This window comes from Oncorhynchus mykiss, chromosome 10 (genome assembly GCF_057628025.1).
Source record: "Oncorhynchus mykiss isolate SJ-2025 chromosome 10, ASM5762802v1, whole genome shotgun sequence".
Lineage (NCBI taxonomy): Eukaryota > Metazoa > Chordata > Actinopteri > Salmoniformes > Salmonidae > Oncorhynchus > Oncorhynchus mykiss.
In genome coordinates, this window is record NC_143031.1 from 45,465,322 (window position 1) to 45,537,410 (window position 72,089).

Here is a 72,089-nt window from a genome sequence, read left to right on the forward strand (position 1 = left end):
ACAAAGTGGGCCCTTTTAACTAAATGCCCTTTCATTTTAGTAACGTCACATTTGTATTGCCTCATTAACCTATAGTAAACATAAAACACTCACTTCCATGTGCACAAACATCCTGTACAACCAACACATTTTCTGCATAACATCCTATTCTCTTCCAAACAGCAGAAATATGTGTATACAAAAAAATGAAGAACACCTGCCCTTTCCATGACATAGACTGACCAGGTTAACGCTATGAGCCCTTATTGATGTCACTTGTTAAATCCACTTAAATCAGTGTAGATGAAGGGGAGGAGACAGGTTAAAAGACGATTTTTAAACCTTAAGACAATTGAGACATGGATTCTGTATGTGTGCCATTCAGAGGGTAAATGGGAAAGACAAAATATGTAAGTGCCTTTGATAGGGGTACGGTAGTAGGTGCCAGGCGCACCTGTTTGTGTCAAGAACTGCAACTCTGCTGGGTTTTTCCCACTCAACAGATTTCCATGTGTATCAAGAATGGTCCACCACCCAAAAGACATCCAGCCAACTCAACCCTTTGCTATGAGACTCGAAACTGAGCTGAGGGTAGCAAAATATTTCTGCAGCATTGAAGGTCCCAAAGAATACAGTGGCCTCCATCATTCTTAAATGGAACAAGTTTGGAACCACCAAGACTCTTCCTAGAGCTGGCCGCCCGGACAAACTGAGCAATGGGGGGAGAAGGGCCTTTGTCAGGGAGGTGAGCTCCAGAGTTCCTCTGTGGAGATGGGAGAACGTTCCAGAAGAACAACTATCTCTGCAGCTCTCCACCAATCAGGCCTTTATTGTAGAGTGGCCAGACGGAAGCCACTCCTCAGTAAAAGGCACATGACAGTCAACTTGGAGTCTGCCAAAAGGCACCTAAAGGTGCACCTCTCAGACCATGTGAAACAACATTCTCTGGTCTGATGAAACCGAGATTGAACTCTTTGGCCTGAATGTCAAGCTTCACATCTGGAGGAAACCTGGCACCATCCCTACGGTGAAGCATGTGGTGGCAGCATTATGATGTAGGGACTGGGAAACTAGTCAGGAATGAGGGAAAGGTGAACAGAGAAAAGTACAGAGAGATCCTTGATGAAAACCTGCTCCAGAGCACACAGGACCTCAGACTGGGGGTGAAGGTTCACATTGTAACGGGACAACGATCCTAAGCACACAGCCAAGACCTTGAGTGGCCCAGCCAAAGCCTGGTCTTGAACCCAATCGAACATCTCTGGAGAGACCTGAAAATAGCTGTGCAGCGACACTCCCCATCCAAACTGATGGGGAAAAAGTCAAGGGGTCTGAATACTTTTCATAATTTCCACTGAAAATGTAATGAAAACACATTTACAGGAAGGACTGTGCAGATACAGATAAGTTTGGTAACAGATTTTATAAGTAAATTATATTTTTTTCATTTACTGTGCACGTTGTACAAAGTATGCCATATTCCAATGTGAATAAAAATAAATAAAAAAATACATATTTTTAATTATTCTAAGTAATAGAAAGTAAGTAATGGGGTGATGCATTGAATATTTTTGATATTGTATTAATATTGAGAAGATGGATATATGCTACCTACCTCATTGTAGCTTAGCTAATTGAAGTTGGAGGCAAACAATTGGTTACAGTTTTAATATCATACATCAAGCACCTTGTTTTTATATTGGCACTGCTGCGAAAAGTTGATGGGCACTGCCAGTCGTCTGATATTAGATGCGCTGTGGCACTGGAGAAGCCTCCTGCATCCTGATCACCAGAGATGTCTGAGAGCTCCACCGTCTACACAGCTCCGCTCAACCGTCCTCCCTGCCATGCAGTCGGTGTCCCCTGTCACCAAAGCCATATTCATTGCTTTGTTTCTCTTCGCCATCCTGCTCATTCTATACGTCATCCTCTGGTATATATGCCGAGACACCGACAATGACTACATTTAAACAAGCGAAGGTCACTTATCGAGGTAACAGAACTGTCCAAGGTAAGGAAACGGTATTGATCGAACTGCTGCCATTTTAACGGGGCTTGTTATGGCGGCAATGGCTTTTGTTGGACAGTGGCATTTGGTGACATTCCTTGTAATATGTTTTGTTTTTAGCCAACACATTTATGAATTGATGCTACCGGACGTTTTCCATTGTGTGCTTAGGCTACTTGTTGAATGACAGCGGATGCCATTCAATGATGTTTTAGCTCCCATATCAATTTGGTTAAGTCCATCGTTAACAGTGCGATATTTTTAATTGAATAATCTCTGTTTTATTCAGTAAATTTGAACATGTAATTTTTTTACAAGGTCAAAAGTGGACAACAATAGGCTTAAAGGCTTATCCATGAAGATGAGATTTTCTGTGTATAAATATTGCCTTGTGTTGTATTTCATCCCACTCTGTAAAATGTAGAGAAGATAGCCTATGTAAAATTGAGTACATGTAAGGTAGAGCTAGTGATGTTCTGTCCCCCTACAGATGCAGCTCCATGGACAGGTGAGGATCACCCCACCCCACCCCACCCCACCCCAGGCCTAAATACCTATGGCATAGATAGAAGGAGCCTGTCCAACCATTGCCGGTGAGACTGTTGGGCTCAGTGGGATTCATCAGACTTAGCGGTCAAACTTGGACATGCTCTAACGGTGTGGTAAGATGTGCTTGGAGGCCACAGATAAGAGGAAGAGGAAGACGGCATGGAGCAGTCACTGCCAAGTGTAAACAACCAGGGAAGAGGGTGACTTCATAATCATCCTTCTCTCTGGTGGACTGTCCGCCGAGAGGATGGCTCAGCTTGGCCTTAAGATAGAACCCAAATACATTGTTAATTATACCCTGTGTCATGGTGACTACACCTATCACATTGCTGTATGCTTTCCGTCTGTGACGGTGATATTGTGATCATGAAATTGTAACATGTTGACCTTAATGCTATCCTAGTTGTCTAATAAATGTTTTATTTGGCAAGTTATGCAGCCATTTCTGTTGAGCCAATTCATTTTTCTGTAAAGATCCTATGGACCCTATAGACACCTCCTTCACATAGCTTGGGCTTATACATACTAATCATGATGATACTAACTTCATGTTATATTGCCTTATAGACAGCCTTATAGACCATTCAAAGGAGACATTTTTTTTTTTTTTTGCTTTGAATCTGAATGTGTGGTCAAGGTGACTTTGTTACATTTTCATCAGTACTTACTAACATGGACAGTTGAAGTGGGAAGTTTACATACACTTAGGTTGGAGTCATTAACTCGTTTTTCAACCACTCCACATTTCTTTATTTCTTGATAACAAACGATCGTTTTGGCAAGTCGGTTAGGACATCAACTTTGGGCATGACGCAAATTATTTTTCCAACAATTGTTTACAGACAGATTATTTCACTTATAATTCACTGTATCACAATTCCAGTGGATCAGAAGTTTACATACACTAAGTTGACTGTGCCTTGAAACAGCTTGGAAAATTCCAGAAAATTATGTCATGGCTTCAGCAGCTTCTGATAGGCTAATTGACATCATTTGAGTCAATTAAAGGTGTAACTGTATATGTATTTCAAGGCCTGCCTTCAAACTCACTGCCTCTTCGCTTGACATCATGGGAAAATCAAAAGAAATCAGCCAAGACCTCAGAAAAAAAACTGTAGACCTCCACAAGTCTGGTTCATCCTTGGGAGCAATTTCCAAACGCCTGAAGGTATCACGTTCATCTGTACAAACAATAGTATGCAAGTACAAACACTATGGGACCACGCAGCCATCATACCGCTCAGGAAGGAGACACGTTCTGTCTCCTAGAGATGAACATACTTTGGTGCGAAAAGTGCAAATCAATCCCAGAACAACAGCAAAGGACCTTGTGAAGATGCTGGAGGAAAAAGGTACAAAAGTATCTATATCCACAGTAAAACAAGTCCTATATCGACATAACCTGAAAGGCCGCTCAGCAAGGAAGAAGCCACTGCTCCAAAACTGCCATAAAAATCCAGATGACGGTTTGCTACTGCACATGGGGACAAAGATCGTTCTTTTTGGAGAAATGTCCTCTGGTCTGATGAAACAAAAATAGAACTGTTTGGCCATAATGACCATTGTTATGTTTGGAGGGAAAACCGGGAGGCTTACAAGCCGAAGAACACCATCCCAACCGTGACGCATGGGGGTGGCAGCATCATGTTATTGGGGTGCTTTGCTGCAGGATGGACTGGTGTACTTCACAAAATAGATGGCGTCTATGGAGTCTAGGGAGGAAAATTAGGTGGATATATTGAAGCAACATCTCAAGACATCAGTCAGGAAGTTAAAGGTTGGTCGCAAATGGGTCTTCCAAATGGACAATGACCCCAAGAATACTTCCAAAGTTCACCCAACTCTTTGTGGGAAGTTTGTGGAAGGCTACCCGAAATGTTTGACTCAAGTTAAACAATTTAAAGGCAATGCTACCAAATACTAATTGAGTGTATGTAAGCTTCTGACCCACTGGGAATGTGATGAAAGAAATAAAAGCTGAAATAAATAATTCTCTCTACTATTATTCTAAAATAAAGTGGTGATCCTAACTGACCTAAAACAGGGGATTTTTACTCGGATTAAATGTCAGGAATTGTGAAAAACTGAGTTTAAATGTATTTGGCTAAATTGTATGTAAACTTCCGACTTCAACTGTACATACAAAGCTAAAGACCATAATCTACAGGGGGTAGTGTGAACGGCCCAGTACACCACTGGGGCCAAGCTTCCTGCCATCCAGGACCTCTATACCATGCGGTGTCAGAGGAAGGCCCTGAAAATTCTCAGACTCCAGTCACCCTGTTCTCTCTGCTACCACACGGCAAGCTGCACTGGATAGCCAAGTCTAGGTCCAAGAGGCTTCTAAACAGCTTCTATCCCCAAGCCATAAGACTCCTGAACATCTAGTCAAATTGCTACCCAGACTATTCACATTGCGCCCCCCCCCCCCTCTCCACACCACTGCCACTCTCTGTTGTCATCTATGCATAGTCACTTTAATTAACTCTACCTACATGTACATACTACCTCAACTAACCGGTGGCCCTGCACATTGACTCTGTACCGGCACCCCCCTGTATATATTGTTATTTCTTCTCTTATTCTTATCCATATTTTTTTAACTGCACTGTCGGTTAGGGGCTCGTAAGTAAACATTTCACTGCACGGTCTACTACACCTGTTGTATTCGACGCATGTGTCTAATAACATTTGATTTGATTTATATAGTATATAATATATTCTCAGAGCAGATGTCTGTACGTTTTAAGTATTCTACTGATGACTCTGCGCAGATTAGTTATTTAACCTCTGGTGACCCCCTATTGGTCCGTACTGTTCTTTAATCCTGTAGAGAGAACCCCACAGAGACACAGTGGGGTATGAAGAGGCTGCACACACCCTTTGATGAGTCTCCTGGCCAGGTAGAATAAACCACTCAGTGTTGCAGCTCTCCACGGCTCTCTGTTTCTAATGGGTTTTCTTCGGAGGATAAATGGACCTCTGGAAATTGACTCTGAAAATATACTTATCTCTGAGATCAGTGGCTAGCCCACACCTGCACAGAGCCATTAATAGACTTACCATGACACAGTTTCACTCCTACCAGGCTCCAGTTGATACACTTCACATAGTAAAGCTAACATTCAGCCTAGATTAAATCAACACCCATAACAATAAATATGTACTCTTTTATAACCCCTGATTAATTTGCAATAGTTTTATGATCACTCCTTTGCAAAACAAATTCATGCCTCCATAAGTTTGTTTGAAAGAACACAAGAAGGATTTATAAGCCTTGAGACAATTGAGACATGAATGTTGTATGTGTGCAATTCAGAGGGTGAATGGGTATGACAGAAAATGTAAGTGCCTTTAAACGGGGTATGGTAGTAGGTGCCAGGCGCACCGGTTTGTGTCAAGAACTGCAACGCTGCTGGGATTTTCAAGCTCAACAGTTTCCCTGTGTGTTTCAAGAGTGGTCCACCACTCTAAGGACATCCAGACAATTTGACACAACTCTGGGAAGCATTGGAGTCAACGTGGGCCAGCATCCCTGTGTAACGCTTTCGACACCTTGTAGAGTCCATGCCCTGACGAATTGAGGCTGTTTTGAGGGCAAAAGGGGGAGGGTGGATCGCAATGTTAGGAAGGTGTTCCTAATGTTTGGTATACTCCGTGTATATTTTAGTTGCAACACTGCCGCTCTGCCACCTCTCAATTGAGCACATGCCATGCAATACCACTAGATGGCGATATAACGTGTTATCACTTTGATATGCACACAAAAATGTTTTCACCTACCCTGTCCACATAGTAAAAGTTAATTACCTCGTGTAACTGAACATTTATAGTCAGCAAAGAAATAGTGCACACTACAATATACACTTCCAAGTATTTATTATAGTGCCATTCAACCCATTGAGACCTGATGAAAGGTCAAAACCTTCTTCTTATAATAAACACACTAGGGAGCATTTCTTCTAGTGTGCAGAGGAGTCTTTTTTGCTAATGAACATTTGTGTACGGCACCTGCTCAAAACCGTTGGGTATGCAAGTCTTCCGCCATTTTTCAATATAACTGCTTGAAATGTTCTGTTTTACTGCGATGTCGCTTTTCGGGTTGGTCTGTTTCAACTCAATTTAATCTTCTGAGCTGCCTTGAGTAGTAACTCATTACCCTCTGGCTGTGCTATAGAGTGTAAATATGATTCAATAAATTGCGGTGTTGGGAGAATGACCACCTGGTTTGTGTTTGTCCTGGTACTTCTCCTCTGTACTGTTTCACCGACGGACATGCCCAAGGCCACGGAAGCAGCTGAGCACTTCCCACAGCATTGGGGCTCTCTGTCCAGGACACATGATAAAGACCACATACTGGTCTACTCTCATCAGGTTACATGAAAGGAGTAATAGTAACAGTCTCCATGCTGTGTGTCTAATTTGACCGTTATATAATGGACTCATCCCAGTGAGGGCCCAGTGAGGAGTCAGAGGAGTTATACAGCCAGACAATCCTGCCGTTCTACTATCACTCAGGAACACTTCTCTACTAATTATTCACAAACCGCCAGAGACAGAGGACAGCTACACACACACACTCACACTCACACTCACACACAGTTCGGTTCAATAGCTCAGGGAACAGAGGCACTGATGTGACAAGACTGCTGAGGAAAGCAGAGCTAGCGCCTCAGGGACGTGTCAGAGTGACAGACTGGATCGCACACTCATAGACACATACACGTGGACGCACATACACACGCACGCACACACACACACACACACACAATTGTCAGATTTTGATCTCGCATCTTTTGCGCATGACGAGTGCCGGCAAATACCTAGATGGAAGCTGGCTGTTGTGTAGTTATTATATAACATCAGAGGAATCAAATGATTGAGTCCAACAATCAGTTTGGGAGCCAAAGCCCTGACTCACACAGCTGAGTTCACTAGGCATTCAGCATTGATGAACCATTTGTAACTAATTGCAATTCACTGATAATTAATAAGGCAATACACTTGAATAGGCCCAGGCTCCATGGGGTGTAAGCACAGAGCACCCGGCCAGCATGATGCGTGGAGAGCAGATGCTTGGCGGGGGGGGGGGGGGTTTGTTTGTTCCTCTAGTTAATATTTAATTTAGGGGCTGTGTTGAAGTACAGGGTCAGGGGGGAAGGTCCTGCTCTGGACTGAGCAGGTGCTGAGCTACAGAACACCTCTCAGGCTCTGACATAGGGCTGGGACAGCTAGTGAGCTCTCTGGTCCACTCAGGCTGCTGGTGGGTTTAGGTAGTGTCCACATGCCACTTGAGGTGTCCTACCTGTTCTGTTCCACCTATTCCTGGGTCATGTGGTGGAGTTGCTGTGGATCCCTCACCTCAGGAGGAAGGTGCCAACCAGAGGTAGTCTTTACTTTTATCAACAATTTGTTTGGAATTTGACTAACCTCTTTACATATATGTTTAATTACTCGGTTATTATGCTATATTAATTAACAGTGCTGACAATGGCCCTTGGTCAGGGCAGGCCCAAGCCTTTTGTGGGCCCAAGGTGAGATTTTTTTTTTTAAGTTGACAAATGAATTTCCTGTAATTCTATGCATTTTGTCATGCTAATATGATATCTGAGTGAGAGTGACTAACAAAATCAATGGGGGCCCCTGGAGGACAGGGCCCCTGGGTAATTTGGCCATGATTACTACAAGGTTTAGATAGCTGGTTAAACTAATTTACCAATCCATTTTTATTTTGCTGACATAGGCTAATTGAGTGAATGTAAGTGACTGACATAACAAGAGAGAAACTGATGATGCACAACCAATTTCCAAAATGGCGCCTTATGTATTCTACTTACTCTCAGCACATTTTTTTAATGTGTTTTTGTCTTTATCTGTTTTTAGGTCAGGAGTCACTAATCGACCGCTTATTACTTATGCCCAGGGCCGGCCCTGCCCTTGTTAATGGTTTCACTGCCCAAGCCTGTGATTGCATCCCCCGCCTACCTCTGTCCCCCATGCTCAGTAACTGGAATCTGTCCCTGCAGACACACTGTAGAGCAGGGCCGGCTGGTTACTGCGCCCTGGGGTCAGGCTGCTCGCCCTGGCTGCTCACGCTTTTAGAGGACTCACTGGGGAGTTATATGTACTGTATATAGTTTGCATGTGGGAGTTTTTTGTTTGTATAGCTATATCACTTACTGCATATCAGCATTTGGACTCACATCTGTAGTGTTAAGGCAGGAGTGGCCGGCGCAGTGACATTGATTACATTGTAATGTGTAATTACAATACCTCATGGTGGATCCATGAGATGAACCAGTGAACCTCACATTTAGATTTGAATCATTTAGCAGATGCTCTTGTCAAGAGTGACTTACAGGTAGCTAGGTGGGACAACCACATATCAGTAGAGTCAGAGCTAAAGAAGGGGGGGGGGGGGGATTATTTAAGAGCGTTTGAAGAGGAAGGGTTTCAGATGTTTTCGGAAGTTGGGCAGGGTATGTATGTGTGAACCACGCAACACTTGCAAATAAAGGACCATCAACTCCATTTTATGTCTGGACATGACCTTATTATTATTATTGAACATATGGGCAATTACATCTGTTTTTCCAACCAGTTGCACTTCTAACTGGTTTTGTTGTAGTCCTGGGATACTATTTCCTACTTTGTTTATTTAGCAGTGTGAATGTTGACCTAGAGCTGAGCTGGTGTAAGTCTGGGGAGGGGGAAGAAGGGGGAGGGGAGAGAAGGGCCAGGTGTGATGGTGTCAGGACTCGTCTGGACCAGTCAGGAGGTGCTGACTGTGGAGCCTGTATGGTGTCACCTTCCACACCTTCAGAGGTGAGCAGCAGGACCTGTAGCTGCAGCTGTAGAAACATCCTGCCCAAGAGGAGACACCCTCAAGACAAAGGCCCTACTGAGGAGACAGCATCTACAAACAACCACACATCGTCACAAACACTTCCTTCAGCAGGCAAGTGAGGCCATGCCTTTTCCCAACAGTAGCTCAGTGTTAGGTTTTGTCCACTAGGAGGCGAGAGGGAGACATGTTTATAGTGCAGGTGTGGTCAGACTAAATTCTCCAATGACCTCAATGCTGTCGGATGCTCTTCCATAATGATTGTAAGGGATTGTAAAAGTAAACAAAACAATTGTGGCAGTGAACATGATTCTTTAGCTCCATAAAGTTGATTTAATTTTTTTTTCTCATTTTAAATAATAAGTGTCTGTGCAAACTTTTACTGTGTATTAATAAGTGCATGTATGCATGATGAAATAAATACGTGGTACTCTTTTGTCACCAAACTCCACATGTCATCATGACATGAGCCACAGATTAGACTCCTCCCGTTACAACCTAGGATACGCCCTTGGCATAACACAGCTGCACACCTGTCATTCTATAGAAGCTCCCCCTATGTAAAGTATACGTACCCAATACTCCACACACCACGTGACCATGCACCACTAACCAACAAGCTGCAGTCCATGGATTTTTGGAACGTCATTTCTAAAATAAGAAAATGATCAACTTTGACCCTAGCACAGACACTCCAGTAACGATCAGAGAAGCTAAGCATCCATTTTGACCTAACGCCCTCCAGACTCCTGTGAGAAGCTGTTGACAGCTTGAGGACAAGAGGCCAACACCGTGGCAGAAGTGTTTTAGAAGAGCACCCACGCACAATAACATGGGGCCCTTTTCTCACTGGTGCAGCTAAAATACAAAACAGCTTGAAGTTAGATGGTGTTGAGAATCTCCCTAGTCCAGGCAGAGAGCCCCAGCTGCTGCAGTGTGCGCTCTGCTGGGCAGGGACAGAGGAGTGGGCAAGCAGCACCAGGGAGGACAGGCACCAGGCGGTCAGACTCTCCACCTGACACCTGAGAGTCAGTGGTTCGGGAGGAACAGCTGAGCACTGGCGTGCCTGGGCACCTCCTCTGGGTCCTGCGTTGCTGAACACACAGTCACACAGTTACATTGCAACCCTGCTGGGGCCCGCAGACACAACATGAGTCTCATTACTGAGAGCATGACAAAAAGGGAGAGAGGCTCAAGACCTCCCTCGCTGGGTATGCCAACATCGTTTTTTGGTTTCTTGAAAAAAAAAATGTATATCAAGGCTAATTTGATCACAGTCCTCAGTATCCATGGGATTGAAACCAGATGAGATGGGCTCAACTGAAACAACATCCCAGTCAGTGCATTCCCTTCGCCTCTCTGTCTTAAAAACACAGCCTGCAGGGGGAAACAGTCCAGAGTCACAGAGGAAGAACAAGACCGCTGGTGGTTTGTTTTGAGGAGCTAATAAACAAGTCATTTACAACAGCCCCTGAAACGACAACTTGATTACGTAACAGTGAGCTTCTGTAGAATATCCAGGGGGGGGGGGGGGGGGTGTATGGAAAGGGAGTTACAGGTGTGCAATGGAATGCATTGTGGGAAAGGGTGGACTGACTCTAGGAGAATGACTTTGACTTGAATGTATCGTTATACCCATATGTTTACCCTTAGCCTGTCAAATGAATATTCCACAAGTGAAATGAATGGCACAGCCTTTGGACGTGGTTGATATTTACGTACCCATTACGAGGAGAGCTGACAAAATAGCTAATAATGATACTTCATCACTCTAATGGCACCATAAGCGTGTAATACATGGGAGGTCCTGAACTATTTTGCCTCTGGTGTTTGGCCCCACTTTCATCTAGTGGACAGGATGTAGCACTATTAGAGTCTGGTAAAGCCCTGAGAGACCATCAATATCCTGCCAGCCAATACCTCCGAACCTCATTACGCTCCAGCCCAGGAGTCTCATTCCCACGACCCATTTAGCCGTAGATCCACAAGCAGCCACACTGGTAATGTAAACTATAATTGGGTTGCTGCGGCTGTTTCATTCTGGCCTGCGAGGCCCTTGTGTCCTGGGATGTGAGAGAATGGTACAGTAAGAAATTTAGCAAGTGGCTCCCTGCCATGCCATTTCCTCCAAAGCACGGCACCTATCATTTACCCCCCTCCTCCCCTGCTCAGTGGTACATTCCTGTCATAGCTTTGATTGGCTATTTCTGGGCCCGAGGTCTTATGGTAGGGGTGTTAGACAGATTCTACTCGACAAACTAAATGTGTGCAACTATTCAAAGACCCTCTGTTATGTATGTTGTTCAAATGTTTTGTGTTCTTCAATATGAAAAAACGTGAACAGATCCAAAGACTGGAGAAAGACCACCAATTCAATTTGTAAAAGCTCAGTTGACATAACCCAGAGCCAGAGCTATGCAAAAGCTGAAGACTGCTGTATTAATTCAAAACAAATGAGAAACACATGTTCATTTTCGCATATATAACAGTACTGTTTATTTTACACTTCAAATGTAAGGAGCTGGCAAAACCAGCTATGTTTCAGCTATGGAGACACGTAGCTAGGGACTCACCTCTGATCCCATGTTAAGTTATCAGTGTTCAGAAACTGCAATTATCAAACAGCAACACATAAAATATATCTTCCTGTGGGAGATCGGATAGCAACATAAATGATAACATCAATACATCCCTAATTTGATTTGTCACCATGAAATTCTAAACAAACAAAAAAATACACCCAATAAACGGAATGTATACCAATCCCTTATATAAACACCTCAGCTCAGAGGTGAGGGCTCAGATAATCTTTCTTGATCCTCTACGAATGGAGATCCATGGGATGTGCTGTAGAAAGGTTCATAGGTCGAGTGGCCCATCTCTGTCCAAAACCATCTCTGTGCTTTAACAGCTTCACCATCTGTCTGACTGTGGTGGGGGTCTCTGGGAGCCCACTGAGGACAGACAGACACTCTCTCCACACAGCTGTTCCTCCCACTTCATCTCTCCTGTTGATCAGCCAGAGCCAGGAGCCCTGTCTTAGAACAGGTCCTCACACTCTGTCTATAAATAACAGCGTGGAGTGGTGTCTGTGAGATATACTGTATGTAGGTGTCTATGTTGGCAGAGGAAGGCGGTGTGTGTGCATGTGTGTGTATGTTTATGTGTGTGTGTTGTTGTACCAGAGTATGGGTGTGAATAATTATTTGTGTGTGTGTTTGTGTGTGTGTGTGTTGTTGTACTAGAGTATGGGTCTGAATATTTATTTGTGTGTGTGTGTGTGTGTGTGTGTGTGTGTGTGTGTGTGTGTTGTTGTACCAGAGTATGGGCGTGAATATTTATGTGTGTGTGCGTGCGTGCATGCGTGCGTGTGTGTGCGTGTGTGTGCTGTTGTACGAAAGTATGTGTGTGAATATTTATTTGTATGTGTGTGTGTTGCTGTACCAGAGTATGGGTGTGAATATTTATTTGTGTGTGCGTGTGTGTGTGCGTGGGTGCGCGCGTGTGTGTGCGTTGTTGTACCAGAGTATGGGTGTGAATATTTATTTGTGTGTGTGTGTGTGTGTGTGTGTGTGTGTGTGTGTGTGTGTGTTGTACCAGAGTATGGGTGTGAATATTTATTTGTGCGTGCGTGCGTGCGTGCGTGCGTGTGTGTGTGTGTGTGCGTGTGTGACAGAAAGAGCAAGAGAGAGATAGAGAGAGTAGGAGAAGGAGAGAGATGAGGGCTCAGTACATAGCATCCTCATACATGTCCGTCCGGAGGCAGAAGAGGATGCCTCCCCCTAGCATGAAGATGGTAGCTCCCCAGCCCAGTCCGTAGCCCCAGTTGAACTCATGGTAGGTCTGCAGGACGGTCCCATCAATGAACTTGATTGGGTAGAGGACCAGTGCACAGGCCTGAAGGACCACTGAAAGAAAGGGAAAAAAATCTAGATAATAAATCCACAGAAAGATATAAACGTGAACATTTTATAGTTAGACAACGTATGTCTTCTATCTCGGTACACTAATTTAGGGCCCTATAAAATCCACGTTGCCAACAGAATCACAGAATACAGACACTAAAACGGAATTCAACAATATACATTTTTTTTAGGGAAGTAGGAAATCAACTATTGAAATTATTACAACATTCCTTAATATGGCCATGATTATCATAAGACATGAAAAAAATGCATCAATGAGTGCATCAAAGAGGCAATGACAGAAGAATGCCCCTGCCTGTGAGTGCGTGTTTGTCTCCCACTTTGTGTAGCTGTTAGCGATGACGCTAATGTAATGACAACTGTCTTCTGGAAGATGGAAAGGCATTCACAAAAATCTTCTCAATGAAATGTTAACTACAAAGTAGCCTATGCCTACCTGGCATTATGATATCATAATTATTTGCATAAATCCAGTGGCTATTTGTTTTGCAAACTCTGCAATCACATGAGCGCTACAGAAACACCACTAAAGTAACAACAGTCTCTTGCTGCTGCACATTGGCATTAAAGGATAACTACACCCCAAAATCAACATTTCATTTTTTCCAGACCTCAAAAGTGGTCTTCTGATGTGGTTTAAGCATTGTTGTGGACATAGAACACCCAATTGTGGTGTTTTTATACCAAAACAAATTGTAATATCATCATCATCACCATCAAACTAACATGGTCAAAGCACACCAAGACAGTCGTGAAGAGGGCACGACAAAACCTATTCTCCCTCAGGAGACTGAAAAAATGTGGCATGGGTCCTCAGATCCTCAAAAGGTTCTACAGCTGCACCATCGAGAGCATCCTGCCTGACTGGTTGCATCACTGCCTGGTATGGCAGCTGCTTTGCCTCCGACCACAAGCCACTACAGAGGGTAGTGCGTACGACCCAGTACATCACTGGGGCCAAGCTTCCTGCCATCCAGGACCTCTATACCAGGCGGTGTCAGAGGAAGGCCAAAAACATTGTTAAAGACTCCAGCCACCCTTGTCATAGACTGTTCTCTCTGCTACCGCACAGCATGCGGTACCGGAGCGCCAAGTCTAGGTCCAAGAGGCTTCTAACAGCTTCTACCCCCAAGCCATAAGACTGCTGAACATCTAATCAAATGGCTACCCAGACTAGTTGCATTGTCCCCCCCCCTCTTTTACGCTGCTGCTACTGTGTTATTATCTATGCATAGTCACTTAAATAATTCTACCCACATGTAATATCACCTCAATTACACCAGCTAACCAGTGCCCCCGCACATTAACTCTGTACCGGTACCCCCTGTATGTAGCCTCGCTTTTGTTATTTTACTGCTACTCTTTAATTATTTGTTACTTTATTTCTATTTTTTTTAGGTATTTTTCTTAAAACTGCATTGTTGGTTAAGGACTTGTAAGTAAGCATTTCACTATAAGGTCTACTACACCTGTTGTATTCGACGCATATGACAAATTAAATTAAATTTGATAAAAACAAATTTTGTAGGGCCCTACTATTTGAGATCTATTCTGGTAAAAGGGAACCAGCTAGCCTTGCTGTATGAATGAATGACTACCTGTGTGCAGGTAAAGAGCTAGTGATGCCAAGAATGCTGATGGGAAACTGGAGCCACGTGCGAGTCAGAGTTGGGACAACAGCCAGGCTCGGAGAGGGGTGATAGATACCCCCAACCAGCCGCTACCCAGGGGGTCCTATCACACCCCCTCCCCTCAATGTCCTCTACACTCTACAAACCCTGTTCCTCCTCCTGGGTTCCCCTCACACTCTCTGTGCCCCTCCTTCAGAGACCCAACAGCTGCTAATTACTGCAGCCAGCAGCCAACAACAAACCCACCCGCCCATGCTCCACTACACAGTAAACAAACATACTACTGCATCCTGTATCCAATCTCTGGTTCTCTAATGAAGTTCTAATGCATCCTCCTTAGGTTGCCACTGAGAAACACTCTACCATATGGTTGTGTCAGAGCTTCACTAGCCTTTACTGACCACGGCCTAAATATAGGATTATTGTATTGAACAATTCTGAACTGAACTGAAGTCTGTAAGTAAAAGCCTATTATAATTCAAACTCGTTGTGAGCTTATACTGTCAAGTGGCCAAAGCCCATAACCCTGAACTTCCAAAGAAAAGGAAAAAGTGTGCTTTTATAACCTGTGACGTTGTGTTCCACTGGACTGTGGTCGGAACTGTGGTGGCAGAGCTTAGAATAGAAAACACATTGGGTCACACTAAAATATCCCTATGGCGACCGAACTTTCATTGTGTGTATCCCGTGTTACCATCTCTCTGTGTACTTTGTATGTGGAGTAAGAAAGGTTTGACGCACTCGTTGCCACACAGTTGTTAAGACTGTCGTAAGGATCCGCGAGTGTCCTGTTCATAGTCACCAATGTCAGTCGATTGAACTTTGTTAGAAGACCAACACAGACATAACTATTAACTTTAGGATTCACATTAGGTAACCTCATCCGTCACATCACATTCCGAGTCAACACATTCCTAATGAATATATTTAAGAGCAGGAAAGCAGTCACTGTGTTGGGCAATGAATCAGAGTGAGTGTTGGTCCGTCTGTGTGTGTACTCACGTATGTGCGGTGAGGCTTCCTCCTACTTTTATGGTCAAACAGTAAGGCGTCAAGTTGAAAGAGGGGGAGAGGAAATACCACACGGTGGGCTCTCTAGACATAAAGTTAACTACTGTTCCTTTTCTCTATTAAAACCTGTGTGTATGTGCACGTGTGAGTGTGCATATATGTCGACTGACGCAGAGAGGGGACATTGTGAAATTTACTGAGACTCCACCTGGAGGAAAAGAGGTGAAGAGGCGTGAGACATAAGCTCAGGAACGTGACTGTTCACAGAGGCCAGGCTAAGGCGGCTGGGCTGGGGCCGTACTTCTGGCCAGCAGACAGGCACAACAATGACTCTCAGCCTTTCTCTCTGACTGGGGGCATTTACACAGCCCCCCTGCCCCCTCCATCCTGTGACTGAAGGCTCTCCTGCATAAGGAGACCTTTATCCTTAACAGGCCTGAAAGCAATTACAGAGAGGGAAAGAAAACACTGCATCTCCCACATTTCTCAGCAAATGACAAATGGCGAAAGCCTCAGACATCTACCACAATCTATCCCTCCACATACTGGTGCTACAGTATAGGAGACTTCTAGGCTGTTTTGGCTTTTTATAAGAGCAACTGGCTAAGTAACTAGCTGATGAAACCAATGGTTGCTTGTATACATCCTGACACCTGTCTCTCAATGGACTTCAAGCAGAACATTTCCAAGCAGAAAGATACAGTGCATTTGGAAAGTATTCAGACCCATTCACTTTTCCCTACATTTTGTTACGTTAGAGCCTTGTTCTACAATATCAAATAATTATTTCACACCATACCTAGGTGTCTGGTTAGACTGTAAACTCTCCTTCCAGACTCACATTAACCATCTCCAATCCAAAATTAAATCTAGAATCGGCTTCCTATTTCGCAAAACAAAGTATCCTTCACTCATGCTGTCAAACATATCCTCGTAAAACCGACCATCCTACCGATCCTCGACTCCGGCGATGTCATTTATAAAATAGCACTCTACTCAACAAATTGGATACAGTCTGTCACAGTGCCATCCGTTTTGTCACCAAAGCCCCATATACTACCCACCACTGCGACCTGTACGCTCTCGTTGGCTGGCCCTCACTTCATACTCGTCGCCAAACCCACTGGCTCCAGGTCATCTACAAGTCTCTGCTAGGTAAAGCCCCGCCTTATCTCAGCTCACTGGTCACCATAGCAGCACCCACTCATAGCACGCGCTCCAGCAGGTATATCTCACTGGTCACCCCCAAAGCCAATTCCTCCTTTGGCCGCCTTTCCTCCCAGTTCTCTGCTGCCAATGACTGGAACGAACTGCAAAAATCACTGAAGCTGGAGACTCATATCTCCCTCACTAGCTTTAAGCATCAGCTGTCTGAGAAGCTCACAGATCACTGCACCTGTACATAGCCCATCTGTAAACAGCCCATCCAACTACCTCATCCCCATACTGTATTTATTTATTTATCTTGCTCCATTGCACCCCAGTATCTCTACTTGCACACTCATCTTCTGCACATCTACCATTCCAGTGTTTAATTGCTATATTGTAATTACTTCGCCACCATGCCTATTTATTGCCTTAACGGAGTTATCTTACCTCATTTGCACTCACTGTATATAGACTTTTTGTTTTATTTTTTCCTACTGTATTATTGAATGTATGTTTTGTTTATTCCATGTGTAACTGTGTTGTTGTATGTGTCGAACTGCTATGCTTTATCTTGGCCAGGTTGCAGTTGCAAATGAGAACTTGTTCTCAACTAGCCTACCTGGTTAAATAAAGGTGAAAAAAGATTATATATATATATATATATATATTACACACAATACCCCATAATGACAAAGTGACAACATTGAAATGTGACTTGTTTCAGGAAACTAGGAGTATGTCGCGGGTCACTACTTCACAGGAGAGCCATTTGAACGTAAACTTGTTTTTTTTTATCAAAATGTGTTTTTTGGCAGAAATGCCTTCTGGAACATGTGAACTTTCATGTGCCTTAATAACAAACTTGTATGCCATCTTTAAATACGAGCCTAGTTGATTTAGCCACAGAAAAAGTCAGCAACCTTCCCGTTAGCAATGATTGACTGAGATAATGAGTGGGCTGGACATGCCAAGAGATGAGTTTGGATTGGTCTGCCTTGTGGCACGCTTCTGTCTATTTGAGCTGGTAAGAATGTGGAGGTAATCCTGTCTAACGCTGCTTTAAAAATATATATATATTGCGTAGTAGAACTGCATAAGTGTTCCTCTCCACTTTCTGGAGGACCGAGTTTTGAAATCAGTGGAATTAGATTATGATAGCTAAGGAGATGGAGAAAACACCTGTCTCCGGATTACATCTTCAAACTAAGGGCAACCATGGCATCCGTGACAGAGAGGGAGAAGTGTCCAACCATGTATATGGGTAAGATAGTCTAGCTAGCTACATTTTCAGATATTACACGTTTCTAGTTTTGTCAGAAAGTCATTTTAATTTCAAGCTAATGTTAGCCGGCTGGCTCGCTAGCTAGCTAATGTTAAGTTAACGTTATGTGTAAGATCTGTGTAGCAATATTATTCGTATCTCAGAGCCATTTGCTTTGCTAGTTATAGCCTAATGTTAGCTAGCTAATATTAAACCTGGTTGGTTAGCTACCTGCAGATTAATTGAGGGTAGTAACGTCATGAGTTGAGATTATGGTTCATTGATTAGCTAGCTAGCTACCTACATGTCTTAACAAAAGACTCCACTGTGCAAGTATCCATTTCAATAGAATGTTCATGACGCCACTGCGACAGCTGTTGATAGACATAGCTGGGAAATTCACTCTGGCTACCTACTCTGATTTCAGAGCACTCTCGTCTGAGTCTGCCAGAGCACAGAATAACTGACGAATTTACGAACGCTCAACACCTGTTGAATATGGCCGGTGTCAGTAAACGTTGGCAAAAAAAAGTTAATTGTTGCCAGCAGCACATGGTCAGAGTGAGCTGTTCTCTCATTTGTGTCTGGCAGTAGCTAGCAAGCTTGCCAACGTTAGCTAGTTAACTTGGTTGCTTGACTGCTGTTGTTAGGACAGAACGCTCGGATCAACCCTTAAAGAGATGGTTGGGGCAAAAGCTTAAGAGGGTGTGAACGATGCTGAATGGGTGTAGGCAAAGAAGAGCTCTCCAGTAGGTGTACCAAAACATTCAAAGGCCATTTTCCTCAACTGTAGTGTATGATATACAATTTTCTTGCTCTGAGTCTCTACTTGTATTCAATGTAAAACACACCATTTCAAATGTTGCTATATAAGACCAAAGCGAGCAGATCGGTCACAAATACCTTATTTACATAAGTATTCAGGCCCTTTGCTATGAGACTCGAAATTGAGCTCAGGTGCATCCTGTTTCCATTGATCACCCTTGAGATGTTTCTACAACTTGATTGGAGTCCACCTGTGTTAAATTCAATTGATTGGACATGATTTGGAAGGCACTCACTTGTCTATATAAGGTCCCACAGTTGACAGTGCATGTCAGAGCAAAAACCAAGCCATGAGGTGGAAGGAAATGTCCGTAGAGCTCAGAGACAGGATTGTTTTGAGGCACAACCCTGGGGAAGGGAAGCAAAAAATGTCTGCAGCATTGAAGGTCCCCAAGAACACAATGGCCTCCATCATTCTTAAATGGAACAAGTTTGTAACCACCAAGACTCTTCCTAGAGCTGGATGCCCAGCCAAACTGAGCACTGGTCACTCTGACCGAGCTCCAGAGTTCCTCTGTGGAGATGGGAGAACGTTCCAGAAGGACAACTATTTCTGCAGCCCTCCACCAATCAGGCCTTTTGGTAGAGTGGCCAGACGGAAGCCACTCCTCAGTAAAAGGCACATGACAGCCTGCTTGGCACATAAGGACTCTCAGACCATGAGAGTCTCTGGTCTGATGAAACCAAGATTGAACTCTTTGGCCTGAATGCCAAGCGTCACGGCTGGAGGAATTCCCCAAATACAGGTGTGCCAAGCTTGTATCATCATACCCAAGAAGACTCGAGGCTGTAATCCCTGCCAAAGGTTCTTCAACAAAGTACTGAGCAAAGGGTCTGAATACTTACGTAAGTGTGATACTTCCGTTTTGTATTTTTAATAAATGTGCAAAACTGTCTAAAAACCTGTTTTTGCTTTGTCATTATGGGGTATTGTGATGTCATTATGGGGTATTGTGATGTCATTATGGGGTATTGTGGTGTCATTATGGGGTATTGTGGTGTCATTATGGGGTATTGTGATGTCATTATGGGGTATTGTGATGTCATTATGGGGTATTGTGGTGTCATTATGGGGTATTGTGGTGTCATTATGGGGTATTGTGTGCAGATTGATGAGGGGAAAAAACAACTTAATCCATGTTAGAATAAGGCGGTAACGTAACAAAATGTGGATAAAGTGAAGGGGTCTGAATACTTTCCAAATGCACCATATGTGTTCAGGCCTGGGAAAGTGCAGGGAGTGGGAGCAAAGGTGTTTGTTTTCATTCTATATAAACGTAATAACAGGGTGCCTGTCTGTTAAATAAGAAAGTTTCAAATTGGGGAATGTTGGGGAATGTGGGACTGAGTACAAACCAGGTAAAGGCTGTTGTCACTGCTCCACCATTGTTTTCAAACCACAAGACTGACTGACTGACTGCACACTGCTCTATTCCTGACCTCACACATACAAACACACACACTCGTTTTCATTACAAGAACAAACAGCAAAAAGCGATGTTGGTTTTAATATTGCTTCCTTATGGCTTACTGTGCTTGTCCTCTCTGTGGATGCTTTATATGGTGATGCATTGGTAGTAATATCCAGCCGTTGATTTGCTACAGTTCACAGAAGAGAAATAAAAAAGTATTGTGAAATGAGTATGTTTTGAACAATTAGTTAGTTTTAAGAGTTAAATGCTCCACAGCACTGTTATTCCGGCATGGCCTCTTAATTGTGTTTTGACTGAGCCTGAGAAGGAGAGGCCTAGTGAAGGAGAGAGCAGAGAAAAAGGGGGAAAGAGAGAGAGAGCAGAAAATGAAAGAGAGACCATTGAGAGGGGGAGAGAGAGAAATAGAGGGCAGAGAGAGGGAAGAGAGTGAGCAGAGAGTGGGGGCAGAGAGAGGCGGGGCAGACTGAGCAGAGAGAGCTGTGGGAGAATTCATCTCTTTCTTCATGGATATTATCCATGAGGGAATACATTCCTCTCTTCATTGGTAACTGTGCAAATTCTGCGGCTGCTTTTTCTTGGCACGCATCAGCCTGCTTTCTGGGTCTCAAAGCACCACAAAAATAGTTCTCACCCACAACTCCCCTCTCACCCCCCCCCCCCGCCCTCTCCTTCTCCACCCTCACAGTCTCAGTCAGTGTCTATTTAGCTTTGTGCAAACAACTTGACTATGACCTCAAATGGTGAATTCTGTCTGTATGGAGACCAATGCGGTATGGGGAAAGAATTTACACTGTATCTCCATGTTGTGCCTACGTGAGAAAGCTGTTCATTGACTACAGCTCAGCGTTCAACACCATAGTCCCCTCCAAGCTCATCACTAGGCTAAGGACCCCGAGACTGAACACCTCCCTCTACAACTGGATGATGGACTTCCTGACGAGCCGCCACCAGGTGGTGAGGGTAGGTGACAACACATCCGCCAAGCTGACCCTCAACACAGGGGCCCCTCAGGGGTGCGTGCTTACTCCCCTCCTGTACTCTTTGTTCATTCAGGACTGCGTGGCTGCGCATGATTCCAACACCATCATTAAGTTTGCTGACGACGATGAGACAGTGGTAGGCCTGATCACGGACAACGATGAGAGAGCCTATAGGGAGGAGGTCAGAGACCTGTGGTGCCAGGACAACAACCTCTCCCTCAACGTCCGTAAGGCAAAAGAGCTGATCGTAGACTACAGGAAACGGAGGTCCGAGCATGCCCCCATTCACATCAATGGGGCTGTAGTGAAGCAGGTCGAGAGCTTCAAGTTCCTCGGTGTCCACATCACTATGGATCTGTCATGGTCCACATACTGTCACACCCTGATCTGTTTCACCTGTCTTGTGCTTGTCTCCACCCCCCACCAGGTGTCTCCCATTTCCCCCCCATTATCCCCTGTGTATTTAAACCTGCGTTTTCTGTTTGTCTGTTGCCAGTTCAACTTGATTTGTCAGGTCTTACCAGCGTGTTTCCCGTTTCTACTGTCCTCAATGTTTTGTCTTCTAGTCTTCCCGGTTTCTGACCTTTCTGCCTGTCCTGACCCTGAGCCTGACTGCCTGACTGCCCTCCTGTACCTGCCTGACTCTGACCTGGTTCACAAACCTCTGCCTGCCCTCGACCTGCCTTTCGCCTGCCCATTTGTTATATTAAATATTCTGAGAATCAAACTATCCACCTCCTGTGCCTGCATCTGGGACATATCCTGAGTTGTGATACACACACACCAATACAGTCGTGAAGAGTGCATGACAACACCTCTTCAGGAGGCTGAAAAGTTTTGGCATAGGCCCACAGATCCTCAAAAAGTTCTACAGTGGGACCATTGAAAGCATCTTGACTGGCTGTATCACCTCTTGGCATGGCAACTGCTTGGCATCCAACCGCAAAGCGCTAAAGAGGGTAGCTCATCACTGGGGCCGAGCTCCCTGCCATCCAGAACCTCTATACCAGGCGGTGCCCTAAAAATGGTCAAAGACTCAAGCCACCCAAGTCATAGACTGTTCTCTCTGCTACCCTACGGCAAGTGGTACCGATGAACCAAGTCTAGAACCAACAGGACCCTAAACAGCTTCTACCGCAAGCCATAAGACTGCTTAAATAATTAATCAAATTGCTACCGGGACTATCTGCATTGACCCTTTTTGCACTAATTTCTTTTGACTTATCACATACGCTGCTGCTACTGTTTATTATCTATCCTACATATCTACCTCAGTTACCTCATACACCTGCACAGAGATTCAGTACTGGTACCTTGTGTATATAGCCAAGTAATCGTTACTCGTTGTTTATTCATTATTATTTTAATTATTACGTTATTACTTTTCTATTATATCTCTATTTTCTTTCTGCATTGCTGGGAACGGCCCGTAAGTAAGCATTGCACTGTTAGTCTACACCTGTTGTCTACCAAGCATATGATGGTTAAAATGTGATTTGATTTGTATGTGATTGTGTTGTGGCGCAGTATGACCCTGTATGGTGTCGGGTTTGTGATAGTTCAAGTTTGGTGGACTCACCTGCAGCGAACATGAACACGGCTACTGTGCGGTAGTGCTGTCTGTGTGTCCCCCGGCACAGGGAGACGAGGGCCACCAGGAAGGCCACCAGAGTCACCGCAGCACCAGCCAGCAGCAACACAAGGGTGGCTATCTGCCAGTCTGCAGGAGGAGACACATGTTACAAATGACCATCACCAACATTGATTCATAGGGTACTCCTGTTCTAATCACTCAGTGAATTACAATCTATGTATACAAAAGTATGTGGACACCCCTTCAAATTAGTGGATTCTGCTATTTCTGCCACACCCATTGCTGGCAGGTTTATAAAGTCGAGCACACAGCCATTGCCATAGATACACTTTGGCAGTAGAATGGCCTTACTGAAGAGCTCAGTGACTTTCAACGTGGCACCGTCATAGGATGCCACCTTTCCAACAACTCAGTTCATGACATTTCTGCCCTGCTAGAGCTGCCACGGTCAACTGTAAGTGCTGTTATTGTGAAGTGGAAACGTCTTGGAGCAACAATGGTTTCGCCGCGAAGTGGTAGGCCACACAAGCTAACAGAGCGGGATTGCTGAGTGCTGAAGCACGTAGCGCATAAAAATAATCTGTCCTCGGCTGCAACACTCACTACCGAGTTCCAAACTGCCTTTGGAAGCAACGTCAGCACAATAACTGTTTGTCGGGAGCTTCATGAAATGGGTTTCCATGGCAGAGCAGCAGAGCAGCAGCACACAAGCTTAAGATTACCCTGCACAATTGCATACGTAGGTTGGAGTGGTGTAAAGCTCGCCACCATCGGACTCTGGAGCAGTGGAATCGCCTTCTCTGGAGTGATGAATCACTCTTAACCATCTGGCAGTCCGACGGACGAATCTGGGTTTGGCCAATGCCAGGAGAACGTTACCTGCCCCAATACATAGTGCCAACTGTAAAGTTTGGTGGATGGTCTGCGGCTGTTTGGTCTGGGGCTGTTTTTCATGGTTCGGGCTAGGCCCCTTAGTTCCAGTGAAGGGAACTCTTAACGCTACAGCATACAATAATATTTGAGACGATTCTGTGCTTCCAACTTTGTGGCAACAGTATGGGGAAGGCTCTTTCCTGTTTCAGCATGACAATGCCCCCATGCACAAGGCGAGGTCCATTCAGAAATGGTTTGTCAAAATCAGTGTGGAAGAACTTGACTGGCCTGCACAGAGCCCCGACCTCAACGCCATCGAACACCTTTGAGATGAATTGGAATGCTGACTGCGAGCCAGGCCTAATCCCCCAACATCAGTGCCCGACCTCTCTAATGCTTCTTTGGCTAAATGGAAGAAAGTCCCCGCAGCAATGTTCCAACATCTAGTGGAAAGCCCTCCCAGAAGAGTGGAGGCGGTTGTAGCAGCAAAGGGGGGACAAACTCCACATAAATGCCCATGATTTTGGAATGAGATGTTCCAAACATGTAGTGTATGACTGTATGGTGGAATTGAATAGATCCCGCATAAACTCAGACCAGTGATGAGAGACAAGCAGGAAACAAATAGCCTACTGCTCTTGTTACAACTCAAAACACGTGTGTGTGTGTGTGTGTATTTGTGGTCAAGAAAGAGTTTAAAATTCCCCAACATTCACAGTTCTCTCTAGTGTTTTAATTTAGACAGCGAAGGGAGCTTGATCCACAGAGCTACTTCAAACATGCTCACTTGACCACGTGCAAAACCCTTGCTTCAATCTCATCCATCCATCCAATCTGCCTCTCCTCTGTCCAGGTTCTGGCTGTGCAGACATAGCCATGATGCAGCCTTCCAAAATCCAGCTGACTGTTCAGTTCTCCCGCAGGTCTGTTGCGTCTCGGTTGGCTGGCTCGCCTCAGAGAACAGAGAGAAGCTCCACTGGAGGCAGTTAATGAGCTCCGCTCTGTCATGTCTTTCTCTGCCCCCAGGTCCCAGGTCACTGTCTCCTTTGTCTCCTGTAGTGTTAACCCCACCATGCCCCTGCACCCAGACGCCCTGGTCCTAATGAGCTCCGCCAGGCAGGCAGGCGTTCTCTCTCTCTGCCCAGGGACAGGGTTATCTCTTAGGGACCGCCTCACATTCAGCCCCCCCCCCCCCTTCTCCACATTACACCACAACAACAGAGGGAAAGAGCTCTATCACAGCAGCTCATTATGTGACAGGTGTTTGTCTGACAGCACGCTCCGCAGGGTTGTTACAAAACAGAAACATCCGGTTTTCAGGAGAAAAGTTAGAGAGGCTGTGATGCCACTTGTTTACAGTCTCCGGTGAAACATATAGCGGATGACTATAGATAGTGCCTGTTTGTCTTCGAGATGAAGTTCTTGCCACAAAGTTGCAAGACACCACATACCAATTTTGTTGGCGTCAGCTTTGTCGGAGATTCCATTGCCGCTAGATAACGCTATCTAATATCTAGCTCTCTGAAGTTGTTTCCATCCGGAATATTAACCAGGCGACACTCCATCTTAACTCTTATTTACTGTATTGGTTGAACAGTGCAGAAGAGAACCTCCCCTACTGTTTTTTTCTTCTTTTAGTCTGACAGAGACAGACCATCAAGCTTGGAAAGGGTGTGGCTGGCTGGGCACCACATGGGAGGGCACTGAACTAAGATCGAGGGTCCTATCAGAGGAGACCGCCAGGGTTAACCTGCCTCTCCTGATCACAGCACCCATATGGTGTCCGCTCTGCTCTGTGCTGGAGCCTGTGCTGGCTGCAGTGGCAGTAGCATCCTCACTGAGGCTTTCCCTAACAGCACATTCTACTCTGCTGGGAGGCTCAGCCAAAACAGCTACTGAGAAACAGTAGAGGAGAGGGATGAAACTAAGGAAGCAGCAAGTAATGTTCCAAGAAACCAACATTAGAGCTCCACAGTGGAGATGTCATAATACCCATAGAACCTAGAGGTCAAATAGGGAAATGGTTTAAATCGTTTTTCCACCATTCATTTTTCCCTTAGGGGATTTTAGTAGCACTTAAAATAATGACTGTGTTTCATGTAGGGTTACCGTGGTAACATAAAAAAAACAACAAGGTCGAATCATGACATCAGTGATCTTCAGGTCGGAGCTCTAGAAAGAGGCCAGAGTGCCTGACTTGGAATTCTGAGTTGGATGACCGTTCAAAACTTATTTTCCCAGTCGGAGACTGTTTTTTTCAGAGTTCCCAGTTGTCTTGAACTCACCGAAGTCTGATATTTCCCAGTTCCAAGTTTCCAGTTGTTTTAAACATGACTCAGTAGTCATGCTGGATTGACAGCATGGCCAATGTATTCAACATTTTCTGACCCATGGTATTGCATGTGAATGTTTATCCTTTTAAGCTTGGAAAAGAGACCCTTAAACCCAAACTTGGACCACACACCCTCTTCACTGAATAGCAGGGGAAGCAAAATAGTGATTGCTTTGCAATGCTTAGAGTTAGCAACTGAAATTGCGATTTCCAACTTGTTGGGTAATGTTTATGTCCAATGGCCGATGAGCACTGATACATTTTATTTATATTTTCTCTTCATATGACAAGGATTGAAAAGGATTTGCCAGCAGATTGTCAACATGATTCATGATGGTGACTGCTTGTCTAGCTTGCTACTGTTGACAAGATTTTGCATGTATGATATTGACACAATAAGTCCAATAAAAGCTAAGGTAACTTGATTTGACATTATTTTATATGTGGCCAATGACCTTGATCCTTCTTGGATGGGCACTTCTAATGTAAATCTATGGCAGTATCCAAGGGGGCTTGAACTTTTTAGCTTTCCTTGTAGATTTTGCAGAGACTAGTGTCCCCATGAGTGACAGCACACTGAGCCAATTACGGCGCAACTAGAGAAGATTACCAACCACCTGCCTTGAATGAGGGGTTGCCACTGACCCTAAATATATGGCTTAGGCCTATGAACTTTTTAGCTTTCCTTGTAGATTTTGCAGAGACTAGTGTCCCCATGAGTGACAGCACACTGAGCCAATTACGGCGCAACTAGAGAAGATTACCAACCACCTGCCTTGAATGAGGGGTTGCCACTGACCCTAAATATATGGCTTAGGCCTATGAACTTTTTAGCTTTCCTTGTAGATTTTGCAGAGACTAGTGTCCCCATGAGTGACAGCACACTGAGACAATTACGGCGCAACTAGAGAAGATTACGAACCACCTGCCCTGAATGAGGGGTTGCCACTGACCCTAAATATATGGCTTAGGCCTATGTCGGAATGCGTGAGAACCCCCCCCCCCCCCCCCCCCCTCCCAGATGGCAAGTCATGGGGACTAATTGCTCAGCAATACAACACTGCTGAGAAAGAGAACTTCACAACACTGCTGAGAAAGAGACTTCACATTACAACCGCAACAAACTGTGGCGACACTCAAAGAGAATAGCCTCAGATAGGCCTAAACATCTACTTGTATCACGATAATCACTCACAGAAGTGGTACGCACTGATTGGCAGGGCGGGAGCAAAAATATTTAGTCTGGATACCAGTCTTCTTAGCTAACATATTCCACTCATGACAGGAGTGGCAATGAGTGGAATGTAATAGTGGCAAGTGGCAAAGAGCGGAATAGTTTACCCGAGATGCAACCAGGCTACAAAATATTGTCCCTGGAAAGCAAGTGTTGCAGTAGACATGTATCAACGGAGCCGGAGCGATGTTGAACAAGCTAATTACAGTACATTAACAATTGGTCCATTGTTGAGCTCTTCATCCATGACCTACATACAGTAGAAATTCACCGTAAATTCCAGGTATTTCTCTCACTATAATCCGATTGCTTTACACATTCAGTCTGTATCCATCTGGACCAGTCTTATAGAGTGTATGTGTATGCTATAGAACTTCAACAAGGTTGTGAAAGGGAAAAAACTGCACCAATTTCTAGGCCATGTTTTATAGAGTTTGTAATAGATAATGAGCCTTAAGAGCAGGGGTGAAAGCATGAAAAAATGCCAATATCACCATTTGTGGGTTCCTATAGTGATAGTCCCCCGTCATTCGCTGCCAAAATACTTCTACATTATTTTGGGAGTCAAGGATTATAACTCATTTTGGGGATCCCTTTTCATCTGGATAGAAAACCACTTGAAATGCATCATTTACATCAAAAGTAAGAAGAATTTTAGTAGGAAAAAAATAGCTTCTTACCAGATTTGAGGGTGGAAAGGCATCTCCAGCCAGAATCTTTTTCGGTGCATGATTCCCATAGCGACAAAGAAAACCGCTCTGCGGTTACCCAGGCGGGACTCAATAACGCTACAATGTCCAGACACAATGCCAGAAAGACACAAAGTAAAGCAATCAACTTGAATGGTCTGAAAACGTACACTTCATTTACAGACATGTTTTCATATTAAGTTTACTTCGATCCACGCGTGTTGAAATAGAGCAGAGGAGAAAAGCTGTGACAGCGTCCTCCAGCACCCTCAATCCGAAAGTTCAGAATCGACTGTAGCGAGTTGGGATGAAAACCCTGATTGAAGTCCTCTCTCCTCCTCGCGTCTGTCTGTGCGCACAATGCGCTTTACTTAGATCCCGTGCTCCCCCGTCTGGTCAACTGATATGACATTGGCTGTTAACTGGAGCACAATGAACCTAATAGATTTGGTGAACTATTCTACGATATACAATCCACCACTGCACACTGTACATACATTAGGTTATATTGAATCACATCAAGGGTGGACTTTGGCCCTGGAGTGGATTTTGTCGTTATTCAACTGCATTTGTCCTTTCATTGAAACATGTTCTGGCTCTTATGGTAACTTTGCAGTGTAAATACTGTATATTGGATTTATTTATTTAACCTTTATTTAACTAGGCAAGTCAGTTAAGAACAAATTCTTATTTACAATGATGGCCTATAAACCTAGTCCTGGCCATTACTGAATATGTCAGAGCAGGAGCATAAAAGGCATTTTGATGATGATGAGAGGTGGGCTTTGTCTCTATGGCTGATGAATTATTGAGAGAGCGGGAGAGGGAAAGGGAGAGCGAGACGAGAGAGGGAAAGAAAAAGCAAGCGAGACACACATAGGAGAACCATGGAACAACCACAGACGTACAAATATCATCACCAGACATCTGGTACTCTTCTGGACAGTGCCTATCTGTAAGTCAAGACCCGGTCTGCATAGGTGGCTGGTGACTTCAATATGCAGGTCTAAACTTGTGTTCACACAGTGGCTCCAGAGTGGTGGATTAGAACTCTCAGACATTTTAACTACTATATCTGCCCCACTTGAGTCCCTGTTTAATCATACACTATATAAACAAAAGTATGTGGACACTCCTTCAAATGAGTGGAATCGGCTATTTCAGCCACACTCGTTGCTGACAAGTGTATAAAATCGAGCATACGGCCATGCAATCTCCATAGACAAACATTGTCAGTAGAATGGCCCATACTGAAGAGCTCAGTGACTTTCAATGTGGCATCATCAAAGGATGTCACCTTTCCAAAAATTCAGTTAGTCAAAATTCTGCCCTGCTAGAGCTGCCCCGGTCAACTGTAAGTGTGGTTATTGTGAAGTGGAAACGTCTAGGAGCAGCAAAGGCTCAGCCGCGAAGTGGCTGCACACAAGCCTAAGATCCCCATGCACAATGTCAAGCGTTGGCTGGAGTGATGTAAAGCTTACCACAATTGGACTCTGTTGGAGTGGAAACGCGTTCTATGGAGTGATGAATCACGCTTCACCATCTGGCAGTCCAATGGACAAATATGGGTTTGGTGGATGCCAGGAGAACACTACCTGGCAGAATGCATAGTGTCAACTGTAAGGTTTGGTGGAGGAGGAATAATAATAGTTCTAGTGAAGGGAAATCTTAACGCTACAGCATACAATGACATTCTAGACAATTCTGTGCTTCCAACTTTGTGGCAACAGTTTGGGGAAGGCCCTTTCCTGTTTCAACATGACAATGTCCCAGTGCACAAAGCAAGGTCCATACAGAAATGGTTTGACAAGATTGGTGTGGAAGAACATGACTAGCCTGCACAGAGCCCTGATCTCAACCCCATCCAATACCTTTGGGATGAATTGGAACGCTGACTGCGAGCCAGACCTAATCGCCCAAAATCAGTGCCCGACCTCACTAATTCTCCTGTGGCTGAATGGAAGCTTTGCACACTCCTGGCATTTTCTCAACCAGCTTCACCTGGAATGCTTTTCCAACAGTCTTGAAGGAGTTCCCACATATGCTGAGCACTTGGTGGCTGCTTTTCCTTCACTCTATGGTTCAACTCATCCCAAACAATCTCTCTCTCTCTCTCTCTCACACACACACACACACACACACACACACCATCACCACCATCAGAGGATCAAATTAAAAATCAAATGTTATTTTATTAATCACATGAGCCAAATACAACTGGTATAGACTTTACAGTGAAATGCTTGTTTATGAACCTTTCCCATCAATGCAGAGTTGAAATAATATTACAAATAAAATAGTAACCAACACAAGAGGAATAAAATAAAATACACGCGAATGGAGCTATATACAGGAAGTACCAGTACCAGATCAATGTGCAAAGGTATAAGATACTTGAGGTAGATACTGTATGTACATGAAGGCATCTGGATAGATAATAATAAGAGTAAAATAAAGAACAAGGTAGCAGCATAAATAGGACACTGCGCATGAAACATGATTGTAATCTCATATGAAGAAGAAAACCATATGGATGGAAACAATGTAATACATTACAACCCTTATGCTCCCAAAACCAATGCCTCCAGTCATTGTTTCAACGTTCAGCGTATTGTATGAGAAATCCGAGTCTATATGACCGAGCTATTTTTTTTTTAACATAATGCAAGGTCACTGCTTCAATTCTTGACACAAGACTCATCCGTTCACGAATTGTTTAAATGTCGCCGGAGGAGGCAACAAAAAACGCGGTCACGACAGTGCGCAAAATAACGAGAAAATAGATGTACTTATTTTCACCTTTAGAACATTTTAAAAATCAATGTTAAATCCCTTCAAATAAAGCGGGGACTTTTGGTAACATTTGTGTCATACATTTGCTCTGATCGAGTGACGTACCGATCGTCCAAATAAAGAAAACGCGAAGAGCGCACTCAGGCGTGACAGAAAACCGCGCGCCCGCGTCCGTATTACACACACCTCAAAACCAATAAACTACTACGGTGTATCCTCGAAACCCGACCTCGGACTGGCCAACGGACTGTACTCACCAAATCGTTTGAATGATGTGGATAATTGTACATTCAAATGTAATTGGGGCATACATTGGGCATTGCGCGACTGGACATAACCATTTGTTCACATGAAACCCGGAGTCTACAGCTTGATGACAGCACTGTAATATTCACCATGATGAATGGCCAAATAATCTGGAGGAACTTTCTTACTCCAAGCCCCGATGGATTTTCCAAAATGTTAATAAACTCCAGCGACGAACACATCTGGACAACAACTGTCGCGGAAATAGGACGTCAAGACCCAAGGCTACCAAGTTTGTCGACGTACCTTGGACTTTTTGTATGTTTACTGTTATTTTTGATTGCCATGTTGATCGTGATGCTTTACCGAATCAAACACAAAATTGCTCCATTGCCCTCGGATATGGAGAACGCTAGTCATACGGAGATGTTTCCAGATCAAGTTGAACTGGCCGCCGTGTAGCATCATCATTCGGACCATCGCAGGCGCCCACTCGGAGGCGTCGTGCTGCCTCTCTCATCACTTTTGTGCTGATCAAATTAGTCTAATTGTTTTGTGATTTATATGCTATAAATGTTTACACTTGTAAAATCATTTTACATTTAAGCATTTTCTTTGGCACTTATGCTAATTTCAGACCTCCAGAGATATGTTCTTGAAAAGAACAACATCATTCTTGACTAAAAACGTTCGAACAATGTTTGGAAAATATTCGTCTATCTTGTGATCTCCTAAACCAAATGAAAACGTTCTGTTATGTCCTTAGTACCTGTCTTGTTATAGCTGGGGTACTGTTTAGATAAACAGATGATATTGTAAAGTTCCTCTCACCTTTCTCAGTAGTAAGATGCAACCTACTTTCAAGTGCCAGCTAAGCAGAATCGTCAGCTAATTCTGGATCATTGAAGCAGTGGCAGTGCTGAACAATTATCAAAAAATTGTGCCATACTTACAATCTTGATATTACCTTTGACTATTTTGGCATATACTATCTCCGCATCTAACATTTAAGACCTGCGGCGGTGGATCCTCTAGTAGTGTTGTTTATATATATATATATTGCTATTACAGAGCCATTATTTCACACAGCACACTGAATCAGTTAGGAGAGCATTTATGTATTATTTAGTGTGTGTAGCCTACAGGGTTAACTTGCTGAGGCGTTTTTGCTTTTTCAAGTGCACTTTCTCTTATCATGTTTTAATGAAATGCTAAATTAAAGCTCCGGCAGGAGATTAACATTAAAATATTCCTGTATTAGGCTACTCGCAGATCAGTCTGGTGCCTGAGCTGCGGTGGGAAGATAATGGACCCAGCCTCAGTGCTCTTGAGTACATGAAAGCTAATTGAGGCAGAGAATGAGTTCCTGGTTGGTTGCCCTCTTGTGTTGAGAGCCCTCATCCCACCTCATAGTCCCCACCCCCCCACCTGTAGCATCTCCTGCATAACAGGAGCCACCACAGTGAAGGGCCTGACATGACAGCCTGCCTGTTTTACATTGGAGTCATTTAGCAGACACTCTCATCCAGAGTGATTTACAGGCACAATTAGGGTTAAGTGCCTTGCTCAACTGCACAGCAGCACATTTTGTCACCTAGTCAGCTCAGGGATACGAACCAGTGACCTTTCGGTTACTGTCCCAACGCTCTTAACAGCTAGACTACCTGCCAATATGATCACTAAGGGTCAGACTCAAGGCAGGCTAGAACACTGTTAGCGATCTGTCTGTCTGAGGTGTTGGCTCATCTATGTTACCATAACAGGATGTAATTAAGAACAAAAATACCATATTTATATGACATTTGATTTACAATTCAGCCTGGATTTTTACTAAGAATCTTTTACACAATGTATGTGCCTTGAATGTACCGTAGGTCTCTCACTCAATATCTGTGTAGGATTATGCTGTCTATTCCTTTTGTACATGCAGATTATTCTGCTTCCTTTACCCATGTGTGCATTCTATTTGTCTTTCTCTGACCACCATTTGCCCATTACCGACCTGATTTCACTTTGTTGGTAGGCCTATTGCTTTCCTACTTTTGCTTCACCTCTCTCAATTCTCTCCTGTGAGTGACATTGTTCACCTTGATTAAATGATCTGCAGTATATGTCTTTCTTAATTTGATACAATGTGACACGTGTTTTCTGCCTGACGACAGCTGCTGCTCATGAGCCATGCTGCACCGTAGCCTCTCCGTCAGATTATCCACGTAGAGTCTCACTGTGTTTGTTCTGTCAGATTATCCACCTAGAGATTAACTGTGTTTGTTCTGTCAGATTATCCACGTAGAGTCTCACTGTGTTTGTTCTGTCAGATTATCCATGTAGAAACTCACTGTGTTTGTTCTGTCAGATTATCCACATAGAGACTCACTGTGATTGTTCTGTCAGATTATCCACGTAGAGTCTCGCTGTGTTTGTTCTGTCAGATTATCCACGTAGAGTCTCGCTGTGTTTGTTCTGTCATATTATCCACGTAGAGACTCACTGTTTGTTCTGTCAGATTATCCACGTAGAGTCTCACTGTGTTTGTTCTGTCAGATTATCCACGTAGAGTCTCACTGTGTTTGTTCTGTCAGATTATCCACATAGAGTCTCACTGTGTTTGTTCTGTCAGATTATCCGCGTAGAGACTAACTGTGTTTGTTCTGTCAGATTATCCACGTAGAGTCTCACTGTGTTTGTTCTGTCAGATTATCCATGTAGAGTCTCACTGTGTTTGTTCTGTCAGATTATCCACGTAGAGTCTCACTGTGTTTGTTCTGTCAGATTATCCACGTAGAGTCTCACTGTGTTTGTTCTGTCAGATTATCCACGTAGAGTCTCACTGTGTTTGTTCTGTCAGATTATCCACGTAGAGTCTCACTGTGTTTGTTCTGTCAGATTATCCACGTAGAGTCTCACTGTGTTTGTTCTGTCAGATTATCCACATAGAGACTAACTGTGTTTGTTCTGTCAGATTATCCACGTAGAGTCTCACTGTGTTTGTTCTGTCAGATTATCCACGTAGAGACTCACTGTGTTTGTTCTGTCAGATTACCCATGTAGAGACTCACTGTGTTTGTTCTGTCGGATTATCCACGTAGAGACTCACTGTGTTTGTTCTGTCAGATTATCCACGTAGAGACTCACTGTGTTTGTTCTGTCAGATTATCCACGTAGAGACTCACTGCGTGAGTCAGATTATTCATGTAGAGACTCACTGTGTTTGTTCAGCGGTGATGGAGGAACAGTCTATCTTCACAGCCAGCCACCCCAGTTGAATCCGATGGCTTTATTTGCGGCTGCGTTTTCTTGTCTTTTCCCCCATAATTGCTTGTCCTGCTCTCTTTCCCTGGAGAGATGCTGACGTCATCACCTGGTGCCAGAGCAGTTAATGGGAAAATCTGATGACCGTTAAGACATGACACATCTTTTCCAGATTAATAAAATAGAGGAGAATTAAAACCCAAGGAGCCTGAGTGACTAGCCACCCTGAGCTCATTTGTCGCCCGTGGCCTCAGAATAAGCAAATAAGCGATGGCTGCTGTCAGGTATTCTCAGGGGGAGCTTGCTTTGACATTTATTGCTGTGAAAGTCATGCCCATATAAATAGCACCAGGGCTTTAGGTCAGTGTAGCAATGCTTTGTAGTTGTCAAAGATTTCACCTGCGCACTAGGCTACACCACTCACTCATTAAGTGGCAGTAATGAAAGCTGTTAGCAGTTCTATGTTGTTTTTCATTCTCCTTCAGTTGGATGGATAGATGGGATCCTACACCCTGGAGACATATGTTCAGTTTAATCCAGTCAGCTGTGCTAGTAGGTTTTCAGTCCTCCTCCTGCCCTGAGGCTGATGTGGAGTGTGGTTATGAACCTACACGCCGGAAGGCACTAGCACAGATTCTCTGACAGGCTCTAGATATAATAACCTCACCTTGGCTGAAGATTTACCAATAAGGGTGAAAAGATGCAGACGTTTATAGATTGTCTCAGGAATTTATGCAAATACATCGACTCCTAAGCCCACAGCTACCCAATTTCTGCCACACGATTTTTGTTCAGTAGATGCAAAGGTATGGCAATGACCCAAACATGTAATCGCTGAATACAATCCCCGTGAAAGGAAGGGCAATAGTATACAGATGTTGCAGTTAATATTATATCTGGTAGTGGATCATTAACAGATTAAACTGATCATTTTTGGACTTCTCTCCTGACGGCAGTAACCTGTAATGGAGAAAAAAAAGACGAGCTCAATGTGCATTTTTCGATTGTCCACAAGATGGCACTTTGGTCTCACGTTTATGACATCACAATGGATGTCTGGCCCTTGTGTCATCTGCTGAATTCCCACCAGTAGAAATCTTGTCTGGGGTAAAACAATTAAGCAGGTCTATTGGGCTACTGCTATTGATCCTCAAGTATGATGGATAACTTTGCTTTAAAGATGTCAAGATGAGACAGATAGTGGTAAAGGTCTCGTCCTTTTGTCTTTCTGGGATTGCGATCACTGGTTGAGAGGGATATGTCCCTACTCCCTACACAATATCTGTCCTTCTCTTTTTACCCTCATTTACAACTAGCCATGCCCTGAGGATCTTTAAAATGTACATCTGTCCATCTTTGCTCTTCCCCTTCATGTGAAACCATTTCATTGTGTGGTAGGTCTGGTCAGAGGCAAGGCGTGGCTGGGTGGAGTCCTTAGTCCTCACCTGTTTGATCCGAGGTCAGTTTGAACTCACCTGGGATGCTTTTTGTCCGATGTCCTGTGTTTTGTGTTTAGTGCCTTGTCTTCTCTGATCCCTTTAGGGCACAGCTATTCATCAAAGAGAAATGACAATGTGAGAATCCACACAATATAGATTATTATGTGGCAAAGCCTTATTGCTCCGCCAGTTCCTTCAGTTCCCACTCAGTATGAATACACTTTTTCCATTCAGCTAAACCAGTTGTCGCCAGCTGACTTACTGAGGGTTTCATTGGTTGTGCAATCCCTCATCTGGGTCATCTAATGGCTCTTCACTGTTTAAATCACGGATCATATCTTCAGAATAGAAGATATTAGCAGATTGTAAAACATAATACTAACCTGATGACCCCAGCATAACCCCATCTTCCCAAACTGTTTCCATGGAAAGTTAAGATTAGGGAGGCACATGGGCACAGTCTAACAATAGGGTGCCAACCCTGTTTCACCATAATAACTGGGTACTGTTTTGACTCTTTTGTCTGGCCTTTCATGTCAAGGAGATGCTCCGTTGTGTTTGCTCCAGCTGCCTTCTGCACACACAATACCACAGGTGTATATTCTTTTGCACCAATAGTTGTGGATCTAATATGATCCAGGTTAGCCTGAAATACAGACCTGTTTTGTGCTAACATTCCACTCCTTGTACTCCATGTCAAATGTTTGGCATGACACGGAGTGGCAAGGAGTGGAATGTAAGCACAAACAGACTGGTACCCAGGCTAGATCCAGGTCTCTTTTGGTTAGTATTTCTAGCAGTGTAGTGGTCCACGAGGGATTGAACTCTCGCTGTCCCTTTGTCTGGCACACAAAATAAGATATGCTTTGATATTCCCTTTCAGTTTTTGGGGGGATATTAGGAATGTGTTCACATTGGACATCAAAGTAGCATGGTTGACCTGAGAGCTGTATAATCACATCCAGTGTTGGGCTGAGATCAAATACTAAGCGTGGGAAATGCAGCTGCAAAACAAAGACTTTCTTCACCTAATTTAAGTATGTGGAAGTTTTTCTTTTATTCTCTTTATTTACCTATATTATAAAATGAAATAAATCTAAAGCCCCCCCCCCCCCCCCCCCCCCCCCGCCTCCCTAAACCGTTCTTCTAAACAGTGTTTAAATTAGGGGCTTTCAGTGAGTCACTGCATAAAATAAGTGCTACAAACTAACTAATGCCACCGCTGTCTGTCTGTGTGGCACTGCCAAACTGCCAGCAGAGGGTTACAGTCAGAGGCTGTCCCACACCCTAAAGCCCATTCCCTTTTGATGGCCCTCCCCTCCACTGTGAGCATGCAGCGTGTGCTGTCATCCCTCTCCAAACCACCTCATTAGAACATTGGCTAAGGAGACAAGGCTACTTGTTACTCTGCACAAAAGGTAACTGGCTGTGGTAACCATAGTGATGGGAGAGCGGATAAAGGAAATCCAGGTCATGTCTTTTTCTTTAGATCGCCACTCCCATTCCACCCCTTCCTCCATACCCACCCATCCACTAACCTCCAATTTAATTGAATCCAAGCCATACGATAAATATGACGACAATGTTCCGAGCCTGCATGCCTGTACAGTCTCTATAACACTCTCCGCTTTCACTACTAGACACGCCATCTTTGTTTTCATACAGTGTAACAAGCATAAAAAAGACCCCAGTTTAGGAACGGCAAAACGGCTCGGTCTACCATAGCAATGGCGAGTTGCAGTAGAACCACACTCAAGAGCATTGACAACCAGGAGCTCAGTCTTGTCTTCAGCCAGATAAAGAGAAGTGGAGCACACAGGTGAGGTTCTGAGAGTCTTCAGCACTACTGAGTGAGAACAAACATTTAAACATACATGAAACTAAATGAATGAAAGGAGGGCTTGCTTTATGTAGCATTTCTGGGGTGCTTGTTTTTTCAAGTTGCCCATTGAAGGGATGTTTGATACAATAACCAGGAGATGGAGGGGGAGTCATGCAAAGGCACAGGGAGAAGGAGAGCAGCAGTCTTTCGTAGCGGGAGGCCGACTGAACCCGCCATGAACCCACTCTAACTCTTTATCTCCTGCATTCAGTTAGAGGGGTCATACCAGGCTCTAGTCTGGCTGTACGCCAGCCTCAGTCTCAACTGGCAGTGGGAGAGACAAAGAACTCCGCCACACTGACTGCACAGGCACTGACTGTCTATCACCTTACGAAGCTGTGATATCACACACACGTGGAGCAGCTGTGATTCACCAGATGTGATGATGATGTGATAAGTATCTTTGAGGGAGAGATACTTCCACACACACACATGACATTATCCTCTAGTCCTCTAGTGTTCACCATGATGTCCTGGCAGTGTGTGTGTCTGAGCTCATAACCTAACCCTGGGCCTCTGGATGTACTGTAAACCCGATTATGGCTCTTCAGAGCATTAGACACACGTCATCCTAATGACACTGTCATCACTACCAAATTCTCCCTTTCCACCCAATATTCCTTTCTCTGTGGCAACAAACTTCAACCCGTCTGGACCTTCTAGCCCTTTTGACTTGCCTGTCTGTTTGATTCAGGGCTGCAGGTCGGGTTGGTGTGAGAATGCCCTGTCATGTGTCCTGCTGCTCAGCCTCTTACTGATGATGTCACTAAGGGCTCCAGCGGAGTGCTGACTGAGCTGGGCAGAACAGGAAGAGACAGACTGATGCATCCATTCAGACTGCTGCTGCGATAAAAAGCACTAATCAGTTCCGTTAGCTCATCCACTCGATCCACAATGAATTTAAATAGATTCTCCGGTACATTTGTATACTTTTTAGCCAGCAGTTGTGAAAGTAGCTCTCGCGAGCCAAAAGTGGTCCCCGTAAATTGCGTACTGCGTCACATTCGTGCAAATACAGTGCCTTGCGAAAGTATTCGGCCCCCTTGAACTTTGCGACCTTTTGCCACATTTCAGGCTTCAAACATAAAGATATAAAACTGTATTTTTTTGTGAAGAATCAACAGCAAGTGGGACACAATCATGAAGTGGAACGACATTTATTGGATATTTCAAACTTTTTTAACAAATCAAAAACTGAAAAATTGGGCGTGCAAAATTATTCAGCCCCCTTAAGTTAATACTTTGTAGCGCCACCTTTTGCTGCGATTACAGCTGTAAGTCGCTTGGGGTATGACTCTATCAGTTTTGCACATCGAGAGACTGAAACTTTTTCCCATTCCTCCTTGCAAAACAGCTCGAGCTCAGTGAGGTTGGATGGAGAGCATTTGTGAACAGCAATTTTCAGTTCTTTCCACAGATTCTCGATTGGATTCAGGTCTGGACTTTGACTTGGCCATTCTAACACCTGTATATGTTTATTTTTGAACCATTCCATTGTAGATTTTGCTTTATGTTTTGGATCATTGTCTTGTTGGAAGACAAATCTCCGTCCCAGTCTCAGGTCTTTTGCAGACTCCGTCAGGTTTTCTTCCAGAATGGTCCTGTATTTGGCTCCATCCATCTTCCCATCAATTTTAACCATCTTCCCTGTCCCTGCTGAAGAAAAGCATGCCAAACCATGATGCTGCCACCACCATGTTTGACAGTGGGGATGGTGTGTTCAGCTGTGTTGCTTTTACGCCAAACATAACATTTTGCATTGTTGCCAAAAAGTTCAATTTTGGTTTCATCTGACCAGAGCACCTTCTTCCACATGTTTGGTGTGTCTCCCAGGTGGCTTGTGGCAAACTTTCACCGACACTTTTTATGGATATCTTTAAGAAATGGCTTTCTTCTTGCCACTCTTCCATAAAGGCCAGATTTGTGCAATATACGACTGATTGTTGTCCTATGGACAGAGTCTCCCACCTCAGCTGTAGATCTCTGCAGTTCATCCAGAGTGATCATGGGCCTCTTGGCTGTATCTTTGATCAGTCTTCTCCTTGTATGAGCTGAAAGTTTAGAGGGACGGCCAGGTCTTGGTAGATTTGCAGTGGTCTGATACTCATTCCATTTCAATATTATCGCTTGCACAGTGCTCCTTGGGCTGTTTAAAGCTTGGGAAATATTTTTGTATCCAAATCCGGCTTTAAACTTCTTCACAACAGTATCTCGGACCTGCCTGGTGTGTTCCTTGTTCTTCATGATGCTCTCTGCGCTTTTAACGGACCTCTGAGACTATCACAGTGCAGGTGCATTTATACGGAGACTTGATTACACACAGGTGGATTGTATTTATCATCACTAGTCATTTAGGTCAACATTGGATCATTCAGAGATCCTCACTGAACTTCTGGAGAGAGTTTGCTGCACTGAAAGTAAAGGGGCTGAATAATTTTGCACGCCCAATTTTTCAGTTTTTGATTTGTTAAAAAAGTTTGAAATATCCAATAAATGTCGTTCCACTTCATGATTGTGTCCCACTTGTTGTTGATTCTTCACAAAAAAATACAGTTTTATATCTTTATGTTTGAAGCCTGAAATGTGGCAAAAGGTCGCAAAGTTCAAGGGGGCCGAATACTTTCGCAAGGCACTGTATGTGCACCAAGTCATTGCTCTCTCGCCCACGCGAGGGAAAATGTAGGGAAAATGGCGCATGCACAGCTTCCAGAGAAAGAGCCTCTTTCAAACTAGGGATTTTGTGGCTAAGTGAGGTAAAACAGTAACTCTGCTCAGAGATTATGCATGTATGAACATTGGCACATCCAGCCCAAAGCGGGAGAATTAGTAGTCGCCAAAGTTCCGGAGCATGTCTTTAACATAAAGTATGAATGAGATGCTGAAATACAATCAATGAAGGGAAAAGGAAAAGAGGATACCTAGTCAGTTGTACAACTGAATGGATTCAACTGAAATGTGCCTTCCGCGTTTAACCCAACCCCTCTGAATCAGAGAGGTGCAAGGGGCTGCCTTAATCGACATCCATAAAAGTCACATCAAAGCGATCTTGCTGATGACTTTTATCATGATGAGATTCATTAACAGCGTATTCCGACTGAAAGCTGTGGTGCATGATGGGTAATTCTATTAAAATGTCCATGGTTGAAGGACTGACTGACTGACTGTCAGACTTTACACTGTTCCAGCCTGGAGACCATGATCATATCAGCCTGATACGCAAGCAGGCACTCATTCTAAACCCTCTGTGAAAGAGGAGTGATCAGAGACCATATCTAAGCTATCTCAAAATGCAGCCGTCTAACCAACATTTAAATACATCACAGCTGAAATTTACATCACTTAGCATTTATGAAAATAAATATGTTCTGTATATACAGTACCAGTCAAAAGTTTGGACACACCTACTCATTCAAGGGGTTTGATTTATTTTTGCTATTTTCTACATTGTAGAATAACAGTGAAGACATCAAAACTATGGAATTACAGATATGGAATCATGTAGCAAACAAAAAAGTGTTTAAAAAATCTAAATATGTTTATATTTTGTAATCTTCAAATAGCCACCCTTTGCATTGATGACAGCTTTGCACACTCTTGGCATTCTCTCAACCAGCTTCACCTGGAATGCTTTTCCAACAGTCTTGAAAGAGTTCCCACATATGCTGAGCACTTGTTGGCTGCTTTTCCTTTACTCTGCGGTCCAACTCATCCCAAACCATCTCAATTGGGTTGAGGTCAGGTGATTGTGGAGGCCAGGTCATCTGATGCAGCACTCCATCACTCTCCTTCTTGGTCAAAAAGCCCTTACACCGCCTGGAGGTGTGTTGGGTCATTGTCCTGTAGAAAAACAAATTATGGTTCCACTAAGCGCAAACCAGATGGGATGGTGTTTTGCCGCAGAATGCTGTGGTAGCCATGCTGATTAAGTGTGCCTTGAATTCTAAATAAATCACAGACAGTGTCACCAGCAAAGCACCCCCACAACATCACACCTCCTCCTCCATGCCTCACAGTGGGAACCACACATGCAGAGATCCTCCGTTCACCTACTCTTCATCTCACAAAGACACGCCGGTTGGAACCAAAAATCTCACATTTGGACTCATCAGACCGAAGGACAGATTTCCACCGGTCTAATGTCCATTACTCGTGTTTCTTGACCCAAGAAAGTCTCTTCTTATTATTGGTGTCCTTTAGTAGTGGTTTCTTTGCAGCAATTCGACCATGAAGGCCTGATTCCCACAGTCTCCTCTGAACAGTTGATGTTGAGATGTGTCTGTTACTTGAACTCTGTGAAGCATTTATTTGGGCTGCAATTTCTGAGGCTGGTAACTCTAATGAACTTATCTTATGCAGCAGGGGTACCTCTGGGTCTTCATTTCCTGTGGCAGTCCTTATGAGAGCCAGTTTCATCCTAGCGCTTGATGGTTTTTGAGATTGCACTGTAAGAAACTTTCTAAGTTCTTGAAATCTTCCGTATCGAGTGACCTTCCTGTCTTAAAGTAATAATGGACCATCGTTTCTCTTTGCTTATTTGAGCTGTTCTTGTCATAATATGGACTTTGTCTTTTACCAAATAGGTCTACAGTTGAAGTTGGAAGTTTACATACATTTAGGTTGGAGTCATTAAAACCCGTTTTTCAACCACTCCACAAATTTCTTGTTAACAAACTATAGTTTTGGCAAGTCAGTTAGGACATCTACTTTGACCATGACACAAGTAATTTTTCCAACAATTGTTTACAGACAGATTATTTCACTTACAATTCACTGTATCACAATTCCATTGGGTCAGAAGTTTACATACACTAAGTTGACTGTGCCTTGAAACAGCTTGGAAAATTCCAGAAAATGATGTCATGGCTTTAGAAGCTTCCTCATTTGAGTCAATTGTAGGTGTACCTGCGGATGTATTTCAATGCCTACCTTCAAACTCAGTGCCTCTTTGCTTGGCATCATGGGAAAATCAAAATAAATCAGCCAAGACCTCAGAAAAAAAAATTGTAGTCCTCCACAAGTCTTGTTCATCCTTGGGAGTAATTTCCAAACGCCTGAAGGTACCACGTTCATCTGTACAAACAATAGTACGCAAGTATAAACACCATGGGACCACGGAGCCATCATACCGCTCAGGAAGGGAAGCGTTCTGTCTCCCAGAAAGGAACATACTTTGGTGCGGAAAGTGCAAATCAATCCCAGAACAGTAGCAAAGGACCTTGTGAAGGTGCTGGAGGAAACAGGTACAAAAGCATCTATATCCACAGGAAAACAAGTCCTATATCTACATAACTTGAAAAGCTTCTCAGCAAGGAAGAAGCCACAGCTCCAAAACCGCCACAAAAAAGCCAGACTACGGTTTGCAACTGCACATGGGGACAAAGAGAAAAAAGAGAAATGTCCTCTGGTCTGATGAAACAAAAATAGAACTGTTTGGCCATATTGACCATCGTTATGTTTGGAGGAAAAAAGGGGAGGCTTGCAAGCCGAAGAACACCATCCCAACCGTGAAGCACAGGGGTGGATGCATCATGTTGTGGGGGTGCTTTGCTGCAAGAGGGACTGGTGCACTTCACAAAATAGATGGCTTCATGAGGAAGGAAAATTATGTGTAAATATTGAAGCAACATCTCAAGATATCAGTCAGGAAGTTAAAGCTTGGTTGCAAATGGGTCTTCCAAATGGACAATGACCGCAAGCACACTTCTAAAGTTGTGACAAAATGGCTTAAGGTCAACAAAGTCAAGGTATTGGAGTGGCCATCACTAAGCCCTGACCTCAAACCTATTGAACATTTGTGGGCTGAACTGAAAAAGCGTGTGCGAGCAAGGAGGCCTACAAACCTGACTCAGTTACTCCAGCTCTGTCAGGAGGAATGAGCCATTATGCACCCAACTTACTGTGGGAAGCTTTTGGAAGGCTACCCGAAATGTTTGACAATTTAGTTAAACAATTTAAAGGCAATGCTACCAAATACTAATTGAGTGTATGTAAACTTCTGACCCACTGAGAATGTGATGAAAGAAATAAAAGCTGAAATAAATCATTCTCTCTACTATTATTCTGACATTTCACATTCTTAAAATAAAGTCGTGATCCTAACTGACCCAAGAAAGGGAATTTTTACTATGATTATTAAATATCAGGAATTGTGAAAAACTGAGTTTAAATGTATTTGGCTAAGGTGTATGTAAACTTCCGACTTCTACTGTATATTCTGTATACTACCACTACCTTGTCACAACACAACTGATTGGCACAAATGCATTAATATGGAAGGAAATTCCACAAATGAACTTTTAACAAGGCACATCTTTAAATTGAAATGCATTCCAGGTGACTACCTCATGAAGCTGGTTGAGAAAATGCCAAGAGTGTGCAAAGTGTCATCCAGTTAAAGGATGGCTACTTTGAAGAATCTAAAATATCAAACATATTTTGATTTGTTTAACACTTGTTTTCTTACTACATGATTCCATATGTGTTATTCCATAGTTTTGATGTCTTCACTATTATTTTACAATGTAGAAAATAATGAGTAAGTGTGTCCAAACTTTTGGCTGGTACTGTATGTAATAATATGCATCATTAACTTTTTGTATGATCGGATTCTTTGTGACATAATAGACGGAAGCAGCTGGTGGTTTTCTAGAAACACACACCACCAGGGTAATAAAATGAAATTTAGCACAAACTGAATTATGGAATCCATTTCCAGGATATGATCCTTATTTGATCACGGCTGAAAGCAAAATAAACGTTTTCATGTGTATGGTGTCATTGACAGCATAGTGGACGACGAGACACAACAACTATATTATTGGATATAGTCTAGTATCGACCATTTCCCCTGTCTTATAGAATAATAGTGGGTGAGTTTCTGCGGACATATGTGGATCCTGATGTAAGGAATACCCTACTGGGTCTCACATTCACTATGAGGTCTAAGCAGCCAGGACCCCCCTCGTCCACCTGTCTCCTATAGCTTTACCAGCCTGGGCAGTGCCTCTTTCTGCCAGCCTGTTGGACATCTGCCTCCATGACCCATCGTCTGTTCACATCCTCGTTCATTCGTCGTCATAGCAGCCCCCCTCACGAAGATACCATGCCCCTCCCCATTACAGGCCCTCCTGCTTTTTTATCATGTTTCCCAAAAACACCCGCTGTGAGTTTCTCAGTGTCAGTCATATCCCACTCACCCCTGTCACAGGAGCAGTACCTCCATCTGCAGAGATGCTCCCTTCTACTTGGTGTTTTTCAAGGTGTTTACTATTCCTACTGACAAAATAACCTTCAGTTCACTGTAAAGAATATGTTCGTCATTTGAACATATTGATAATTGACATTGATAATGTGTACAAAAAGCTAGGAGTCAAAAGGAAAACATAAACAGCTTTGTCTGATTTTGGGGTCCTCTGCGTTGGTAAACATGTGTCCAAATTATTTTGAAGTGAAGCCCAAAGAAGACTAATCCACAACAGCTTTTGAACGAGGCATGGGCACGTGTTCAGTTTGCCTGAAGCATTATGTGACACAGCACCCCATTGAGTGGCTAATGTCCAAATCTGCCCCTCTTCCCACTGCCCCTCCTGTCTGTGGCCCGGCGCTCTGCAGGCAGGAGGCAGCCCCTCTCAGACAGCTGAGGGAGGTGCTGAGGAGGCAGCGGTCAGACTGAATTAGAGTTATGTGTGACATGCACAGGAGAGGCTCCAGAATGCAGCAACAGCTGAGTCCGAAAGTGTATTTTACGCCTGAGGGGAGGAGGGCAGTCAAAACCACAGTGACCCCTCTAGAAAGGGCCAATGCTAGCTTTCTAAGGCGACCAGTCTTATCCTTGTATTATCCCTTCCGAGTCTTTCTTATTACATAAATAAGTACTAAGTGTTAAGACACTACACCTCTAAAACAACCAACTGTGGTTATGTCATTTCACAGAGTTAAATAGGATGAACATTTGTAGAGAAGAAGTTAGGTGATCTATTTTCAGGCTTTTGAACTCCATGGGATATGTATACAAACCGTTCTCTGTATCGACTAAAGAAACACAATGGATAGAGAAACAAATGAAAAATGACAAGAACGGCCCTCCACCCTTCCCATGTTCTGGGCACCAACTCTACCAGAGAGCATGAAACATTAAACTGTAGTATAGCTCTCTCTTGTCACAGAGACAGAGCTTGGGGGTTTCTGTGGTATGAAAATGGGCACAGGTCATTTCTTATTGTGAACTACAGGATCAATTCGAAACTATTTCCTGAAAAAGGTTGTTGGTGGCAGTTTCTTTGAAATATATTGGAAACCCATATCCGACTGAAATAGTTTCACAGATGGAGAAAATCAACGTTCACTTTGCTCCAGCGGTCCACATGGTCTCCGAAGTCACCACCCACTGTTTCAGTTTTCATACCTGGCTGGGTAGGTGTTTTTGTGTTCTTTTTTTCTTCCCTGACACACTTTGGCCTGTTGATGGGTCATAGGAGAAGCAGGGATCAAGTGCACTGGAATAGCGTTCTAAAGATGTAGGTTGCAACTTTGAAACTCATCACTGAAAACTTTAGCATTTTAGCAACTTTTCAGCTACTTGCTACTTTGCAACTACTTAGCATGATAGCTAACGCTTCCCCTCACTCTAACCTTAACCCTTTTAGCTAACGCTTCCCCTCACTCTAACCTTAACCCTTTTAGCTGACGCTTCCCCTAACCCTTTTAGCTAACCCTTCACCTAACCATAACCTTAACCCTTTAAGCTAACCCTTCCTCTAGCCCAAACCCTAACCTTAACCCTTGAACTTAACTTCTAAACTTAACCCAATGTGTACGTTTTCCAAATTGTAATGTATAATGCAAATTATAATTCGTAACCTATCATACAAAATGGGAAATAGACATCTACAAATAAAATACATACCATACAAAATGTAACGTATCAAACTAAATGGCTTGTCTCAGATTTACGTACAGAATGATACGAAACACTCCGAGACCGGGTTGCACTTTGTCTACACTTTATGCCTGCACTGCCATGTCAGAGGATGCCACTAACATCAATACTACATTACACCATACTCTTATTTTATGGTACATTTTACATAGCCATGTACAGCCTGTAAATTCAGTGTGACATCCGCTAGATCAAATTCTATAGAGACTCACTTGGACAGAGTCCAATGGATCATTTATCTGATGGAGAGCTGTATTGTTATTGATGGTGACAGGAGCCTTATAAAGAGGTGTTGGTGTGTATTTGATACCCTGTCAGCACAGGGTGATGGTGTGTGTTGTTGACTGGGCCAAGACACAGATTTGATTTAAAGGGCCTGTTTTTTTCAAAAAAAAAAAAAACTCCACAGAAGGAAAGCAGATTGGACAGATGTATTGAGGTGTTTAGGCTTTTATCCATACTCCCCATAGGGGCCCAGAATCACAAAGTCATTACTGATTAGTCTCAAAGAGATGCACTCTGATGACTTTGTCTCAGTTCACTACGCACAAGACTGGATTGCATGACGAGTTAATACAAACACAGGTGCTCATAGACACCTCCACTTCCACCTGATACACACGGCAGATGCATCCCATATACAGAGGGTGGGTGACTGCAGTCCTGCTTTGTCTCTTATCTGGAAGGACATCAGCTCTTAGAGCTATCCTCTCTCCTCTATCTCTGGCAGTGGTGCACATAATGGGCTTTTACCTTCTGAATCCAGCTCACGCACACGCACACGCACACGCACACACACACACACACACACACACACACACACACACACACACACACACACACACACACACACACACACACACACACACACACACACACATACTCAACTGCAAATGTATCAATTTATTATCCTGCTGTTTCTGCCTCTGGAAATATGCTGTAATATGTATGGTGTGAAGAGAGGCGCAACACCCACCCAGTTCAATCTGTTGTTAGGGATTATCAGCGCCACATTACCTTACAATAGAAGTGGTAAAATAGAGGAATGAAATGGAGGCATGATTTTCTCAAAACACAGGGATTAAATGCAGTTTTTCTTTCTTCAGATGAGTATTTATGATTTCATTAGGCAGCATTATAGCCTACATGGATATCTGAATTAGAACAAGTATTAATCATGACACAGTAATAGTCCGAAAGTAAACATTTTTGCAGCTTTGAAAAGGTTTACGTCATCCTTTTGTGAGAAATACCCTAACATACCGGTCTGTGCCATTGCCATGCTAGGGCGGATTCAGCAACGGTTGGCTTTAGGACCCAGCAGTGCAGCCGGTCAGGTATGCACAGCTCATGGACTAGAGCGAGGCAGACAAAGGCAAAAAGAGCTCGTGCCGCTTTCCTGCAGCATCCACACCCACCCACTTCGCTCCATACACTCCAGCGCGGGTGAGTACCGTTAGTGGGATACTATATATTTGGGTTAAACATAGTTAAATGGCCAAAAAATATTATTTTGGTATTTTACTTCTGTTTCTGACGGTGTGTTGATCTGTTGTTTTGATTATTGGACACTTCTGAGGATTGTTCGAATTGTAAGCTATTTAGGCAGTTAGCTGAGCAGGTGGTTGTAGGTGTGCGCGTACCCGTTAGTACACAACTAACACAGCTCATCTGTATGCAGGGTACTGCGACCACTGCACTGTTCTAAGATCATGGGCACTACTGATGGGGTTTCTTGTTACACAAATGAGAGAGGGAGTACAGAGAAACTTTTTTCTTTTTTTGAATATGACTTAAAACCAGCTAAAACTGGCTTAGTGTTACACAGATCAGCTGTGATGAGGATACAGAACGCTGGTGGGCAGGTAGAATGATCAGGTTTTTTTTCTATGGGCGGCTGTAGTGGTGGGAATGGTGGTGGCACAGACCCAGGCTCACATCTCTGTGGTGCAGTTAGACATGTCACTATCACACAATATAACAGCCTTGCTGTCTATCTGCTTCAGTGTGCGCACTGCCCTGTGTTAGGTACGCCTGGTGAGAGCATGTATTATTTGACACATTAATAAAAAATATATATATTTAGGGTTTGAATGACATTAACTGTTGGGGTTGCCCAATGAGTAGGGGTCTGGACATTATGGGGATGGCAATTTAAATATTTCAATAGTTCGGGGCCACTCCTGTAATTTCTGCTCTGGTGGTGGGAATGCACTGGGGTGAGTCATTAGTCTAGTAATAACACTAGTATTGATACATTATATTAGTGTGCTCATGTTTGAATGCAGTATTACTAATAGTAGTGTAGTTTAGCACTACTGTAGTAGTAGTAGTGATATAGTATTACTACAGCAGTAGTAGTAGTGATAGAGTAGTACTACATCAGTAGTAGTAATTATATAGTAGTACTACAGCAGAAGTGGTAGTGATATAGTATTACTACAGTAGTAGTAGTGATAGAGTAGTACTACAGCACTAGTAGTAGTGATACAGTACTACAGCAGTAGTAGTAGTGATATAGTACTACTACAGCAGTAGTAGTGATATAGTAGTACTTCAGCAGTAGTAGTAGTGATATAGTACTACAGCAGTAGTAGTAGTGATATAGTATTACTACAGCAGTAGTAGTAGTGATATAGTAGTAATTCAGCAGTAGTAGTAGTGATATAGTACTACAGCAGTAGTAGTAGTGATACAGTATTACTACAGCAGTAGTAGTAGTGATATAGTATTACTACAGTAGTAGTAGTGATAGAGTAGTACTACAGCACTAGTAGTAGTGATACAGTATTACTACAGCAGTAGTAGTAGTGATATAGTATTACTACAGTAGTAGTAGTGATAGAATAGTACTACAGCAGTAGTAGTAGTGATATAGTATTACTACAGCAGTAGTAGTAGTGATATAGTAGTACTTCAGCAGTAGTAGTAGTGATATAGTACTACAGCAGTAGTAGTAGTGATATAGTATTACTACAGCAGTAGTAGTAGTGATATAGTAGTACTTCAGCAGTAGTAGTAGTGATATAGTATTACAGCACTAGTAGTAATGATACAGTATTACTACAGCTGAAGTAGTAGTGATATAGTATTACTACAGTAGTAGTAGTGATAGAGTAGTACTACAGCACTAGTAGTAGTGATACAGTATTACTTCAGCAGTAGTAGTAGTGATATAGTAGTACTTCAGCAGTAGTAGTAGTAGTAATATAGTACTACAGCAGTAGTAGTAGTGATATAGTATTACTACAGCAGTAGTAGTAGTGATATAGTAGTACTTCAGCAGTAGTAGTAGTGATATAGTACTACAGCAGTAGTAGTAGTGATACAGTATTACTACAGCAGTAGTAGTAGTGATATAGTAGTACTTCAGCAGTAGCAGTAGTGATATAGTTCTACAGCAGTAGTAGTAGTGATATAGTATTACTACAGCAGTAGTAGTAGTGATATAGTATTACTACAGCAGTAGTAGTAGTGATATATTATTACTACGGTAGTAGTAGTGATAGAGTAGTACTACAGTAGTAGAAGTAGTGATAGAGTAGTAGTACTACAGTAGTAGTAGTGATAGAGTAGTACTATATCAGTAGTAGTAGTGGTGATAGAGTAGTACTACAGTAGTAGTAGTAGTAGTGATAGAGTAGTACTACAGTAGTAGTAGTAGTGATATAGTAGTACTACAGCAGCAGTAGTAGTGATAGAGTAGTACTACAGTTGTAGTAGTAGTGATAGAGTAGTACTACAGTAGTAGTAGTGATAGAGTAGTACTACAGTAGTAGTGGTAGTGATAGAGTAGTACTACATCCGTAGTAGTAGTGATAGAGTAGTACCAAAGTAGTAGTAGTAGTTGTGATATAGTAGTACTTCAGCAGTAGTAGTAGTGATATAGTACTACAGCAGTAGTAGTAGTGATATAGTATTACTACAGCAGTAGTAGTGATATAGTATTACTACGGTAGTAGTAGTGATAGAGTAGTACTACAGTAGTAGAAGTAGTGATAGAGTAGTAGTACTACAGTAGTAGTAGTAGTGATAGAGTAGTACTATAACAGTAGTAGTAGTGATAGAGTAGTAATACAGTAGTAGTAGTAGTGATATAGTATTATTACAGCAGTAGTAGTAGTAGTGATAGAGTAGTACAGTAGTAGTAGTAGTGATAGAGTAGTACTGTATTAGTAGTAGTAGTGATAGAGTAGTACTACATCACTAGTAGGTGTGATTGAGTAGTACTACATCAGTAGTAGTAGTGATATAATAGTATTACAGTAGTAGTAGTGATAGAGTAGTAATAGAGTAGTCGTAGTAGTAGTGATAGAGTAGTACTACATCAGCAGTAGTAGTGATTGATTAATACTAAAGTAGTAGTAGTAGTAGTGATATAGTAGTACTTCAGCAGTAGTAGTAGTGATATAGTATTACTACAGCAGTAGTAGTAGTGATATAGTATTACTACGGTATTAGTAGTGATAGAGTAGCACTACAGTAGTAGAAGTAGTGATAGAGTAGTAGTACTACAGTAGTAGTAGTAGTAGTGATAGAGTATTATTACAGCAGTAGTAGTAGTGATAGAGTAGTACTATAGTAGTAGTAGTAGTAGGGATAGAGTAGTACTACAGTAGTAGTGATAGACTAGTACTACATCACTAGTAGGTGTGATTGATTTGTACTACATCAGTAGTAGTAGTGATAGAGTAGTACTACAGCAGTAGTAGTGATATAATAGTACTACAGTAGTAGTAGTGATAGAGTAGTACTATAGTGGTAGTAGTGATAGAGTACTATAGTAGTAGTAGTAGTAGTGATAGAGTAGTACTACATCAGTAGTAGTAGTGATAGAGTAGTACTACAGTAGTCATAGTAGTGATATAGTAGTACTACAGCAGTAGTAGTGATAGAGTAGTACTATGGTAGTAGTAGTGATAGAGTAGTACTACATCACTAGTAGTAGTGATAGAGTAGTACCAATGTAGTAGTAGTGATAGAGTAGTACTATAGTAGTAGTAGTAGTGATAGAGTAGTATTACAGCAGTAGTAGTAGTGATAGAGTAGTACTACAGTAGTAGTAGTAGTGATAGAGTAGTACTACAGCAGTAGTAGTATTGATAGAGTAGTACTACAGCAGTAGTAGTAGTGATATAGTAGTACTACAGTAGTAGTGATATAGTATTACTACAGCAGTAGTAGTAGTGATAGAGTAGTACTACATCACTAGTAGTGGTGATAGAGTAGTACTACAGTAGTAGTAGTGATAGAGTAGTACTACATCACTAGTAGTAGTGATTGAGTAGTACCAAGGTAGTAGTAGTGATAGAGTAGTACTATAGTAGTAGTAGTATTGATAGAGTAGTATTACAGCAGTAGTAGTAGTGATAGAATAGTACTACATCGGTAGTAGTAGTGATATAGAATTGCTAAAGTAGTAGTAGTAGTGATAGAGTAGTACTACAGTAGTAGTAGTGATATAGTAGTATTGCAGCAGTAGTAGTAGTAGTGATAGAATAGCACTACATCAGTAGTAGTAGTGATAGAGTAGTATTACATCAGTAGTAGTAGTGATAGTGTAGTGCTACAGTAGTAGTAGTAGTGATAGAGTAGTATTACATCAGTAGTAGTAGTGATAGTGTAGTGCTACAGTAGTAGTAGTAGTAGTAGTGATAGAGTAGTACTACAGTAGTAGTAGTGATAGAGTAGTACTACAGTAGTAGTAGTGATAGAGTAGTACTACATCACTAGTAGTAGTGATATAGTAGTACTACATCAGTAGTAGTAGTGATATAGTATTACAGCAGTTGTAGTAGTGATAGGGTAGTACTACATCAGTCGTAGTGGTGATAGAGTAGTACTACAGTAGTAGTAGTAGTGATATAGTAGTAGTACTACAGTAGTAGTAGTGATAGAGTAGTACTATATCAGTAGTAGTAGTGATAGGGTAGTACTACATCAGTAGTAGTGGTGATAGAGTAGTACTACAGTAGTAGTTGTAGTGATATAGTAGTACTACAGTAGTAGTAGTGATAGAGTAGTACTATATCAGTAGTAGTAGTGATAGAGTAGTACTACAGTAGTAGTAGCAGTGATATAGTAGTACTACAGTAGTAATAGTAGTGAAAGTAATGGGGGTGTCTCTGTGAGACGATGGACTGTCTCCAGTGACGTCATGAGGAGAGGGTCAGTGATTTACCTCTCGGTCCATTATGGGAGCAGCTGGACTGGGAGCCAAGCACTTGTCTGTCAGGAGGAGTACCACTGCCCATAACCCATCCTACTCTGGTCCCTCCCTCGGTCCCACCCCAATCCCCATCCCATGCATCCCAAGGCCTGGCTGTCATAAAACCCCAGTCAGACGCCGTGCTCTGCAGGTCGAGGGTGGGCGGGGGAGGGGTGGTCCCAGCCACATCCCTGGGTGGGGACAATGTGGTCCTCTGTTTATCTCCATGAAGGGCACATATGTGTTTCGGGGCTATTGAGGGATTAGGGGAGGAGGACATATAAATCACAATCAGTATTTCACCATTAAAAGCAGTGAGTTTCATGGCCTTTGCCATTGGGGCGTTGGCAGTCTCACACAATCACTGTTTACGCAGAAACGGGTTAACGTGTCCCTGTTAAACCATGGAGTCTAAATGGGGTTGCCATTACCCAGCAGCTCAGCTAATTGTATGTGGAGAGAGTTGGGTGATAGAGGTGTGGAGATGTTGAGGGGTTAGGCTGCCTGCATGTCTTTGTCTTTGTCTGAGCTTATCGAGATGTGGTCACTGGTCACAGCCACTAGGTGTGGATTTGGCAGGAAGTGGCCAGGCTTTAATTGGTAAATCTGCTTCAAGGCCTGGACTCTTGTCTGTCTGTCTGTCTGTCCGTCCATCCGTCCGTCCCCCTGGCACAGATCCGAGCTTTAGAAGTCACAGGGAGCAGCTTCTAGTCTACACAATGATGACCAAGGTGGACTGAATGTGTTGACATAACAACGTGTGCCAACTCCTGGGTTGATCAGTGGTCAGATATACACTAACATCATCTCCCTCCCCAGGTGTGGGTCTGTGTTTTTGTACATACTGGAAACTGGGTTGGGTAGGGGCATGGTGAATAGGGGCAGATACTTTGCTACTGTCAGGTGGCTGTTTTTTTTTTTTTTAGATAGGGGATTTCAGTCCCACCAATAATCAAACCGACAACCCCAGTTCTAACCCCGAGAAATCCAATAATTGTCCAGCTAAATATAACTAGGACACAGGGTGTGTGTGCTGTTTAAAAGTTGATTCCACCACATGGTGCACTGAGGTGCACTATAGGTGCCACGTTAGAATGGGACACCGTTACGCGTTTCATCCAAGACTCAGTCTGTATCAGCGAATTACCGAATCGTCGATCGTCTACATATCAATCAGTGTTCACAAACAATAGTCTGAAGAATCCGTTTGTGGAGTTCGTTGTACCTGAGTGAAGCAGGCCACCACAGCAGCTCTGGAAGGGTGTCAGTTAGTCACCAGTGAATCAGTTGTGATTCTGCTCCTCTAACCCTATTCTTAAACACAGGCCTGCTTCTGCTACATTTCTCCAGAGAGCAGCACCTCCAGCCTCGTTCTTATACTAATACTGCATTAAGAATTTAGCAGACAAATCTCATTCTCGACAGGATATAGAAGTGCCCCAGGGGCCTCACAACAGGAACAATATATATTTTTTTAGATGGGATGAGTTAAGGTCACATGAAAAGGGCTTCTCCTGGGATGTCATCAGGCAGGGGGATGTGGTGTAGATGGGGGGGGGGGGGGGGGGGGGGGGGGTGCTGTTATGTGTCTTGTTCCCTCTGGCATCTGTTCTGTTGTGTCCACTCCAGGAAGGGGATGTGGTCTCGGTGGGGGCTCCAGAGGACGGGGCTCAGTGGGCTGTGGGGAGGAGGTCAGGTTGTCAAAGATGACTGCTGTTTATCATACATCACCTGCTCCTGCCTCCTGTAGCCGCCACACCTCCTGCCCACTTCAACACAACACCCTACTGGCCCGTATCCTGTGACTCAGACTGGGGGGCGATATTGACAAATGCTTTGTTTGTGAACGAGGGGCCTGAAAGCGGATAGGATTATTGACAAGTGATTATTGATCAGCATTGTTTAGAAGAGGCCATTTTGGGCAACTGAGTGTGAGGGGCTATTGACGATGGTTGAAAGATGTAGGAAATTGCATCATAGCGTTGTGTAGGACAAGGCCTGGAGCTAGACAGAGCACAATAGCCTATTGGGTGACACAGTGTATCCCAGGACACCCATATTGTCCCTAGAGTGGGGATTCTGTTGTACCTGATAGTTACTGTATTTTGATAGAAGACGTTGAAATAGAAAGAAATCTCATACCTGGTAACTTGTATTGTTAAAAACAAAGCCACTACTTCCTGTTATCTGCTGCGTGTCTTTACAGAGAAGATGTAAGCCTGATACAAATACAGCCAGACAGCCCAGACTTGGGTATCAGCACATTCTAGGCAGGTGTGGATGAGGTTCATCCCGCTGCAGCTAACCTCATTCATAGGTCATGTACAGTACAGTATGGCTGCTGTGTCTGTGTCTGCGTTTGTGTCTGTGTGTGTATCTGTGTTTTGTATTTTTTGTCTGTGTCTGCATTTGTGTCTGTGTGTGTATCTGTGTTTTGTATTTTTTGTCTGTGTCTGCATTTGTGTCTGTGTGTGTATCTGTGTTTTGTATTTTTCGTCTGTGTCTGCATTTGTGTCTGTGTGTGTATCTGTGTTTTGTATTTTTCGTCTGTGTCTGCATTTGTGTCTGTGTGTGTGTATCTGTGTTTTGTATTTTTCGTCTGTGTCTGCATTTGTGTCTGTGTGTGTATCTGTGTTTTGTATTTTTTTGTCTGTGTCTGCGTTTGTGTTTGTGTCTGTGTGTATATCTGTGTTTTGTATTTTCTGTCTGTGTCTGCGTTTGTGTCTGCGTTTGTGTCTGTGTGTATATCTGTGTTTGTATTTTTTGTGTGTGTCTGCGTTTGTGTCTGCGTTTGTGTCTGTGTGTATGTCTGTGTTAGTATTTTTTGTCTGTGTCTGCGTTTGTGTTTGTGGCTGTGCCAGACCACGTGTATACTGCTATAGTATTGCAGTGAGTCTTTGTTCTGTCATGCAGCAGCTACCATCAAGCTCTACTGTGTGGTCGTCATAACCACACATTTTCCATCTCCTACAGAGGAATTCTATTCATTTTGATTATATCACACAGAGATGGCTAATGAGATTCATTAGAAAGGGGGTTTTGTGTGTCGGTGTTTCGACGCAACCTGCCCCGCTGGAGTAGAACGACTCTGACGTGTTTCTTTGTCTGCTCTGCAGTCGGCTAGTTTTCACCGAAACGCTCGTTCCACTCATGAATGCCCGCCATGGAAAGGTTTTATTGGAGCGAACAGACAAACTGCCAGTCTGACCAGGGCAGGACTCCCAGCATGATCCAGGGTAGGGCGTGGCACCGATGACCTTCCCGATGCCTTCTTTCCTCCCACGGCGGAGAGACTCATGACTGGGGTGAGATGTGAACATGGCAGAGAGGGTGGCTGCTGGGTGCCCATTCAGAGTGGCACAGTAATGGGTGCTCTCTGCCCATTCAGAGTGGCACAGTAATGGGTACTCTCTGCCCATTCAGAGTGGCACAGTAATGGGTGCTCTCTGCCCATTCAGAGTGGCACAGTAATGGGTGCTCTCTGCCCATTCAGAGTGGCACAGTAATGGGTGGTCTCTGCCCATTCAGAGTGGCACAGTAATGGGTGCTCTATGCCCATTCAGAGTGGCACAGTAATGGGTGGTCTCTGCCCATTCAGAGTGGCACAGTAATGGGTGCTCTCTGCCCATTCAGAGTGGCACAGTAATGGGTGCTCTCTGCCCATTCAGAGTGGCACAGTAATGGGTGGTCTCTGCCCATTCAGAGTGGCACAGTAATGGGTGCTCTATGCCCATTCAGAGTGGCCCAATAATGGGTGGTCTCTGCCCATTCAGAGTGGCACAGTAATGGGTGGTCTCTGCCCATTCAGAGTGGCACAGTAATGGGTGCTCTCTGCCCATTCAGAGTGGCACAGTAATGGGTGGTCTCTGCCCATTCAGAGTGGCACAGTAATGGGTGCTCTATGCCCATTCAGAGTGGCACAATCATGGTTGGTCTCTGCCCATTCAGAGTGGCACAGTAATGGGTGGTCTCTGCCCATTCAGAGTGGCACAGTAATGGGTGCTCTCTGCCCATTCAGAGTGGCACAGTAATGGGTGCTCTATGCCCATTCAGAGTGGCACAGTAATGGGTGCTCTCTTCCCATTCAGAGTGGCACAGTAATGGGTGGTCTATGCCCATTCAGAGTGGCACAGCAATGTGTGGTCTCTGCCCATTCAGAGTGGCACAGTAATGGGTGCTCTATGCCCATTCAGTGGCTGATCTCCTCATTATTCAAACTGCCTATTGCAAAGTTCCAGTCCAAACTGGGTAGCAGCAGACACTTCTCTGGCTAGCCAACCAGCCAGTCAGCCAGCCAGTCAGCCAGCCAGTCAGCCAGCCAGCCAGCCAGCCAGCTAGCTCCTCCCATCATGCATTCTTTTCTTCTGTCTTTTTGCCGAGGGAATAAAAAGGTCTGTTTGTGTTTAAAAAGAGCAGATGTTAGTGAAGAGTTCTGGCACTGCTTGCTGTGCTCTCTACCCCTCGCAGCGTCTAACCGAATGCTTTATATGCACTGCAGATTGTAACAGAGAGTCGAGACCCTGAAAGAGACCTGCTCATGCCTTTACACTAGTTATCCTATCTACCGATAACCAAAAACAAAAACCTCCCTTAGTACTGTTCTCTCTTGCAGTTATTTTTAGACCGGCTTCAGTTGCACATTGGATCACGCAACTTGTGGGTGTGTGACGCCTGTACCTTTACCCTGTGGTGTAGAGGATGAGTAACCGTTGAAAAGTGTGAATACGCCCTCGCACTTGGTGCTCAGCACCACAGAGAAGACTGGGACACCATCTACTTTACATCAGTGACTAACGCTCCAAACGTTCAGCTCAGCTCTCTTGTCCAAGAACCCTTAGCATGACGGTGCGGAGGTGGTTGATGAGAATGCTACAGTAGCTACATATCCTCCCCAGTCTGCCTGCTCATATCTCAGACTGGGATGATCCACCAATCCGGCATACTCCCGGGCATATTTCTGCCATATCTGTCTTTAAAAAGACCCATGAGGTGAAACACATTTTTTTGTAAGATATGCGACAAAATCCCCCCCCCCCCCCCCAAAAAAAAAGCACGCCGCAAAGCATTAGCATGACACCGTGGCTGTATTGTTGTGAATCACTTGTAGATACCACGTCACTGACAGATACGACTGCGCTGTTGGAGCTAGGAACACAGGCGTTTAGCTCTACGCCCGCGGGAAACATCCGCTAAATATGTGTACGTGACCAATCAAATTTGACTGCCTTCGACGGCCGTAGTAAGGCAAAGAACAGAGACCAGAATCACACTTATGCACGTTTCCTGGAGCCCCGAGGAAAAGTTGTCTCGTTTCCTGTGAAAACATCCTGGTCAGCCCACGCACCGCAGCTCACTCCGATGAGAGACCTTTTCACCAAAATATCACCCATCCACTGGGGCTTCTTAATAAGATCCTCTTGCTAGCCACGCTTCCGTTCCCATCTCCCAAGGGCCCGGGCTGAATGTAGGCCAGGACACTGGCAGCCTTGTCTGGCAGCTCTAGCTCTACATAAGACGTGTACAACTGATGTAGATGTTTAGTCCATAATGATATGTATGTTCAGAAGCTAATGGCCTTAGTTTTAGGGTCACTAAAGGGTTGTCAGGGCATGTGCTACTGAGTATTACTGCAGAGTGATTCTGTTCACTGGACATGAAATATTGATGCCCTGTTCAACTCGGAAACTTCCCAAATGAGGCTGGTGTCTCTGTCTCAGCTCCATGGCAGAACGTTCTCCAGTTGCTTCACACACACGCATGCGCGCGCGCACGCACACACACACGTACACGAGGGGCGGGAGGTTAACACACCTCTGTGTGTGTTTGTAAGGGGGGTGGGCTAATCGATAGTGAGGGCTGTAATTGATTGGGCTGGCCCGGCCTCTCTTCATCCTGCAGAAACCAGACACCCTCTGGAGGGACGGGGGGAGGGCTGGCTGGGTTTACTGCATGTGAACCCCAACACGCCCGTGGTGCACGGTGCACTATTGTATGAGAGGGATAGAGATGGAAAGTGATACCCACTGCAAGGGAATTTCACAGTGGCTAGATGGTGGAATGTTCAGGGATTTATTTCCCACTTTGGTATTCCGTCATTGAGAGTCTATGAGTTCATCCATGGAAATATATTTACCAATTCACCTTTTGTGTCCTGTATTTAACGTCGTTATAACGTTTTATTCCTCTCAATGCTAGACTCCCCAGAGCTCTCCACCTTCAGCACCCGTCTACCACGGACCCTCCCGGACCTCTGTTGCCATGGAGCTGGACTTTGGCCATTTCGACGAGCGAGACAAGCCCCGTAACCCGCGGGGCGGGCGCATGAACGGGCTGCCCAGCCCCACCCACAGCGCCCACTGCAGCTTCTACCGCACGCGCACCCTGCAGGCTCTCACCAACGAGAAGAAGGCCAAGAAGGTGCGGTTCTACCGCAACGGAGACCGCTACTTCAAGGGCATTGTGTACGCCGTGGCCGTGGAACGCTTCCGCACCTTCGACGCCCTCTTGGCCGACCTGACGCGCTCCCTCTCCGATCACATCAACCTTCCCCAGGGGGTCCGCTTCATCTTCTCCATCGACGGAACGCGCAAGATCACCACCATGGACGAGCTGGAGGAAGGTGAGCTCACAGGGGGGCTGGGTGGTAGGTAGGGGGGGTCATGGACGAGCTGGAGGAAGGTGAGCTCACAGGGGGGCTGGGTGGTAGGTAGGGGGGGTCATGGACGAGCTGGAGGAAGGTGAGCTCACAGGGGGGCTGGGTGGTAGGTAGGGAATGGGGGGGGTCATGGACGAGCTGGAGGAAGGTGAGCTCACAGGGGGGCTGGGTGGTAGGTAGGGAATGGGGGGTGGGGTGGGGTCATGGACGAGCTGGAGGAAGGTGAGCACACAGGGGGGCTGGGTGGTAGGTAGGGAATGGGGGGTGGGGGGGGTCATGGACGAGCTGGAGGAAGGTGAGCTCACAGGGGAGCTGGGTGGTAGGTAGGGAATGGGGGGTGGGGTGGGTCATGGACGAGCTGGAGGAAGGTGAGCTCACAGGGGGGCTGGGTGGTAGGTAGGGAATGGGGGGTGGGGGGGTCATGGACGAGCTGGAGGAAGGTGAGCTCACAGGGGGCTGGGTGGTAGGTAGGGAATGGAGGGCGGTCATGGACGAGCTGGAGGAAGGTGAGCTCACAGGGGGGCTGAGTGGTAGGTAAGGAATGGGGGGGGGTCATGGACGAGCTGGAGGAAGGTGAGCTCACAGGGGGCCTGGGTGGTAGGTAGGGAACAGGGGGTGGGTCATGGACGAGCTGGAGGAAGGTGAGCTCACAGGGTGCTGGGTGGTAGGTAGGGAATGGGGGGGTCATCATAGTTCAGTGTTATTACATGTTTAGACTCCTCGTAGTCCTCTTTTTTTGTGCTTAGTTTCCCTCTGTGAGTGAACCTTATCATTCTACGGTCTGTTAATGTGATGGTGAAAGGTTACACAGCAGTAGCCTGATGGAGATCACCAGCCGAGTGTGCCATCGCCTGTAACGCTGGAAAGATCGTCTTCTGCTATGAGATTAAGAGACTGTCTGGCCGGTCGAGCTGTAATCTGTAATCGGCTGTAATCGCAATATATATTACATACGATAATCCGTTTACTGTGGGATGGAGCCGTGGGGACAGTATGCTAGGCTAGTTTACACAGTGTCCTCCAGAGACTCTGAGCCACTCTGCTAGAGCCACTCTGCTAAATGCCGGTAGTTAGTGAGCAGCCGAGCAGTCACGACAGTCATGCTGTTTAGCCTCAATAATTCATACCAGGGATTCACTCAGCGCCCCAGGAGCCACAGAGCAGTGGTCTCAGTATGTCTGGAGCAGACCTATCACAGCATCAGAACATCAGCTAGGTGGACTCTCCTAACATGTGGAGCTGTGGTTGTGCTAGAATACTTCTATGTTGGCGTAACACTTTACTACTCTCTTCTGGGGAAAACGGGTTCCAAAAAGAGTTCTTCGGCTGTCCCATGTAGAACCCTCTGTGAACAGGGTCCTACATGGAACCCAAAAGGCTTCTACCTGGAACCAAAAGGGTTCGACCTGGAAGTGAAATGGGTTCTTCAAAGGGTTCTCTTATGCGGACAGCCGAATAACCATTTTAGGTTCTAGATAGCACCTTTGTTTTCAAGCGTGTGCCACTGTTATGACTGCTTTACTGTATCCCCGGGTCTCTCTGAAGGCTAATGGAGTAGGATAATGATGCATTTTACTGTATCCCCGGGTCTCTCTGAAGGCTAATGGAGTAGGATAATGATGCATTTTACTGTATCCCCGGGTCTCTCTGAAGGCTAATGGAGTAGGATAATGATGCATTTTACTGTATCCCCGGGTCTCTCTGAAGGCTAATGGAGTAGGATAATGATGCATTTTACTGTATCCCCGGGTCTCTCTGAAGGCTAATGGAGTAGGATAATGATGCATTTTACTGTATCCCCGGGTCTCTCTGAAGGCTAATGGAGTAGGATAATGATGCATTTTACTGTATCCCCAGGTTTTTCTGAAGGCTAATGGAGTAGGATAATGATGCATTTTACTGTATCCCCGGGTCTCTCTGAAGGCTAATGGAGTAGGATAATTATGCATTCAACTGTATCCCCGGGTCTCTCTGAAGGCTAATGGAGTAGGATAATGATGCATTTTACTGTATCCCCGGGTCTCTCTGAAGGCTAATGGAGTAGGATAATGATACATTTTTCTGTATCCCCGGGTCTCTCTGAAGGCTAATGGAGTAGGATAATGATGCATTTTACTGTATCCCCGGGTCTTTCTGAAGGCTAATGGAGTAGGATAATGATGCATTTTACTGTATCCCCGGGTCTCTCTGAAGGCTAATGGAGTAGGATAATGATGCATTTTACTGTATCCCCGGGTCTCTCTGAAGGCTAATGGAGTAGGATAATGATGCATTTTACTGTATCCCCGGGTCTCTCTGAAGGCTAATGGAGTAGGATAATGATGCATTTTACTGTATCCCCGGGTCTCTCTGAAGGCTAATGGAGTAGGATAATGATGCATTTTACTGTATCCCCGGGTCTCTCTGAAGGCTAATGGAGTAGGATAATGATGCATTTTACTGTCAACCTGATCACCCTCGTCCTTTATCGTCACCATCCTCATTGTCAGTAGGGTGGATACAATTGTCATTGATATGCATGGCATCTCGGTGGCATGTACACGTGGAATTCTCCCCAACGGAAGTGTAGACTAGAGCCTTTACAGCAGTGAGAGGGCTTGGCAGCCAGGAATTGGAAAACGGTTCCTAAATGGAGCCTGTTGGAGCCACCCATCCCCCTGGAAGCTGGAGCTCAGACGTGGGTCTCTGCCCGTTTCCTTGGCTTGATGTAACGTCTCCTCCCCTCATTACGGGGACTCCTCCACCTTTGATCTGAGCACTGAGTCTCAGACTCTGCAGACTTATCCACAGGGGAGTCTTCCAGTCAGATCCGCAATCTCCCTGTGGCTGAAGCAGGATATCATGAAGGCTGCTGGTTCTCTTACTGTGTCATATTAATATCCCCTCAACAGCAGGAGTACAGCAGCAGTACATTATTCCTTGTTTTTGAGGGGTTCTGTAACTGTATATGAAACAGGCTCTGCCGGGAATTAAGTGATACATAGTCTGGGGAGACTGACAGGTAGGTGGAGCAGAGCCCCCCCAGCTGGTTCCCTGTACAGGGAGAGGGAAACAGGAGGCTTCCCCCCCAGCTGGTTCTCTGTACAGGGAGAGGGAAACAGGAGGCTTCCCTCCCCAGCTGGTTCTCTGTACAGGGAGAGGGAAACAGGAGGCCTCCCTCCCCAGCTGGTTCCCTGTACAGGGAGAGGGAAACAGGAGGCTTCCCTCCCCAGCTGGTTCTCTGTACAGGGAGAGGGAAACAGGAGGCCTCCCTCCCCAGCTGGTTCCCTGTACAGGGAGAGGGAAACAGGAGGCCTCCCTCCCCAGCTGGTTCCCTGTACAGGGAGAGGGAAACAAGAGGCCTCCCTCCCCAGCTGGTTCCCTGTACAGGGAGAGGGAAACAGGAGGCCTCCCTCCCCAGCTGGTTCCCTGTACAGGGAGAGGGAAACAGGAGGCCTCCCTCCCAGCTGGTTCCCTGTACAGGGAGAGGGAAGCAGGAGGCCTCCCTCCCCAGCTGGTTCCCTGTACAGGGAGAGGGAAACAGGAGGCCTCCCTCCCCAGCTGGTTCCCTGTACAGGGAGAGGGAAACAGGAGGCCTCACTCCCCAGCTGGTTCCCTGTACAGAGAGAGGGAAACAGGAGGCCTCCCTCCCCAGCTGGTTCCCTGTACATTGAGAGGGAAACAGGAGGCCTCCCTCCCCAGCTGGTTCCCTGTACAGGGAGAGGGAAACAGGAGGCCTCCCTCCCCAGCTGGTTCCCTGTACAGGGAGAGGGAAACAGGAGGCCTCCCTCCCCAGCTGGTTCCCTGTACAGGGAGAGGGAAACAGGAGGCCTCCCTCCCCAGCTGGTTCCCTGTACAGGGAGAGGGAAACAAGTGGCCTCCCTCCCCAGCTGGTTCCCTGTACAGGGAGAGGGAAACAGGAGGCCTCCCTTCCCAGCTGGTTCCCTGTACAGGGAGAGGGAAACAAGAGGCCTCCCTCCCCAGCTGGTTCCCTGTACAGGGAGAGGGAAACAGGAGGCCTCCCTCCCCAGCTGGTTCTCTGTACAGGGAGAGGGAAACAGGAGGCCTCCCTCCTAGCTCTGTGTAATGTTGCTGCCTTCCAGGGGAAATGGATCATATTGTGGCCCATTAATAGAATAGAAATAGATGTTACTGCTACTTAGCGTTATGAAACGTTTCAGCTGATGTTATGCTGCCAGATTGGGCGTTTGCCTGCTGGGAAAGGCTCTACGGTCATTAAAAGGGATGATTTGAGGAAAAGAAAGAGAGTCTGCATGTTTGGAGTACAACCACAGAGGAAGATACAGTAAAAGCGAGGACAAGTTATAAACCAATGAGGGTAGGACCATGAAAAATAAATGAGTAGTGAATGATTCTGTTCTATGTCGACCTTGTCAGTGGATTTTCTCTACCTTTGGGTTCCTTACCTTGAGACCACACTCCTCAGAGTAGGAGAACCCTGTAATCTTACGCAATGGCTTGTCCTCTCGACACGTGTGACCTGGGAATTCAGTGTCCTCTGCCAGTGCTGTTTAAGTCTCTCCCTGAACGCCATCTGCCCCGGAGGCAGAGTTTTTCAATTACACTCAACACCCCTGGCTAATTGTGCTGTTCACTTCCCCTCCCCTTGATGCCCTCACTTCCTCCTTTCTTCCTCTCTGACACATCAACCCTTCTGTCTTCTAATCTTTCTGCTCGTCTCTTTTATGACGGGAATGAATAGGAACAGAATTGGCAGAATTATTTTCCAAAAAGCTTGGAAGCCCTAGAGGTTGTTTTTTTTTTTCTAGGAAAGGGGCTTGGCGGGTGGGGTGAAATGAGGCTGGGATTATGCAAATTAAACAAAGACATAAACCCTGGCTTAATTTGATCAAAATGAGGTGATCATCTCTTCCATTTGAGCTGCTTAGGAATGAGAGGGGGGGGGGGGGCTTCCGGGTGTGACTTGGGGGTGTTTGTGTACTGTGTGTGTGGGGTGGCCCCGGCGGGCCAGAGGAGACAAGGTATGTCACAGCAGGGAGAGTGAGTGAGATGGTTTGCTTGTGTGTGTGTGTGTGTGTGTTTCTGCAAGAGAGCGAGTTGTATGTATGTATGAACGTGGGGTGGCGAGAGGAGGGCAGTTCACCTTGCTGCTCTTCCTCTTTCGGGAGATAACGAACAAGGGGCGGCAGGTAGCCTAGTGTTTAGAGTGTTGAAAAGTCGCAGGATCGAATCCCCGAGCCGACGAGGTACAAAATCTGTCGTTCTGCCCCTGAACAAGGCCGTTAACCCACTGTTCCTAGGCCGTCATTGAAATTACGAATTTGTTCTTTAACTGACTCGTTAAATGAAGGTTAAATAGAAACTCCTCTGCACTGTATTATCCCCACTGCCCTTTGTATGGTGCTGCTGTGGCACAGGGAGGGAGCCCTTAGCCAATGGATGTCCCCTGGATCTCCCTGAGAGACTGTCTGACTGTCTGGGGAAATGGAAATGAAGGAACGATTGGTGGAGAATTGACGTTGAGAATGTTTTATTCGAAAAAGAAAGACGGAGGGTGTTATGAAAAACAGACAGAGAGATGGGGAAAGGGTGGAGGAGGTGTGGCTGGCTGCTCCTCTTTCTCATTTAGGTCACTTACACAGTGCAGTGCATGTAGGGAAAGCAGCCCAGGCAGCTGAGGAAGGCTTACACGATACATGATACAGTATTAGCCTGAGCCAGCTGCCACACCACCTTACTAGTCCTTACTCTACTCTACCGTAAAGAGTCATTAAGAGCTCAGCCCAAGCTGCCAGTCCACCCAGGCAGAAGGCTTAGTGGGACTGGCTGACTCTTGTCCTTAGGTGAAATCAGGACCCGCTTACCTGGGTGGAAGAGTCGAGCACTGCCATTTACACTGTTGCTGGGCAGTATGCCTACAGTGTAGATTTGCTCAGCCATAATAGTAACTCCGATGTAAATGTATTGTAGGAGGTAGTTGTCCCCCGTCCTTCTACTGAATCTGTATGATCCGATGGAAGAGAGCTGTGTGCGTAAGGAGTGCCCTCTAGGTAGGTGCTGTCATAACGCTCTTTAAAGGGCTGTCTCTGCTGTCTCGATGCACCACTACACAGGACAGCCACCGTTTCAGACGCAGGGTTCTCTCTCACAAGCGCGAGCCTAATTTATTCAGTTTCCATTGGAAAAACATCTGCATAAATATACTTAAGAGTACGTTGGATCTCATGACACGTGTCATTATTTTTTTTTTAGCAGCGCAGGTGGGAAGAAGACACAGACGTCTAGCAGAAATTCAGATTAGTATTCCGGCTAGACGGCGTTCATTTTAGACTCAACTCATTCACGTGCTTAGCCAAAGTCCCCTTCTTTTCGGGGGGGGGGGAAACATCTTACATTCCTTTATGAGTTCTCCAGGGATGTGCCTGCCATACAGTAGGATATACATGATCCTGTCTCAGTGACAGCACTGGCTTTGCCTTCACCGTGTGCTGTCTGGGAGAAATGCAGTGAGTATAACGAGTAGCCCTGTCAACCATGGAGAATGGAGATGCCTGTGCACATACACCCACCCACACAGGCAGATCTGGGAGAGTTGTGGGCCGACTCTGTGGAAGCAGAAGCCCCACTGATTTTCTAAGTGACGAAAAGCTTCGTTTTTTGTCGTATTTCAGTATTTGGATAGAGTTATGTTACATTACCTGTGTTACAAAACCAGCTAGCTAACCTACTGGTATTGCTACACTCGCTAAGTCTAGGGGCCCTAGGCCTAAACGGTCTGTGACCTGATTTAAGGTGTGCACTTATGTGAGACGTCAGAGTATGCAGACCGCGTTGTATGCATGTGGACCCCAGGACCCCAAAAGTCCTCGTCGCAGCGAGTTACTTTGTTTGAGTGGTTGCAGGCAGTACACTGTGATGTGACTCTATTTCAAATGTTCTTACAGATGTGGGTTGTTCATTTGATCACTCTTTTGTTGCTGGGAATTGTCCCACACAGCACGAAATGCAAACTCGTAGTGTATTCAAGGTTTTAAAAATAAACATAATAATTCACATTTCCTGTTGCTGCAGGATTATTTTCCTGCTGTAGCAAACTGGCTCAAATTAAGATTCTACATCTGTAAAAAATAAAAAAAATAAAAATGTATATAGTTTCTACCCGTCGTCAGATCCCCTGGTAACACTGCTCTGCTGTTTGCCCTGTCCTCTGGTGTGTCATTGCTGCTCTGTCCCCTAGCTATCTCTCATCACCAGCCTCACATTACTGATGAGGTTTGTCTCCCAGCTGTTGCTTCTGTTTGCAGATTCCGTCTGTCTTTTCTCTGCATCGCTTCCTCTCTCAGGGACAGGGATCATCAGTTTATCCACTGACTGTCCTGCCTCTCCTCTCCCCTACCTGTAAACATTACACTCTCCTCTCCACCTCAGGGTCATGTGAATAGTAATACCTCATTTTCAGTCCCTTTTATTTACCTAGTCTCTATGTATATAAAATGTTTATCCCCGAGTCTCTGAACCGCAGGGCGGTATAGGCGTTATCCTGTCAGTGGTCTAAAGTGGTGGCTCCCAATGTTTTTCGGTTACTGTACCACCAGGAACTGCCCAGGAATACCCCTGATTTACCCCCCCCCCCCCCCTTTTGCGCAATTTAGCAGAAGGACTATGGTCTCATGAGTCTTCTCAAGTACCCCCTGTGGATAGGCCAAGTAACCACTGGTCTATAGAGAAGACTATACTGTAGCTGGCCTGGAGTAACCAAACCGCTGAGCCACAGTGACAGGTCCCATTACACTCTCCTCCTACGGAACACTACCTACAGGTCACAGTTGATCCACAGGTCTTCATGAACACTGTTCATAAAACTAGGACAAATGGGAGATCATTACTACTTCTAAGATCTATGATAATTCCATCAGCTGATGTTAAAGGCCTAGTGCATTAAAACACTTGATTTTATTTTGTTTTATATATATTTCCACACTTGAAATAATATATAATACTGTGAAATTGTGAAAAGTATGATAATCCCCTTTTAGTGTAAGAGACTGTTTGAAAAAGCTGCCTGATTTTTCAGCCTGTTTTGGTGGGATGGAGTTTTTGGCCTGCCTTGTGACATCACCAGGCGACCAATTATTGAATTTTAGCCTGCCTTGTGACATCACCAGGCGACCAATTATTGAGTTTTAGCCTGCCTTGTGACATCATCAATTATTAACTAATTGATCGCTTGGTGATGTCACAAGGCAGGCCAAAACTCCAGAAAGAGAGTTCCAAAACCTCTGCCAATAACCGCTACAGTAGTTTTCAGTTCACCCTTCCCCAGTCAGACCACTCCCAGACAGTCCTAGCAAACTTCTTGCTTGAGAAGTTTCACTGTGCTAAGAATCAAATGTATTCCCCCTTTTTGACAATTTTCACTAAAAATAATCACAGTAAGCAGTAAGTAGGTTTTCATCCAATTGGTGACAGATTTCCAATGTGAATAGTCCAAAATCTGCATAAAGAAAATGTTTCCACCAAACTGGCATTGCAAATAAAAATCATAGTGCACACAAAATGTACTTTTTCGCTTCAGTTTTCATGTACCGAATGAAAATTGAATGTTCAATTTGTTTCCATCGCATTTTCAACTCTATGCGATAGTTTTGTCACTAAAACTGTTGTGTTAAATGAAAAATGTGTCTAATCTGGTCTTGACCCGTGCTCTTTAGCCAACAGCTCCCAGATGCAGTGCAGGTAGGCTAGTCTATATGATGAGATTATGGATAACAGCGAGAATATTTTCATTTGTCCGAACGGTCAGCCAAGCATCGATCATCATGTCACTTGAATAAGACCCTCAACATTTATTGGAAAGGAGCATCAAGCTCATCACCTTGCACTTTCACCACCCTGTGGAGTTCACCATCATTTATTTAGTCTGTATCTTAATTCAAACTGCATGGTTTCCTGAGTCGTAGTGATTTTTTTTTATACGGTATGACTTTACTCGCATAAAAAATGTGGATGGAAACGTGGTTACTAAGGTACTTAATTGTAATAGGACAGGACTAAAAACAAACAAAATATAACTCATGTAAAATATACTGTGTCTGTAAAATGTACATAGTATGTATAAGCTGGAAGTAGAAGCCTAGTTGTTGTTGTTCATTAGTTTACTCCAATTAGGGGAGGGGTGGTAGGGTTAAAGGAAGATATATTTTAAAAAGATATGTATACATTTACAGTACCAGTCAAAAGTTTGGACACAAGGGTTTTTCTTTATTTTTACTATTTTCTACATTGTAGAATAAAAGTGAAGACATCAAAACTATGAAATAACACATATGGAATCATGTAGTAACCAAAAAAGTGTTAAACAAATCCAAATATATTTTAGATTTTAGATTCTTCAAAGTAGCAACCCTTTGCCTCGATGACAGCTTTGCACACTCTTGGCATTCTGTCAACCAGCGTCATGAGGTAGTCAACTGGAATGCATTTCAATGAACAGGTGTGCTGGCTCTCATATGAGGACCACCGCAGGAAAGGATGGGGTTGCGAGAAATGATTGGGGAAAAAATGGGGTACCCACAAATTCTGGCAGAAAAAATGCAGTTCCCGCAGAAAAGTTTGAATACCATTGGTGTAGGTGTCCCTAGAGTGCAGGTAGTTGAGTGTGAGTGGTGTAGTAGGAAGTCCAGAATGTGAGTATGGACTTATTGTGTTTAAAAGAGGGACATGATGAAGACACCCAGCACTTTAGCTTCAGGTATAATAAAACCCTCTTCACATCGCTGTATTAAACTAGGGTGAAGGAGTGGTATGATGAAGTGAAGTGGTATGGCATTGCAATATTGTATGTATGTGAGAGAGAGAGAGAGAGGGAGGGAGGGATAAAAAAGAGGGAGGGAAAGAGTACATCCGGGTCCTTTTGTTTGATTGCTCCGTGTTCTGGATTGCTATATTCCATCACTGGCTGGCATATCTCTGACGGAGCAGTCTCCTCCTGCTGTTTGATGATTGGGCAAGAGTTCAGTGCATGGGTCAGCACACTTTGGATTAGGTTAATGGAGATGCTCTAGCAATTATTGACAGGGAGGAAGCACAGGTCACTGGCCCATTTATACATGAATGGGAAAATAACTGCTAGTTTGTCGACACACTATCAGATTCAGTCGAGCTAGATTGCCGTATTTGAGAATGAGGCTGTTTTTCCATCCTCTTCACAAGTTTATGTTGTATCCATGCCTTTAGTATCAGATATAGTAGCATAGTATATGTAGTTTACATTAAGGATGTGTCGGTATTTTCTCCAAATACATGAATATGATCTGCCGTTATGTGATATCTGAGCTGATTATCCTACAGGTCATAACAGCCCACCTTTTCCCAATAGTATTGATGTCTCACATTGAAGCCAATCTTTCCTCAGGGAGTTGGAAACCAATGGGGACCTACTGAGGTTTTGAGATGTCAAACAAGGCGAATACTTTGTGTTCCTCACAGTGTTTTATGCTTCTCTCTGTCCTCTCCTCAGGAGAGAGCTACGTCTGTGCGTCCGAGAACATCTACAAGAAGGTCGACTACACGAAGAACGTCAACCCCAACTGGTCTGTGAACGTGAAGGCCTCGGCCAGCCAGAAGAACCTGCAGAGCCTAGCCAGTAAGCAGGCCGGCGAAGCCCGGGAGGGCAAGGAGTTTGTTCGGCCCAAGCTGGTGACGGTGATGCGGAGTGGCGTGAAGCCGAGGAAGGCCGTCCGCGTGCTGCTCAACAAGAAGACCGCGCACTCCTTCGAACAGGTGCTCACCGACATCACAGAGGCCATCAAGCTGGAGAGCGGCGTGGTCAAGAGGATCTACACACTGGACGGAAAGCAGGTCAGTCACGCTCTTACGCACATCACCTCATCACCCAGCCCACTGGGCACAAACTGGTTATATCACCGTTGTTTCAGCGTATTGTGATGTGGAATCTGTTGTTTTCAGGATAACATTTCAACCACAGAATAATGTCATCACGGTAACCAATTTTCAACTTAGACAAACCTTGTATGAAAGATGTTGAATTTGTACCTTTGAAACAACATCGGATCTTCAACATAATATCCACTATAAGAAAAAAGCAATAGTCTGGGCAGCACCTACTGGAGAGTTGATTCCATCTCCAGCTGTCTCGTCCATGGCCACATTTTTGGGTTACTTAAATAATAAATGTCTCCTTATATACAGTGCCTTGCGAAAGTATTCAGCCCCCTTGAACTTTGCGATCTTTTGCCACATTTCAGGCTTCAAACATAAAGATATAAAACTGTATTTTTTTGTGAAGAATCAACAACAAGTGGGACACAATCATGAAGTGGAACGACATTTATTGGATATTTCAAACTTTTTTAACAAATCAAAAACTGAAAAATTGGGCGTGCAAAATTATTCAGCCCCTTTACTTTCAGTGCAGCAAACTCTCTCCAGAAGTTCAGTGAGGATCTCTGAATGATCCAATGTTGACCTAAATGACTAATGATGATAAATACAATCCACCTGTGTGTAATCAAGTCTCCGTATAAATGTACCTGCACTGTGATAGTCTCAGAGGTCCGTTAAAAGCGCAGAGAGCATCATGAAGAACAAGGAACACACCAGGCAGGTCCGAGATACTGTTGTGAAGAAGTTTAAAGCCGGATTTGGATACAAAAAGATTTCTCAAGCTTTAAACCTCCCAAGGAGCACTGTGCAAGCGATAATATTGAAATGGAAGGAGTATCAGACCACTGCAAATCTACCAAGACCTGGCCGTCCCTCTAAACTTTCAGCTCATACAAGGAGAAGACTGATCAGAGATGCAGCCAAGAGGCCCATGATCACTCTGGATGAACTGCAGAGATCTACAGCTGAGGTGGGAGACTCTGTCCATAGGACAACAATCAGTCGTATATTGCACAAATCTGGCCTTTATGGAAGAGTGGCAAGAAGAAAGCCATTTCTTAAAGATATCCATAAAAAGTGTCGTTTAAAGTTTGCCACAAGCCACCTGGGAGACACACCAAACATGTGGAAGAAGGTGCTCTGGTCAGATGAAACCAAAATTGAACTTTTTGGCAACAATGCAAAACGTTATGTTTGGCGTAAAAGCAACACAGCTGAACACACCATCCCCACTGTCAAACATGGTGGTGGCAGCATCATGGTTTGGGCCTGCTTTTCTTCAGCAGGGACAGGGAAGATGGTTCAAATTGATGGGAAGATGGATGGAGCCAAATACAGGACCATTCTGGAAGAAAACCTGATGGAGTCTGCAAAAGACCTGAGACTGGGACGGAGATTTGTCTTCCAACAAGACAATGATCCAAAACATAAAGCAAAATCTACAATGGAATGGTTCAAAAATAAACATATCCAGGTGTTAGAATGGCCAAGT

General features: G+C 44.4%; 2 protein-coding genes and 1 long non-coding RNA gene across 4 annotated transcripts in view; 2 read left to right on the plus strand and 1 right to left on the minus strand.

Annotated features, from left to right (window-relative positions):
• The first annotated feature begins 1,736 nt into the window (after positions 1-1,736).
• On the plus strand, positions 1,737-2,973 carry LOC110534924 (uncharacterized). The gene is made up of 2 exons (XR_002475185.3): positions 1,737-1,990; positions 2,478-2,973. It is a non-coding gene; the product is annotated as an uncharacterized LOC110534924 (long non-coding RNA).
• An 8,878-nt stretch (positions 2,974-11,851) lies between these two features.
• Positions 11,852-28,687, minus strand: LOC110534028 (transmembrane protein 47). Its single transcript, XM_021618661.3, has 3 exons — positions 28,310-28,687; positions 23,176-23,316; positions 11,852-13,288 (listed from the first exon to the last, which is right to left on the minus strand). The coding sequence occupies exons 1-3, from the start codon at positions 28,503-28,505 to the stop codon at positions 13,107-13,109; spliced, it is 519 nt and encodes a 172-aa protein (XP_021474336.2). The 5' UTR covers positions 28,506-28,687; the 3' UTR covers positions 11,852-13,106.
• A 19,209-nt stretch (positions 28,688-47,896) lies between these two features.
• Positions 47,897-72,089, plus strand: part of LOC110534029 (neuronal migration protein doublecortin) — a 77,856-nt gene continuing 53,663 nt past the window's right edge. Inside the window, exons 1-3 of one of the 2 annotated variants that reach the window (XM_036990429.2) lie at positions 47,897-48,314; positions 59,272-59,695; positions 70,212-70,552. In XM_036990429.2, coding sequence (XP_036846324.1) covers positions 59,335-59,695; positions 70,212-70,552 — 702 coding nt within the window. In that variant the 5' untranslated portion in view covers positions 47,897-48,314; positions 59,272-59,334. The remainder of the gene's footprint in view (positions 48,315-59,271; positions 59,696-70,211; positions 70,553-72,089) is intronic. The other variant, XM_036990428.2, reaches the window with a different exon arrangement.

What these genes read in the sequence shown, in the direction of transcription:
- LOC110534028 (XM_021618661.3), bottom strand. Translation starts at nt 28,505, where the DNA reads ATGTCTGTAAATGAAGTGTACGTTTTCAGACCATTCAAGTTGATTGCT. An exon ending in CCTTTCCACCCTCAAATCTG is followed by an intron (nt 23,317 to 28,309) that starts GTAAGAAGCTAT and finishes CTCCTCCTGCAG; the next exon opens with ACTGGCAGATAGCCACCCTT. An exon ending in CGTGTTCATGTTCGCTGCAG is followed by an intron (nt 13,289 to 23,175) that starts GTGAGTCCACCA and finishes CCTTTCTTTCAG; the next exon opens with TGGTCCTTCAGGCCTGTGCA.